General features: G+C 37.7%; 4 protein-coding genes across 10 annotated transcripts in view; 2 read left to right on the top strand and 2 right to left on the bottom strand.

Annotated features, from left to right (window-relative positions):
- LOC148847795 (uncharacterized) overlaps positions 1 to 5,929 on the bottom strand; it is an 8,222-nt gene extending 2,293 nt beyond the window's left edge. The window contains exon 1 of one of the 2 annotated variants that reach the window (XM_088951153.1): positions 4,697 to 5,929. In XM_088951153.1, coding sequence (XP_088807279.1) covers positions 4,697 to 5,598 — 902 coding nt within the window. In that variant the 5' untranslated portion in view covers positions 5,599 to 5,929. The remainder of the gene's footprint in view (positions 1 to 4,696) is intronic. The other variant, XM_088951154.1, reaches the window with a different exon arrangement.
- Positions 5,930 to 12,157: 6,228 nt separating this feature from the next.
- On the top strand, positions 12,158 to 25,497 carry LOC148847794 (heat stress transcription factor A-4c-like). Of its 5 annotated transcripts, none has more exons than XM_088951148.1 (4): positions 12,158 to 13,356; positions 13,506 to 14,709; positions 17,966 to 18,012; positions 25,339 to 25,497. In XM_088951148.1, exons 1-2 carry the CDS (start codon positions 13,141 to 13,143, stop codon positions 14,586 to 14,588), a joined length of 1,299 nt encoding a protein of 432 aa, XP_088807274.1. In that variant the 5' UTR covers positions 12,158 to 13,140; the 3' UTR covers positions 14,589 to 14,709; positions 17,966 to 18,012; positions 25,339 to 25,497. The 5 variants fall into 5 exon arrangements, with proteins under 5 accessions (XP_088807274.1, XP_088807276.1, XP_088807275.1 ...); XM_088951150.1 differs by having other exon boundaries at positions 17,929 to 18,012; XM_088951149.1 differs by having other exon boundaries at positions 17,917 to 18,012.
- Positions 25,498 to 37,475: 11,978 nt separating this feature from the next.
- LOC148847793 (gamma-glutamyl hydrolase 2-like) lies at positions 37,476 to 57,120 on the top strand. 2 transcript variants are annotated; one of them, XM_088950361.1, is made up of 10 exons: positions 37,476 to 38,193; positions 39,177 to 39,263; positions 41,895 to 41,984; positions 48,722 to 48,816; positions 52,982 to 53,042; positions 53,223 to 53,312; positions 53,428 to 53,490; positions 56,084 to 56,172; positions 56,746 to 56,838; positions 56,917 to 57,120. In XM_088950361.1, exons 1-10 carry the CDS (start codon positions 37,855 to 37,857, stop codon positions 56,948 to 56,950), a joined length of 1,041 nt encoding a protein of 346 aa, XP_088806487.1. In that variant the 5' UTR covers positions 37,476 to 37,854; the 3' UTR covers positions 56,951 to 57,120. The 2 variants fall into 2 exon arrangements, 1 of the variants encoding a protein (XP_088806487.1); XR_016100883.1 differs by having other exon boundaries at positions 37,502 to 38,193; positions 54,316 to 56,172.
- Positions 57,121 to 66,589: 9,469 nt separating this feature from the next.
- Positions 66,590 to 68,314, bottom strand: LOC148847792 (uncharacterized). The gene is made up of 2 exons (XM_088951442.1): positions 67,754 to 68,314; positions 66,590 to 67,687 (listed from the first exon to the last, which is right to left on the bottom strand). The coding sequence occupies exons 1-2, from the start codon at positions 68,118 to 68,120 to the stop codon at positions 66,681 to 66,683; spliced, it is 1,374 nt and encodes a 457-aa protein (XP_088807568.1). The 5' UTR covers positions 68,121 to 68,314; the 3' UTR covers positions 66,590 to 66,680.
- Between the last annotated feature and the right edge of the window lie 3,775 nt (positions 68,315 to 72,089).

Genomic DNA, 72,089 nt, shown 5'->3' with positions numbered 1-72,089 from the left:
AAAAGAAACAAATACAAAAGTTCACTAATATTTTATATTAATCATAATAAAGAAAAATAAATGTGACAAAAAAGAACTGTTTTTATTGATGACAGAAATGAAATACAAAATTTGAAACCAACTGTGGGGTGTTAATGATTTAACCTTTTAGGTCAAATGTGCCAACCCTTGATATTATAATTAAATAATAAAAAATAAAATAAGAAGATAAAAACACAAAAAAAATATGAAAAATACAGATATTTTGTAGAAAACATTTGGCCAAATCTCTAATGTTATATATTCATCATATAAAATAAAATTTTTAAAAGTTAAAAAAAAATTGTACAAAAATTTGGGCATATCTCTAATATTTTATATTAATCATATTAAAGAAAAATAAAAATAAATGTTATAAAAAATAACTGTTTTATTGATAATGAAATGGAATAAAAAATTTAGAACTAACCCAAAAGTGAAATTGTTTTCCTGTTTGGGAGTAAGGTTAATAGTTCAACCTTTTTCTTTTGATAAGTAAAGTAAAATTTCATTAAAAAACAATAGTACAATCTCATGGGTGAATACCCAGAAACTCCCAACTTACTCCCCAGATCCTCCTTATTGATTTGCCTAAACTCTAGGAGAACCAAGACCCAGTCTACCACAAATGAATCAACCCTTGATGTCATATTTAATAATAAAAATTAAAAAATACAAAATATACATAAATTTTGTAGAAAACATTTGGGCACATCTCTAATATTTTATATTAATCATATTAAAGAAAAATAAGTGTCATAAAGAAGAACCAGTTTTATTGATGATGCAGATAAAATACCAAATTTAAAACTGACCCAAAAATGGAATTGTTTTCCTATTTGGTGGTGGGTCAATAGTTTAACCTTTTTGTTAGAGAATAAAAACCTATTCAGGGACTTCACCTAACAACTTAAGCTTTTAACTTTTATTCAGTGATTTAAAAGGTGTGTCTGAGGCGCAAGGCATATTTTGGGGTATACGCGTCGTCTAGGTCCTAGGTGCACCCCTTTCAAAAGGCGCACGCCTGGTGTGCCTGGGCGTACACCTGATGCGCTTTGCGCCTCAGCCCAAGCATGCGCCTTTTTAAAATTTTGTGCTTTTTGCTTTTTTTTTTTAATCTAACAAACCCCCGACCACACCCCTCAAGACAAGCCTAAACAAGTCTATATTAGGGTCTGAAATTCTTAGAACCCCCCATTTGCTAATGTTGTTCAGTTGTTCATTCATTCATTGCAATAAAATATCTTCTTAAAAGGCAATGAAAGTTATAAAATCATTATTTTTTATGTGAAAAATAAGAATTTAGAACCTAATATAGACTTGTTCAGGCTTGCCTCGAAGGACATGGTACAAGGGCGACTCATAGAATCAAGAATGCAATATGTTTTACATCACATTAGCTACTTGAAGCAATGCAATTAAGGAAAAAAAAAAAGAGATTGTGGGTTTTACATGCTTAAAAATGCTTTATATGTTTGCTTTTATTTTTAAATTTTCACTTGAATACGCTTTACATGTTATGTTTATGTATTTTAATTTTAGATAACAGGTTTTTTAAAACATTTATTTTAAATTTTGTTTATATTTTTTTATTAACATTATGTTTAATACTTTTTTTATTTTTTGGCATTTTCTTAAATTTCTGACTTTTTTGATATTTTGGCTTTCTTTTTTTGTAATTTTGCGCCCTGCTTAAAAAGGTGTGTGCCTCACCTTGCACCTCAAGCACAAATTGGCCCTTGCGCTTTTAAAATACTGCTTTTATTGTAGTAATTCAGGTGTACTATGGGTCATTTCAATGATTGGTTATTCCCAGGAATTTCGTATGCCAAGTATAAAAGTGGCCTCGTAGGTGGACTAAAGGTCTTCAATTTTCCAACTTTTGCAATGACAAGAAAACATAATATTCAGTTTATATCAGTGTTTTAAAAGGCATAGGAAGCATTGATATCTTTGAGGTGTATGCCTCATACACCTTTTTCCTGAGACATGCTAAAGGCATACACCTCATGTGCTTCACACACACCTCATACAAGAAGACAGAAAAAAAAAAAAAAGAAAGCAAAAAGAAAGGAGAGGAAAAGAAAGTGAAGGGAAAAAAGAAAGAAAGAAAGAAAGAGAAGAAAAAAAGAGAAAAGAAAGAAAAGAAAAGCGAAGGGAAGGAGGCTCACACCTTCTTCTTCCTACTTCTTCCTCCTCATCCCCCTCCTCTTAAGGAAGCTTATGCCTCTTATGTTCTTAACTATGCCTCATGCCTCTAGGTAGTGGAATGCCGTGCATCACGCCTCTGCATTTTAAAACATTGGTTTATAGTGGGGGTGGGTATATGCAAATGTTCTAAAATTCTATACTTGATCCTTTTGTATGGAGGGTCTGCCCCAAATCATACTTTTTAGTACATTTAATACAAGCATATCAGAAAAATGGACAAAATTCAACCTTTGGTTTGTTAGTACCTTGAAGTTTTAATAAGTTTAGAATTTTTTATTAATATGAAAGAAGGAATAGTAGGAAAAATGATCAGTAGGGTACATATAAATTGAGAGAAAGTAGACTAACATGGTTCAATCACATGCATAGAAGACCATCTACAGCACCCATGAGAAGAAACAATCTATTACAAGTTGAAGGGGCTAGAAGGGCTAGGGGCAGACAAAAAGGGCATGGGTTGTAGTAAGAAATGATTTAAGCACTCATAATGCATATGGCACTAAACAGATTGGAATGACAAAACAGGATTCATATAGCTGACCCGACATAGTTGGGTCAATGATTGGTTGATGATGATAAAGTCATGATAAATTTTAGATTTTATATACTGTGTTGCTTATAGATAGGGTGATAGGCTACTCATAGTCTAAGGTTGTATTTAAATTGTGCGGGTAGGAAAGAAATCAAATTTTGCTCCATCGAATTCGAGAGAAATCAAATGACTTCCTTTCCATCTAGGAAATTCAGAATCCACTAAAACATGGTAACTTAATGGTTAAGGCTTAATATCTACTAATTTCTTAATTCTGCTCCGCTATAGAATAGGATAATGATACAAGAAAATGTGGGGTTCCCATCTAATACAGTGTGGTGCAAGGAAATACCTTACAAGGTAGGATTTCTCGTATGGGCCACTTACTTAGATAAGATTCTCACTAAAGACAACCTGTTGAAATTGATACGTTTTTTATAAAAGACAACCTTTTGAAGAGAGGAGTTTTGATTGACTCCTCATATTGTACCCTGTGTATTGAAAGGGTGGAATAAATGAACCATTTACTGATTCATTGCAGGTTCATCTATGAATCTAGAGCAAAATTTTCAGATGTTTTGCTCTTAGAGGTTGCTGTCCTGATTTGCTGGAAATATTCTTGAAGGGCTGGAATTTGCAAGGGCTGAGTAGGAAAGGAAAGGTCATTTGGCAAATGACTCTTCAGATTGTGTTTTTGGGTAGTGTGGCAGGAGAGAATTGCGAGGGTGTCCTGGGTGACTAGGCATCCCACTATCACCTAGAACCGCCAAGGTACCTTAACAACTATGGTGCTACTTAACAACTCCTGACCCATTATGTGGCAACCTAACTTGCACACTTTTAGTTATACAAGGAAAAAGACAAAACAAAGAAAGATATTGAAATTAAGAGCTTCATAGAGCATAGTCACGATGTCATTCTCACTACACCATGCATGGTCCCAGTCCCATCATAATTGATCATTCATTCTAGGCCAATTCATGTTAAATAATAGTAAATACTGTGAAAGGTCAAAGTGCTCAATTCATCCAACCCACCCAATTCGTACTGCTATGTGACCATTCATTCCTTGTTTTCTAGACTCCTAGGCATGAATGAATATATATCAAGAACTTGGGTTAATATTACCATCAATCAAGAACAACACCAATGTTGCCTCAATTACGATTGCTACTACCTACTAACTTCCCCATACCTCTTTCTACTTCCTCTCTGGCATCTGATATTCTGAACAATATCCTAGAAATAATATTACTTATTTTGTCAGAACTCATGGTTTCATACAAGATCATTCGTAATGTTATTCTTCACATGGTTAGTTTTCTTAGACATCTAATGATTGAGTCTCATAGAACAAGTTCAAGATTCCATAATGGTATCATCATAAGTAAGAAATAAATTGCCATTATGGCAGTAATAAATTTTAGCTAAACATGAACTTGCCCTTAGTATTTTCAGAAATATTAGAAAGTTAAACTCAAATGAAAGTTTTAACCAAGAATGAAAGATAAGAATATAAATCAATTGAACCATTTAAGTGCTGCTTTTCTCCATATTGTAATCTAGAACAAATCCTATATACATAAGTTTCTAAAAGTTATATCACATGATTTCAAATTATCCAACTTCCAGTGAAGAATTAAGAGCGCTTATCAAATTAAAAAAAAAGGAGAATTTGAAGACAAAGGATTTGTAATGCTTAAAACGGTCTTTTCTAAGAAGTCACTAATGCTTAAAACAGAAAGAGGATTTGTAATCCTATGTACATAAGTTTATATCATATGATTTCAAATTACCCAACTTTCCAGTGAAGAATTAAGAGCGCCTATCAAATTGAAAAAAAAAAAAAAAAAAAAAAGGAGAAATTGAAGACAGAGGATTTGTAATGTTTAAAACAGTCTCACTAAGCAGCCACTAATGGGAAAAGGAACTTACCTAGCGATTTCTTGATGGTTCCCACCGAACATTTTAGCTGCAGACACTAAGAAACTGCGGGAATAACTACTGGAGAAACAACTGAGATCTAATTTCTTTTCCGGCAAGAAATTTGCCTTATTTAGGTACCCTTCCTCGTACAAACGACCCACCAGTAAAACCATATCGGGCGAAAGCTCTTTCTGAGGAGGCTTAACTTGTTGTGAAAGCTCTTTCCGAGGAGGTCTGGCTTCTGATGAAAGTTCCTTGTTGGGATGTCTCTTGACCTCGGCAGTTTCCAAATGTATAGATGTTCTGTCATTTGCAAAAAGAGAATACAAGCTCCTGGCTTTATTTTGATCATTTGGGGGCGGGCCTATTTCTTTCTTTGGCGATTTCTTCTTCTTCGCTTTCTCCTTCGAACTCCTTTTGAGACTCCTCACCTCATTCTCCAATTTCCGTAATTTCTTCTTCAATTCTTCGATTTCCTTCAACTCTGAACCATCAGAGAATTCGTCGTCCTCCAATTCCTCCGCCTCCGAAGAATCGCGTTCTTTGGGATTTTCACTTAACCCGACAGCCTCTTTGAAGAAAACATCGAGGGGTTTTTTCTCCTTCTCTAGTTTCGTCACGCATTCAATCTTTCTCCGAATGCTTTCGGACTTCTTAGTCGATTCATCGCTCTCTGAATCAGTCGATTCTGTTTCGGAGCGTTCTTCGACGTGGGCAGAAGCTGAAATAGTTCTCCGAGTGATTGAACTAAACTTGAATGATTTAAAACAAGGACAAGATTTCCGAAAATCTGACAAGCTGGAATGAGCGGTGGAGGATGTATATAGAGGTTTTCTAACTAACGTTGATGTGCTTTGCGGTCTGAGATGCCTATAGAGGTGAAAGGAGCGAAGGGTTCTGTACGAAGCCATACTTGAATGTGTACAGAGGGTTTTTGGAGGATGAGAACAATACTGGCTGTAGAGGCAACCATGAGACTACAGAGTAAGCATTAATGGAGAACCATTAGGGTTGGAGGGACTCCGGAGCTGCTAGAAATAACATGTGCATGTCTAACACTGGGTGGGACTGTCAAGTGTAAACCGTTGAGAACATAAATATTAAATAGAGCTTCAGAGATCGCATGAGCCCCTTTCCCCCGTGCTTTTATGCAATTCTGCAATTGTAGATGGGTCAAGACTCCAGACCAGCTGACACTTGACGGGCCGGGTTTTGTCTCTTTTGAAAATGTACAGGAAAATCAGGACCAAGAAGCCTGATTTGTACAGATACATTAAGGAAAATTTTTCGATAGGTTTCCTGTAATTTAGGCCGAGTGTCAATTTAGTATTCGAATTTTAAAATGCGATACTATCCGAACTTTTATTTTGCTATGATTTATTATTTATTACTTGAGTTAACTCACCGTTAAGTGTGATGGGAAAAGACACAAATATTCTTTAAATATCATTTAATTTTCTTTATTAACCATCTATTAATAAAACACAACGATCCAAACTTCCAAAACATAAGAATTCAAATATAAGAAAGCAGAAGAACAAGATGAAGCAGAAGCTTTGTTGCTCTCTGATTTACCGATTATGGAAATCAAGAGAGAGAAGCATTAAGTGAGGAAATTAAAACTATCGTTGCCATTGTTCATGTCTTTGAAACGAAGTTGCATTGAAAAAGTTGTTCATGGTTGATGAAGGAAAATTTGGCCCGACCTCACAGTTACGCAACACGTGGCAAAGGCAACAACTCGGCACAAAAGCACGCCTAAGACGCGAGCACCAAGGGGAGAAACCAGCGGTCCGAACTCCCTACTAGGAGCCCGAACTCCCCCTTCAGCCCCAAGTCAGACAGTAACCCGAACTGGCCTGCCTTATAGTAGTTTGGGACACACCTCGACGAACTGGCCTGCCTTGTAGCAGTTCGGGACACCTCGCCGAACTGGCCTGCCTTATAGCAGTTCGGGACACACCTCACCGAACTGCCTTGTCTTATAGCAATACAGGACATTTCTCCGAACTCAAGACTTGGCTTCGCTCTCCACTCCACCGCATCGCCCTCAAGACACCAAAACCAAACAAATCGTACCATGCCTGACACCGAGGAAGTCCATACCTAAGCATGACGCACCTGACCGACTTGGGATCTGATGCTTGATGGCTGCACTCCAAACGGCCACCTGCCACCGCCTCCTGACACCGCCATCTCCAGTTACAGAGACGGTTCCGACAAAAAACAGTGACGATTCTGTCCTAGCAGAAAGGACGACGCCCGAACTGACAGAAGCAAGGGTAATCATACCCGACCTGACAAGGGCTTCGGAGCGAGTGCGCGAAGTGGTTATAAAAGGCCCTCTACCCCCAACAACAAGGTATGTGAACTTTACGCCATTTGGTCTATACTTTGCCTTTGAGAGTACTAACTTGAGCTTCGGAGTTATCTCATCGGGTTCCCCCGGAGTTTCCTCATCTTTTCCGTTTCAGGCTCCCCGTCGCTCCAGTCAGAGGCGAAATCGTTGACAGCTAAGACCGGCCGGATTGCGCTCCATCAATGGTGTTTGAGCACCAGGGAGAGCAGATTGTAGGAATAGAATGTGACTAGAGCACCTATAGTCACGCAAAACACTCGGGCAACCCATCCCAGCAAACGCAAACACAAATGGTAAACTCAAAAGTGTTGGAGCTACAATCGACGTTGTTGGCATGGTTTTCAAAACCGGACCAGACCGGACGGTTGGATTGGAAAAACTAGGAACCGGTCACCTAATTGGTTCTGTTTTCCTCCAAAACCGCTTTTTCTCCAAAACCGTTGATTTTGATCAGCAAACCATTGAATCGGCCAATTAACCATTCGAACGGTTTTGACTATTTTCTAATTTTTTAAATTTTTTTATTTTTTTTGTCAGAATGGGCCGGTCGTTCGGGTCGAATTGTCAGACCATTCAAACCAGTAACCAAACCCCTAACCGGTTCAGTCACCGATTCGTTTTTAAAAACCATGGTTGTTAGATGATATCCACAGTGCACTCATGATCCTACAACTTTAAACACAAACATGCAAACCCCCCATTCAGTCTTCCATGAACTTCCTCGTTGGGCCATGGAAGAAGAATGGTTTAGTCCGGCTTCCATCAAATTTGGAAGTGGAAGAACAATACTCATCTTTCTCTCCACGGATTGAAACTTATAAAGGTGTACGAGACACAAGCACACAAAACAAAAAGAAAAGGAGTTTCACTTATAAGAGTAAGCATGGTCAATGGTCTAGAGCTTCCAAATTCATCAAATACCCACTTATAATCACACCGTTATTGTGTAGTTGTAAGTGTTCAATTAGTGTAATTGAAACAGTTTCTTCAAGGGTACTTGTTTCTAAGGCCAAAAGTAATAGAAGAAACTCAAATGTTAGTGAAAGTGATAATCATGAAACATCTCTCATGAAACAACAGTAGCAGCAGCAGGATGAGGGAAAGCAAGCCGTGTCTCACCGTTGCACATTTGAGTAGTTAAAGGAGCTATTGATTACAAATGTGCCATGGGAAGCTCAATAACAAGTCTCTCTCGTGTTTATTCCAATGAGCACCCTTTTTTCTCTCTCCTCTTCCACAGTTTCTGTTCCGCCTCCATCGTAGTTCTCTTTTTCTCTCTTGATCAGGAGCGTCAAATGTGGGCCATGGTAGCAGCTACGGTGGTGAATTGAGAACACCACCCCTCCCTCTAACCATGGTGGCAGCCAGCGGCAGCCCTAGCTCTTGTGTTTTCATCAGATGGCTTGAACTGGATTGTTGAGAACTTGACTTGGGCTCTTTTTCATTTTCTTGAGAAAGAAGATGATGAACAATGTGTTTTATTTTCAAGGATAATTTTGGCATTTCCAAAAGTCTTAAATCAAACATGAGGTCATGTGATATACATAACTGACGGTCCATTAACGGTAGATACTAGATTGTCGCATTTCAAAAGTTTGAGTACTAGATTGTCAAATTTCAAAGTTTGGGTACTAAATTGGCACTCAACTTAAAGTATAGGGTGCCTATTTGTCATAATATTAATTATATACTTATTGTTAATAATGTGTCATAATATAATACATATTATATTTTTATTATATATAATATTATTGAGTCGGACTTATTTGAGAAAGTACAAACCCACATGTCCAAAACTTTATCCAAGCTTGATAAAAAACAGATTGGGATGGGCCCACCCATCGGACTACTCGGCTTATGAATAAGTTAGATAGCTCTCACTCTCGTCTTGAAAAAGCCCTCTTAGATAGGTTACTTGTTTTTAGGGGTAGTGTCAAGTTAGTACCTGAACTTTCAAACATGTCATTGCAGTACTTAAACTTTCAAAAAGTGTCAAGTTGGTCCCTATCATTAAGACCATCAATTATCTATTGAAAACATCAAAATTACCCTTCAAATAAGACATTGTTCATTGTCTTCTACCTTGAGACTGAACTGATTATCTTCAAAGAAAAAAAGAGTATGATAGAAGGAAACAATGACTGAAAGCAAAGAACTAACTAGACAAGAATGTGCTTAGATCTAAAGGTAGAAGACAATTACTTCATTAGTCTAGAATCTCAAACACCTCAACCAGTTCAGTCTCAAGGTAGAAAGACAATGAGCAATGCTTTTTATGGAAAGAGTGCACAATAACCAACATTTGAACATCATTTGTTCCTTAGGCTGTGCTTGGTTGCAGTGCAAATTTATTTGCACTAGAACAAATATATGGGAATGCAAATGTAAAAAAATGCAAATTCTTGTTTAATTTTATTTTGGATTTTACTTGATTCTACTTCATGTCCTAATTTACTTCATTTATACTGCAACCAAACAAAATAAGCTAGCACTAATAAAAATGCGTGGGAGTGCAAATGTAAAAAAAAAAAAAAAACATGTGAATTAATGTTTAGTTTTATTTTGGGTTTTAACTTATTTTGCTTCATATCTTAATTTACTTCATTTGTACTACAATCATACATAATAAGCTAAACTTTGGAACAAAAATAGGTAAGAATTTATACTCAAATCATTTGCACTGCCATGGTTTTGCATCAGTGCAAAATTATTTGCATTGCAACCAAGCACAACTTAGGCTTGGTTTGGAAAGAGTACAAATACAAAAATACAAGGTTTTGCACTATACATATTTGTATTTGCACTCCTTCCAAATTCAGCTTTAGGCTCAATTTTAGGAATGTCAACCGGGCGGGGTGAGACAAATGAATGGAAAAACTAGAAAGGATAAAATTGGAAATGAAATCATTCAAAGGAATCTAAGAATAACTCTAATAAGGGATAAACTAACAGAAAGTAGGATAAGATATGATTTGGTCATGTGCATAAAAGACTGTTTACAACACATAAAAAGTTGTTGCAAGTTAAAGGGGGCAAAAGGACTAGGGATAAAAAAGGATATGGTTTGAAGTAGTAAGAAATTATTTGAGTATTAACAATTTAACAACGGAGATGACACTAAACAAAAGGGAATGGCAAAATGAGATTCATGTAACCGGCTGTATATAGTTGAGATGAGGCTTAGACGATAATGATGATATTTTTGAAATGTAAAATTGCTCTTAGGGCTTAGTTTGGAAGGAGAGCAAAAACAAATATGTACACTACAAATTTTAAAGTTTTTTTTGGTAGTAATCAGTGACTGATCACCCATAGGGATTGTTACTCTTTTAAGTGAACAGTACAACATCACATCACCGGCTATTTTCTTAGAGAAATGGGATTCCAAACCGCACCACCTCATAGGACAATTCGTCCAACACACCAACTACACTACCCCTCACTTAGCTACAAATGTAAAGTTTAAGAACACAAAATACAAGATTTTGCACTTTACATATTTGAATTTGCACTCAAGATGATGAGCCTTGAAAACAAAATAAATATAGTAATGTTCTTGTTGTGTTCATATATAGAATGACAAATAAGAAAATTGTAGATGAAGATATATTATAAGAATTCCCAAAAAAATAATAAAAAAGCCTCTCAATATTTATTGCTTCTAATTTAATTATTTTTCCTACATTTTACCTAAAAGTATACTCCATCCATTCGTGGCATAGAAAACAAAGGAATAACATTTGTGTATATGGGTATTTCTCCATCTTACTTTTCACTTTTATCAGTTATTTTACTTTTCATTTCATCATTAACGGTTATAGCCTTTTCTTTTTCATGATTATAATGAATTTCAGGTCCAAGTACCACTTCCATTTGTTTGAAGAGCATTACCTTATGGAGAAAGCATCTAGAAAATAATAATTTGGAGAGGTTAGCCAGGTCTATTTATGTGCTGCAGGTTAAGACCCACTGCACAAATATTGCTTAAAGACAGAATAAATAGTAAAAGTAAGCAAAAGTACTGAATACTGAATAAAATATGCCATTAAAAATCATAAAAAATTAGTGATCCAAAGGAAAACATTAGAGTCAGAATCAATGAATTGTAAATCATCATCGTCTAAACCTTATCCCTAATATTTGGATCAGCTATATGAGTCCTATTTCACCATTCTATTTTGTTAAATGTGATATCTATGATTAAATTATTTGTGTTTAAATCATAACCTCATGAATAGCCAAAAAATCAGCTAATTTCATGGAATTCTATTCACTTTGGATTTTCTCTTTAGGCCCATCACAGTACCTTGCATTCACACATTTGAAACATTTCTTTGTATGCCAATGCACCACTAAGTGGTTGAGAGAAGGATTCTAGAGGAAATCTGAATCCAATTCTATCTCACCAAATATCAAACGACAAAGGAGGATACAATTCCAACTCCATAGGGAAAAATAAACGGATCAGGGACCCAATCCACAGCGGTGAGGAGGAAGTCTGGATTCAATTGCTCTCTCTCACCAAACAGTTAGATTCCAGAGCATTACAGTCTCATGGAAGTAGTTGGATACAGGTTCAACTCCATCAGTACGGATACCAACGTGTCAGGGTTGGTTGATCCAAAGCCAAACCGAAGTGATAAGCACTTTGTTGTCCCGACCAAACCCCGATAAGTATAAGAGAGTATTTAACCCAAGTATTCGACAATAATACCCGCCAACGGGTCGAGTTCAGCACCGCTTTGCCTTAGTCTGAACCCAATCACAACCATGATTATGGCGGGTCATTGCAGGTTTACCACTAAAACCGACCCGATGACATCCATTCCCATCAGCGTAACAGCGTTCCTTCTTTGCTTGATGCCAGGGGCCAGGGCTAACCCATTACCCACGTACCCAACCCAACTCAAGAATGAAACAGCCCACCCAGAGCTGGCCAAACAAACCCGAAACGATCCGAATCGAACCCAAAATGGGAACAGAAAGAATCGGCTTGGTGGTGGTGTCTTCTTTCTCTGATCCGGAGACCAGAGTCCAGACACCAAGTTTGATGTTTGAACCGAAGAGCCTCCAGCCTCAGCCTTCTTAAGGCTTTGCCACTTGTCAAGTAAATGATGTTTCCTTACCAACTCCCAGAGAGAGAGAGACAGAGAGGGAGTGGTAATTTTGCTTCCGAGCGTCTATTAGAGACTACAGATCACTACAGATCAGGGAAGCTCGTTTACTCTGACTTTGAGTCATCGATACCTTGATTAGGATAAAGCCCGCGAAGAGAGAGAGAGAGAGAGTTGCTTCGGAGTCTCAGCAGTCGGGGTCCTCGACTTCGGAGCTCCTTTGCAAATTCACTTTTGCCTTTCATGGCGGAGAGGGTGCCATGACCAGTTGACCTCTTTCTCTTTGTATCCTCGTTGTTTTCGAGGTTAGCCAGAGAAAAGAGCGGATCTTTAATCTTTTTTGCCTCTCTGTGAAAAGGCAACGGTGTTTTGGTTACTGTGTTTCGTTGTTTTTCTTTTGGATTTTCTTCTTCTATTTTTGTCTATTTGTTATACTGGAAGCTTCTGAGGTGGTTTCTGCCTTTCATTTTGACCAACTTTACTGTTTCAATGACTATTCTCTGGCGGCTTTCTGAGTGTTGAGTTGGTCAACGAAAAAACGGGTAGAGAAAGTTGGCTGTCTGGTTTGAATTATGGCAGAACTGCTGTGATGAAGACAAGGTGGTTAGGGTTTCAATTCTGACGAACTGGTTTTTTTAACTGTAATTTCAGGTGGATTTTGTTTTCTCGAAGGCAGAACTCGCTGATCTGAAGTTTTCGATTACTTAATTTCCGTTATTTGGGAAATTAATGAGATTCTTGAGTTCTGTGACCTGGTTTTATTTGTTATTGTTCAGATCCATTGTTGAAGGCTTTGGTTGATTGGATTAGATTGCTTTGGTGAGAAATAAGCGGCTACTGGTTCATCGTGTTGATGTTGGGGAGGTAAGAAGGTTGGGAGTTTGATTATTTTGGGTGAAATTTTCGTTGGGAGGTTGGAGATGGTATTATCTTGTTGGTTTTTGGATTTTGGAGGTTGAGTTTAGGGGTTTGAATTTAGGATGGATGGGTCTCAGGGCAGCTCCAGTGCGCCGCCTCCTTTTCTTACGAAGACATATGAAATGGTGGATGATCTACCCACCAACTCTATTGTCTCATGGAGTGAAAATGGCAACAGTTTCGTAGTGTGGAATCCGCCAGAATTTGCAAGGGATTTGTTGCCCAAGTACTTCAAGCATAACAATTTCTCCAGCTTCGTTAGGCAGCTCAATACGTATGTAAGTATGTCGAAGTATGTTTTGTTTAATTTGGGTTAGCGTTCCCTGGGTTCTGTTGCTTATTTCCTCTTCTTTTCAAATCAAAGGTTTTCCTTTTCGATCTAGTTATTCCTCTTGTTTAAATTCAACTGTATTCCCTTTTCAACCAGGGTTTTAGAAAAATTGATCCTGATCAATGGGAATTTGGGAACGAGGATTTTATAAGAGGCCAAAGACACCTTTTGAAGAATATCCATAGACGCAAGCCAATTCACAGCCATTCCCAACAGAATCAACATGGAAATTCTACTGGATTAACTGAATCAGAAAGGCAAGAGCTTGAAGAGGAAATTGAAAAGTTGAAGCATGAAAAGAGCAAACTTATTTTGGACCTACAGAGGCATACACAGGAGCAGCAAGGGATTGAGTCACAAATGCAGTCCTTGGAGCAAAAATTGCATCAGTTGCAACAACGCCAGCGGCAAATGATGGCTTTCTTGTGTCAAGTCCTGCAGAAACCTGGGGTTGCTTCAAATCTCATGAAAGATTCAGAAAACTATAATAAGAAAAGAAGGTTGCCGAAGCTTGATTACTTATATGGTGAAGCGGACATAGAGGAGAACCAAGTGGTGACCTTCCAGAGGGAGAGACCTGATGCTGTATCTATGCCAGTAATAAACATAGAGCCATTTGAAAACTTGGAATCATCGTTAAATTCTTGGGAAACCTTTCTAAATGGGGTTGGCCAAGCTTCAGGGGAGGAAATGTCCCCTGTTGGAGTGGCTATGCAACCTTCTACAGTTGTTCTTACAGAAATGCATGCATCATCTGGAGACCCAGACATAAATATGCAGACAGAGTCCCCCGAATTATGTCAATCTTCACCTCATTCTAGAGATATTCATTCATCTCCAGAATTGGCAGGATCTACAAGTCATGGGGAAAGCATGGTTATTTCTTCTGTTCAGTTTAATGCAGATACACGGTCAAGAGCTCCTGGAATTGATATGAATTCCAAGCCTGCTGCTGCTTCTGAGGTTCAGGCATCTACAGAACGGGTGACAGGAAGCATGACTGCTGCACAGCCAACAGGGGTGAATGATTTATTCTGGGAGCAGTTTCTTACTGAGACTCCTGGTTCATCTGATACACAGGAGGTACAGTCAGAAAGGAGGGATGCTGATGTCAGAAAGATTGAAAATAAGCCAGCTGATAATGGGATACTTTGGTGGAACATAAAGATAAGAATGTAGATAACCTTACAGAACAGATAGGCTAACTTATTCCAGCCGAAAGAACATAATGTTGGTTGGTTTTTTATTCCAACTTTTTTCATGTCACAGGAGCTGGGTGTATTGTTAACTTGATGTAGAGGTATGCTTGTTTCTGTCTTGTTTATATATAGACAGATATTCATGTTTTGAGCTTATCATTCTTGTGAATCTTGGATGCTTGTCAATTAGGTTCGCACACTGCACTAACGTTCCCTTGTTCATTATTTTTTCAATTTATTATGTTTTCTAATAAATGGTTATCAGCAATCACTTGATTTACTTGTGTCCCATTATAAATGAAGCATTAACATATATAACCATTAATACTTTATTCTCATGCTTTTTTCCTGATGCCATGTAATTCCATTTCGGGATTTACTAAAAGATATATGTACCTGAAGCTAGACACAATGACCACCTCTGTGACTGGAGAAAGCATTATGTTCATTGTATAGTTTCTACAATGTAATCGTTGCATTGGTGAAACTATAGGGAATTTATTGTGAAGGAAAGACACATTCATATGTTTGTGAGACGAATAAAATGCGAAGTAGTATACTCTTGCATGCATCTTTTATTTATTGTATACAATTGTTTACATGCTTCTGCCATATTTTGTTTTGGAGGTACCTCTATGGTCAGCTTTAACATTAAGAATGGGTTAATGGACTTATTGAAATTGTAGGAAGGGAAAAACTAGAAACTTAAGGATACATGGGAACCTAGGGTTAGCTCCAATATCCAATAGGTCATATGATAAGAAAATACTCCTCCAAGGTCCAAGATTAAGGCTCTTTTAAGACGACTAGAAGGCCAAGAAGGATGCTAATTGAAGCACTAGGAAAGGGCTTAACAACTGGATTGAGGAGATGAACCCAGACAAAACGAATTGCATAGCAGGATTCTTGTAGCCTGTCCAAAATAGTTGGAGTATGGCTTAATTAAATTTAGTCAAGCAGAAGCTTAGCCAAATACATTATCTTAGTAATGATGTGCTATATTGCTTAAAAATAAATCATGGTATCTCAAATAAATTCTATGACTATCATACTTTGGTTTTAAGGGTGTCTGAAACTTCATATCTGCCTGACATAGTACATGTCTGTTCCTAATTTAATATAGATTATTCTGGTCTGGTAAAGGTGGAATTTACCAGACCGTGGTATGGATAAGGTGGCTGTGGGAGGGGAATGTGGTAACTTATTTGTTTGGTTTTATTTTCTAGAGGAAGATCCGTGGAGGATGTCTTATGTTTTTTAGAAATTTTAGACCCTTGTCTTGTGTCAATCCTCTTGAGTAAGATAAGAATGATATAACGAAAATGAATTATAAGTTAATTAACTTTCATAGGATAGATCCATCATTGCTAGATTTCTCATTGAAAAGGATTTCAGTTGTTCATATTTAGTGTCAGTTACACTGTCAGTATTCACAGTTTATATTGGCTATTAAATTATTGTTTCTTTTTTTTTTTTACTTATTTTCATAGGAAAATGGTCTACAAAATGGGGATAGCCCTCCCCCAAAACCCCAAGACCCCCCCTAACCCCAGTGAAGGCAGGATTTGATCCGAGGTCTCTGCTACTTCTACAACAAGCCAGAGATCTTACCAGGAAGTTAGCTGGCAAAATTGTTCGTTGTTCTTATTAAACAGTAACAAACAACTTTCTATTTGATCCCAAGTTTCTTCTAGTGCTACAACCAGCCAGAGACCTTACCAGCAAGTTAGCTGGCTATATTGTTTGTTGTTCTTATTAAACAGTAGCAAACAGCTTTGTATTTCTACTTTCATGCTCAGTTTTTATTATTTATTTGTCTGGCCCTGCAAGCTGGTGAGGATGAACTCAAAACCAACTACTCCCACTAGGGTTTGGTGGGTGCTTTACACCATTGAGTTAGGTTAGGCTTTGAAAATCCAGCTTATTTAAATTGACTTGCAGAACAGAAGTCATCTTTTGTGTAGGTAGCCTCTCTTTCTATGCTATTAAGCTCTGAAATACTGCTAGAAGAAATGCACTTTTATTTTATGCACTATTGCTATATGATCACCTGCATGGCTCTTTGTCTTTCCTTTTTCAGAGGTGGGAGAATACTTGTATTTACTTGTTTTCAAGAGTGGAATATGGTATTGAGGCCCGTGTTTTTCTCTTCATATTATCCAACTTTTTTTGGGGGATACTATGGATGAAGACATGGTCTCTATGGACCCCATTAAATTTCATTTGGAGGAGGAAGCTTATAAGGACTGTATCAGTTCTTTATCAAAGAAAGACAGGGATAGCTGAAGCTTTTCAAACAGGCATAGGTCAACTAAGGGGCATTCCCTAAGGCTATGTTTGGTTTGAAGGAAAAAGTAGGGAAAAGAAGGGAAAGGTAGGGAAACCTACACTAGTTTTGTAAAGATTTCCCTACCTTTCCCTTCTTTTCCCTAATTTTTCCTTCAAACCGAACATAGCATTAGTAATTAAAATTGTAGATTTTCAGTTCACTTTATTTATTTATTTATTTATTTTTTTTTTGGGGGGGGGGAGGGTAGTATGGGACCCATGGGGGTGTAGTGTGGGATCCATAGTAGGCAAGCCCCTTTTCCCAGTCCTTGTCTTCTTTACATTTAAGCCACTAATTGGTAGTGCCATTTGATTTCTAGTTGTTTTGCTAGAAGTTTGCAATCAGTCCATTGTTGTTTATCATGACTTCTGCTCGTTGCATACCCTGATCCACTACTGTACGAATAGCATGGTAGTGCCATTTGATTTCTAGTTGTTTTGCTAGAAGTTTGCAATCAGTCCATTGTTGTTTATCACAATTGGCCATTACCCAACGTTTGCCCAGCTAGCTATATGGGGTCTTGGGAGAGGTGGACTTAGATAGACCTAGCCTGCAGTATTTTTTGCACAAAGTAGCACCTCTCTGACTCAACCACATGTTTTCACACTTTCAAAGTGAGTGAATTGACAAAATCACAAGAAGAATGTCACTAAAATCACAATGCATTTGACTCAAAAGGATTCTTTAGGCATATGTTAAGAGTGGCAAACTAACCCGAGCACATATATTCCATGTCTTATGAAGTCTAATTTGAATAAGATACTGATGTAGTTGGAAAGAATTTTTTCTATAACAGTTTTATTCTTTAGCTATTTAACCTCCCTACTTGGTTTTGCCATTTTGCAATAAAACCTTTGAAATTGATGAGTTTATTTTCATCCATTCTTTTTCCCATGCTAAATTCTATCATTGATATGCACAAAAGGAGTTGGTGTTACTATGTTTTTTTTTTTTTTTTTTTCTGTGGCTTGAACTTTAGAGAGACCTGCAGATTCAGCTAAATACGTGATTTTGCATCCACTTATCAGATCCATTTTGGCTACAAATTACCTCAGATTTGGGGAGACAGTTGCATGTAAGCTCTTTCTTTCTTATTCCTAGCAATGCACCTTTAGGCTATGTTTGGTTTGAAGGAAAAAGTAGGGAAAAGAAAGAAAAGGTAGGGAAACCTATACAAGATTTGTGAAGGTTTCCCTAACTTTCCTTTCCTTTCCCTACTTTTTCCTCAAACCAAACATAGCTTTAGCTGCTTAAAGAAGATGCATTGTTTTATCTTCATATCGTGTAAAAGTTCATGTAGTCCTGCCTTAATCTTGAATGGATGATTGCAAGGTTTCATATATATCAACTGGCCAAATTTTAATTCTGCCAACGGAAAGTACCATAAAGTTCATCATTTTCAACTCTATTGCTTAGTTCCTATGAGCAAAAGATTATTACCTGAAGTAGGAAACTGATAGAAAGTATGACCAAGGGATTAATATTGTAGGTGTTCAAGACTACTATGAGTCTTGATCATTGAGAAACTTCAGGTTTGAAGAGAAGAGAAAGTGAAGAAGAAAGAGGAGAAAGAGTGGTGAGAGAGCAGTAGAACACGGGTTTTGAGTAGAATAGAATCTCAATATTTTGCCGTTGCCACTTCAATTTAATATTTATATGTTATGCTAGTTACATGAAAGGACACATCAGCCCTTTGGTGTTTACATCATAACACATAACAATATAAAATTGAAAAGTAAATAATAGAATAACAGAATAATAAATTGACCATCAGCTATGACTAGATACATTCTACCCTACGGACAGAGTGAGACCACAACTATGGGGCCCACATCAATGTTCTTTACACTCCCCCTCAAGTTGGGAGTAAATGTTGATCATTCTCAACTTGAATAGATCTGCTTCTAGCTTCTTTCTTGATACGATTTTAGTGAGGATGTTTGCTAGTTGCATATTGGATGTAATGTAAGTGAGGCATACTTTTTGAGATGAGACTTTCTCTCGTACAAAATGGCGGTCAATTTCAATGTGTTTGGTTCTGTCATGCTGCACTGGATTATGTGCTATATTAATGGCTGTTTGATTATCACAATATAGCATCAGGGGCTTCTCATACTCAATACCCAACTCCTCAAGTAGAGATCTTAGCCATAGGATTTCAACCACTCCGTTGGCCATGGACCTGTACTTTGCTTCAGCACTTGATCGGGAGATAACACATTGTTTTTTATTTCTCTAGGAGACAAGGTTTCCTCCCATAATGGCACAATATCTTGAGGTAGACCTTTTGTCATCAACACTCCCAGCCCAATCAGCATCCGTATAGATCTCCACCTTCATGTGGTTATTGTTCTTGAACAGTATACCCTTACTCGGGCAGAGATATAAGATTCTTTTTACCACAAGAAGATGTGTGGTTCTGGGAGAATGCATGTACTGATTGACAACACTAACATCATAAGTAATATTTGGCCAAGTGAGGTAGAGATATAAGAGCTTTCTTACCAATTGTTGGAATATAACTTTGTCTTCAAGAAACTCCCCACTCTTTGTACTAATCTTGTGGTTTTGTTCAATTGGTGTATCTGTAGGCTTGACACCTAACTTTCCAGTTTTTGCCAACAGGTCTAGGATATATTTCATTTGAGAGATAAAGATCCACTGTTTGGATCTAGCAACCTTAATACCCAAAAAATACCGGAGTACACCAAGGTCTTTCACCTCAAATTCTTGATGAAGGAGTTGTTTAAGTGATTCAATTTCATGGCTATCATTCCCTGTGATCACAATATCATCAACATATACTGCTAGTAGTGTCAAGGAGGACTCAATCCTCTTGATGAATAGAGTATGATCTGACTGGTTCTGTACATAACCAAACTTCACAATGGCTAGTCTGAATCTATCGAACCAAGCCCTAGGTGACTGTTTCAAATCATACAAAGCCTTGTTGAGCCAGCAGATCTTCTTACCTATTTCTGCATCATATAATCCAGGAGGCAAACACATGTAAACTTCTTCCTACAGGATCTCCATTCAGAAAAGCATTTTTCACGTCCATTTGGTGTAAAGGCCAAGTGTGACTTGTTGCAAGGGATAATAGGACTCGAATAGTGGTCATCTTGGCTACCGGGGCAAAGGTCTCCAAGTAATCTATGCCATAAGTCTGTGTAAACCCTCTTGCAACTAACTGAGTTTTATACTTTTCAATAGATCCATCTGCATTATGCTTCACCGTAAATACCCATCTACATCCAACTGGTTTCTGTCATTTGGGTAGATCAACTACCTCCCAGGTGTTGTTTTTCAACAGGGCATCCATCTCAATTTGCATTGCATCTTTCCATTCTGGGACGGATATGGATTCTTGTACTGTTCTTGGAATAGGGACATTGGAAATGGAATTAAGATAGGACCTGTAGGTAGGAGATAGGCAATCATATGATAAAAAATGGGAAATACAGTGGGCTATAGATGTGGTACAATGTCGTTTCCCTTTACGGACTGCAATCGGAAGGTCAAGATCATTTGTAGGAGGTGAAATGGCAACAATAGAGGAAGCCTCTATGGGCCCTAGGACTATAGTACCTGAACCTGGAGTTGCAGATGAGATTGGAGCTGGCCTGGACTGCTGATGATCAGGATCAACCTGCCTGCACCGCCTGTGATAGACTCTCAACTCCTGATCCCTCTGACCACCATCACCATTGCAACTCTCCCTCAACTCCTAATCCCTCTAACCACCCTCACCATTGCAGCTCTCATCACCCAATGGAATAGGTAAAGGAACTACCCCACTCTCACTTCTCTCCCCTTGAAGACAAGGACTCAAACCCCCACTCTCATTGCTCTCCCCCTAAGGGGAAATCCGAGTATAATAGGGTGTCCCCTCAAAGAAAGTGACATCCATGGAGACAAACTTCCTCATTGAGACTGGATCATAACAACAATAACCCTTTTGAGTTTGTGCATAACCAAGGAATGTGCATTTGGAGGTTTTGGATTCGAACTTGGAGTGATGGGGTCCGAGAAGCTGAACAAAGCAGGTACAACCGAATGTCTTAAGAAGAATAGAAAACAAGTCATCACGTGGGTGTAGAAGGGAAAAAGGAGATCTCATATCAAGGACCTTGGAAGGAATTCGATTAATAAGGTATACCGCCGTGATGATAGTATCACCCCAGAAGCGGATAGGAACATTGGAAGTAAACATGAGACTTCTAGCCACTTCCAAAATGTGCCTGATGATGACAGATTTGGCCCTCCATTGGAATTGTGACACATGGTACCTCATGCCAACTAAGTATGGCCTCTTGACAGCTCATCACGGGCAGCTCCTCAGGCAGCTCGCCATAAGCAGCTCGCCACAGGCAGCTTGCCATTGGCAGCTCGCCACAGGCAGCTTGCCACAGGCAGCTCGCCATAGGCAGCTCACCATAGGCAACTCGCCATAAGCAGCTTGCCACAGGCAGCTGGCCACAAGCAGCTGGCCACGGGCAGCTCCCCATAGGCAGTTCGCCACAGGTGGCTAGCCACAAGCAGCTCGCCATTGGCAGCTCACCACAGGCAGCTCACCCTCATAGCCTGGCAACTTAGACAACTCGGCATTGCATAGGCAGCTCGCCACTAGGCAGCTCGCCACTAAGCAGCTCGCCACTTGTAGGGTAGCTCAGTACAGGAGTAGTTTGATGTATCGTAGGAAGATCTCCTGCTTGACGACCTAGCCTAGACACCGACCCGCTGATTGACACGGGCGCTGACCTGACGACCTGGCCCAAACACTGACCCGCTGACTGACACAGGCTCCGACCTGACAACCTGGCCCAGACACCAACCCGTCGACTGACGCAGGCACTGCCCTGACAACCTGGCCGCTTGACACAAGCGCCAACCTGATGACCTCGAAGAGTTCACCACCGTACCCCGGTTCTGACGTGATGTGACGAGTCTTACCGTTTGGAGGCTTTCAACCCACCTAACCCGCAAGGACTCCGGTATATAAAGACCTCACCCCCCAAATGGGGGGAGGATGGGGAAAAAATGAAGGAAGGAAAAAATGGAGGTAATTCCTGCTCTCTAGCTCTCTCGTTTCTCCAATATCATCTTCAAAGCTCTCTACAATCAGAGTGCTAACTTAAGCGTCGGAGAGCCCCCGCCAGAAAAACACCCCCGGGTCCTCTGATTCAGTTCTCGTAGTCCCTCAGCTCCCGCCGCCTACAAAGAGGAGGAAAAGATGGAGTTCTCGCAGGTCTCTCAGCTCCCACTACCTATAAAGGAAAGAAGACCACCTCATGCAGAGGGCAGTTGGGTTGCGCTGCACCAGGGAGCTCCACCATTCTCTAAGTCACAGGCCGCCTAGTAGGGAGCTCACCACCAGGCAGTTCACCAGGCAATTCGCCACTAGGGAGCTCACCACCAGGCAGTTCGCCACCAGGCAGTTTGCCATCAGACAGTTCGCCACCAAGGAGCTCGCCACAAGCAGTTCGCCACCAGGCAGTTCACCAGGCAGTTCGCCACCAGGCAGTTCGCCACCAAGTAGCTCATCACCAAGACATGTCACCACCGGGTCAAATAACGAGGTACTTAGCCAAAAAAAATTTATACATCACAAAAAATGGTACGTGACCATAAACGGTTACATCGGTGCCTATTCTTCCTTTCGGCAACTCCATTCTGCTGAGGTGTATGGGGGCAAGATCTCTGGTGGATAACCCTATGATGAAGAAGATAAGATGTCAATGATTTAGCAAAGTATTCTTTTGTGTTATTAGATCTGAGAACTTTGATCTTGGCATCAAATTGGGTTAGGATCATTTGGTGAGAGTTTTGGGTCAGGGAAGGTACCTCATCTTGTGAACGCATGAGATAAACCCAAGAAAAATGGGTATGGTCATCAACAAATAACAAGAAATATCTGTACCCACCCATGGAAGGGATATGATAAGGCCCCTAAACATCAGTATGCACAATATCAAAAAAAATTATCACTCATTTTATTACTCAATAAATAAGGCTTTCTACAATGCTTAGCAAACTCACAACTTTCACACTGTAACTGAGACAACTCAATAGACTCAAATAAAGCTGGAAGCTGACTCTTTAAAGACCAAAAAGACAAATTGGCATAACCGGACTCACACTCTGAGAAACAAAAGACATATTCTCTACTGACTCTTCCTGACGGAACCTCTCCTTGAGTAGATAGATCCCATTCGTCTCACAACCAGTCCCAATCACCTTCTTCGTCTCTAAGTCCTGAAAAACACATCGGTCAAGGAAGAAGGTTACTGAGCAGTTCATATGCTTGGTAATACTACTGACTGAAAGAAGGTTAGTATCAAGCTTAGGAACATGCAAGACAAATGACAGGGAGATAGTATCTGATAACTTGATGTCACCCTTCTCAGAAATAGGAACCAGGGAGCCATCAACAATAGATACTTTATCCCTACCAAAAGACAAATGGTAAATAGTAAACAGTGACTACAAGGGACTCTCCCACTCATGAGTCTCTAAGTGATCAATCTCATGCCACAGGGACTACAAGGTAGAGAAATATACTGAAACTGGTCCTCTCCTTGTTTAAGATTTTTCACTTCACATTTTAATTCATATGCTCTGGCAACATTAAGGGGTTGGGAATAAGTTTCTTTTATAACATCCCATATCTCCTTAGTTGTCTTTGCCCATAAGTAATTCCGGCTAATATGAGGCTGTATAGAATTACACAGCCATGTCAATAACCAAGTAGTTTTCTTGGATCCACTTGGTATATGTCGGGTCTCCCTTGGGAGGTTCTTTCATATCTCCCAAGAGGTACGTTAATTTACCAATAGCCATCATGGCTGATTGGGCCCATTCCAAATAGTTTGATCCATCAAACTTTACGGTTGTAATCTGACCACTCATCTCAGAAACACTACCGTAATTGATGTTCCCAAGGCTACCTTCTGTCTGATTTTTAAACTCCATTTCTGTCAAGTCTCAAAACAGCACTTAGACTAACAATCACAATAAAAAACAGTATAGGCCTGATCTGTATTCACAGTGTATGTGCACAAAACTGGGTAATTCTGATTTGAAACCAACTAGCCAACACAACAATAGCTGTCCGTAGAGCTCTAATCCCTTAGGACTCTAAAAAACAACTTAAAAATAGGTCTGATATGCTTGGCAAAGTTAGGGTTGTAATCAGTCTTTAAAGTGAACAATTCAGTTGCACAATCCAATCGGTACCGTATAGATAGATTTGTAGTAGGGTTAATAAGAAACCCTAGAATCTGATCAATGCTAACAATAAACTTGAGGGCAACTCTAGGTAAATCACAAGGTTCAGTCTAACACTAGGGCTTGCCGCAAGATCACTTTCAAACCCTAGAGCAGAGAGAAACAAAGTTGAGACAGTTTGGCCTAACAGTAGGGTTTGCTGTAAAACCCTAGTGAATCGAAGAGAGAAAACCCTAGAATGGTTTGGCCTCCCCCTCCAGATAGGTCCAACCTATCTTCTCTGATATAACTTCTCTTAGAAAGTAAATAACTTACAAGGAAAAATTGTTCGCTGCCTTCTAGGGTTACCCAAACCCTAGTCTTCTCTGATCCTTCCTGACCACCAACACTCTGCAACCCTAACAAGCTTTCAATAGCTGCTAGCACTTTTGAGGATCTCCAAGAATCAGTCTGCGAAATCCTCCTTTTTAGCTTCCAGTCCTAGGAGATTCTCATGTGGTCGGCTAGTATTAGGCTCACATGAGAAACCCTAATTTGGCTCTGATACCATGTAGGTGTTCAAGACTGCTATTAGTCTTGATCACTGAGAAACTTCAGGTTTGAAGAGAAGAGAAAGTGAAGAAGAAAGAAGAGAAAGAGTGGTGAGAGAGCATTAGAACACAGGTTTTGAGTAGAAGAACAGAATCTCTTTCTGCCGCCGCCACTTCAATTTAATATTTATATGTTATGCTAGTTACATGAAAGGACACATCCGCCCTTGGTGTTTACATCATAACACATAACAATATAAAACTGAAAAGTAAATTACAGAATAACGGAATAATAAATTGACCATCAGCTATGACTAGATACATTCTACCCTACAGACAGAATGGGACCACAGCTGTGGGGCCCACATCAATTTTCTCTACAAATATAATGGTGAGAAGAATTGTAACTATTGTACTTGGATGGATTAAATTGTTACAATGTATGTTCATAGTTTATGTACGAGCAAACAAGTCAAAATTGGAATATTCTGATTTTTTATATTTTTGTATTTTGTATTTTAAAATGATAGGGATAGTTTGGGCATTTTACATTGGTTAAACCTAAGAATTTGATTTGTTTACTCATAGGTTGTGTTTAAAATTTTGGAGTTATTGGTCAAGTAATTTGCTCTATTTGTTTGCAGTGCAAATTTTATGTGCATTAGTTTGCATAGGAGTGCAAATGGGCAGACTGTAAAATCTGGTTTACTTTTGCATCAGATTGGACCGTCTTATTTTGTTTTCTCTGAATGTTGTAATCACAGATTACTAATATGTAATTTCAGAAATACCACTAATCATCATTGACTCTTGGACTTAATACAAACAACAAAGATGCATAAACCTCATCAATCAAACAAAAACGTACGAAACCAAGAGATTGGACCGTCGTATTTGCTTGTGAGAAAACAAAATGTGAAGTTAGATGCACCCACATAATACGGAAGAGAATGGAAGTAGGAGGAAGATTATGTGTTTGGGACTGAACTTGGAGGAAGGTGGTGCAAAGTTTGTATCAATTTAGAAAAATTCGCAATACCAATGAGTGCAAATGGGGCAAAAAGTACAAATTGAACGAAATGATGGGAAGTTTCACTCTTTTTGTGCCAAACCATATTGAATCCCTTAAACCCATCCAAATTTAATCCCTCGTTAGAGAGACCCCAAAAAAATCAATTTCCTTTTAGTTACTCCTAAACTACCGAAAAAATTTAAATTTAGTAACTCAAAGTCTCAAACCATTTTTACATGGATTTTTTTTTTAAATTTCAGTATTTAGACAAAAATTATGGTTAAACTTTAATTATTCTATTAATATTATTACTATTCTATAGTGTATTTTATTTTTATTATTGATTTTATGTTATTTTAACAACAATCTGAAATTTGGGCAACATTATCATGGTGTTTGGAAGCGTGGGTGCTTTTTGGGACTGATTTTAAGAAAAAAAAACCCATGCTTTCAAGACCCGTTTTTCACAAAAAAAAAAGAAAAAAAAAACACTTCAGCCACATAGTTAGTGAGCAACAAGATATTGTTTGGTAAGGTGATTTTCATTACCATTTTTATGTATATGCTGATAGGTAAGCACCACATAGGATATACATCAGTCAACCGTTGGGGAAAATTGTTTACCGATGCATGAAACGTTAAATTTGGCATTTCATGCATCGGTTGGGTCCCAATTTTCGAGGTATGCCCAATTTATAATTGGTTGAATCAAACAATGAGATACATGGGAATTTGTTGAAACGCCTATGTAGATTTGACGCGACACCATTTTTTTGAAAAACGGCTACGGTTCCAAACATTCCCTATAATGGAGGAAATACTGAAATTATATACAAATATCTGTAACGTTTCAAAAGCATTTAAAACTATTATTTATATTATGAGTCCTACATTATTTATGCTTTTGGTTTTATTGCATATTGAGATATACAACTACCTTTCGGAAGAAATTTCTATATTGGATTACTTATTTTTTTGGTATTCCTATTGGATTATTTTGTACAGTATTTTTAACCCACTTTTGACTGGGATGATTGAACTGTTCAAACCATCACCAAGTCACAATTTTGACCCAGGATTTGATAAAAAACCGTTGACTTGTTTAAAACTGTTTGAATCGAGCAATTGATCTGTTGATCCATACAACCAAGTCATAGTATACTGCGCATACAGATTTTTAAAATGCCGATATTCTCAATGTACAGCTGGATGCGCATGGGCAGCAATGTATCATTGTCAGCAGATCCCATACCTAAGGGGATGAATTGGGTATAATTGAAAACTTCAACCAAAACTTCAAAGCCTTTTTGAAGGGTTGAAATTAAATGTAGCAAAGTGAAGGTTATGTATGTGCAAGTTAGGGGTGAGCAAAAAAAAAAAAACCAAAACACTGAACCAATCGAAAAAACTGATCGAAATCGAACGAAAAAATCAGTTAACCAAACTGGTCGGTTTGGTGTTTTTAAAAAGCCGAAGGTACTGATTTGGTTTTGGTTAATCAATATAGAAAACCGGTGGTTAACTGAACCAACTAGAATACATATATTTCTATATATTTATGTATATTATATTTTATATATTATAAATTAATAAATATGCAATATATATTTAAAATATATTATATATTATTTAAAATATAATATTATATATATTTATATTTTTATTATATATTTATATATTTTTATAATATATTGTAATGATTTAAAAACCGAAAAACCAACGAATTGAACCGATGGTTAACCAAACTAGTCAATCGATTAATCAATTGGCTTCGATTCGATTCTAATTACCAGTTTTCCAAAAACTGGTAGTACTAGTTCGGTTCCCAAAATATGTCCCACGGTTCGGTTACTGAACCATGAGAACCCCTAGTGCAAGTGCTAGATGATGCAATTATATAAAAATGATTCAACAAGTAAGCCAAATAACTGCAACAAATAATTTCTTAAACAAAGTAACACAATTAACAAATGCAAATAAGTAACTATGGCTCAGTTTGGAAGGAGTACAAATACAAATGTGCAGAGTGCAAAACCTTACATTTTGTATTATTTTGTATGTATTTGTACTGTACATATTTGCATTTATAGTCATTCTAAACTGAGCCTATGAAAACTTAAAGTATGAATAAGAAAAATCACAAAGAAAGATAGAATAGGACCTCCTAGGTGCCTAAGCTTTCTCCTCACGCAACCTCCTAAGAGTTTCTATTAAAATATTTAAATTTCTTGGACGCCATGAAGTTGTTATAGCTAGTAGGACTTCCTAGGTGTCTACAAGACCTTGAACAGACATCCAAGTTCTACCCTAATTTGGTAGAACTTTCTAGATGTATGCTCTACTTCAATCACTAGATTTTATAGGTTTCTATGAAATCTTGATTGGTCTTCTAGGTCCTAATAAAACCTTTCCTAGTGTCTAAACCTTGAACAACATATATTATAATTAGATATTATAGTGAAGCTCAAATACAAAGTAAATGCCTCTCAAATAGGCAAATAAAACGAATATACATCTAATTATTTAAGTGCAAGAGATAAATCAACACATACTCTCAACTCGATGAATAGATTTAAAATAATTCAATAAGAAACATATAAGCCTGGAGGTTATTCAGTTTTTCTCACTTTTAAACTAATAAATCTTACAAGTCTCTTTTAAAATGAATGAACTCTTGCAGAACTTGTTCTCAATTAACTATATAGTATATATAATGAAAGCTCTTGTTGATTTTAAACCAAAACCACTTATTTATGGTGGTTAAGAGCATGTGACCATTTTTTAACCATTAAGAATGCTTGATTCCCTTGTTCCTAGAAAGATAGATGGCATACCAAAGTTGGAAATAGCTGTTATGCCTTCCAATTGTCATTTTCTTAATGAAGTGGTCAATTAGAATAGGAGAGAGAGGGGGGGGGGGGATCTTTTTTCTTTTTTAATTGACTACAACATTTTTAGTGGCATTTAGATGCTAAATGAGTAGTCGATTATTGAATAATGTCTAGGCAGTTAGATGCTTCGCCTATCAAGTTGACTATAGGATGACATTACCCTCAGCTGTCAAGGGTAGTTGACTATAGAAAATTTAATAGTTGAATATTCACAACTTCAAATGATCATATAAAAAACCTAAACAGAAGACACTTAGACTCAAGGGATTTGATGCTTGAGATAATGTAGAAAGCTTTCTTTGGTTTCTCTTTTGCTCATTTGGATATTGGTCATTTTTCTTCCCTAGAGCTTCCTACTTTTTTTTTGGAGAGAGTGAGATGATGATCAATTGCTCACAAACAATTCTTCCATTTTCTTTTTTCATGGAGTGTTTAACAAATTATAACTTAATAAAATATATTCTTAGATCAGCTGTAAGCTTAATGCAATATTAATATTCTCAATGAATTTATTATCATCAAAACACATAAAGTTAACCATAACTTTGCACTTAGTTATTTGGTTCAACGCCTTGCCCCATTCCTTTTGCTTAAAATCCTCTTTTTTTTTCTTTAAATGTCAAATCCCAATTTTTATCATTTTCATAAAAAAAAATTAGGTTAAATGATTTTAACCCAAATGGTTGAACCAATGACCCACAACCCAGAGACAAAAATGATTTAGCCTCTAGATTGGTTTTTTTAAAGGAAAAATCTATGATGCAGGAAAGACATGGTATAAAAAGAGTTTTGATCAATCAAAACCCACCCATAATTTTGATAAATAACACCTGATTGGTTATCACGTTTATGATTCCAGTTGGTTGGTTAAAAGTTTTTCAGATATCATATCCTAAGCATATCGTTGAAATGGGTCTTACCCTCATGGCCAAGGCCTCTGCTCTAGCTAACAGATGGTTTGATGCCTTTCATATTGTCGTATACTTGATTAAACGACTACCCACACCAAGTTGTAGTTTCCTTCCAGTAAATACATTTTTCTGGGCTACAGTGACTTTCACAAAGGCTTTAAGTGTCTTGACCCCACCTCTGGTCGAATGTACATCTCCCGGAGTGTAGTATTTGATGAGATGGATTTCTCGTTTGCTGCCCACCCTCCTCCCATCTCGGCATTCTCACCACCAGCTCCTCCTATTGGTGCTCTGTAAGTTCGGTAGCCGTGCTCCACCTCCCACTTCGATTGACCCATATGGTCCCTCTCCAAACCTGGATCCACCGCCTGACTCCTCTTCACCGACTGTCCATCAACCGCCCAATCGTAGCATGGTCACTTGCTCTATATGCATGTGTTTAAGCCCAACCCCTGTTATGCTCTTTCTGCTGATTGCCTCACTAAGATGGAGCCCACTTGCTATAATTGTGCTTTCAAAGATCTGCGGTGGGTGTTGGATATGTCTGATGAGTATAAAACTCTCATTGCCAATGATACTTGGTCTCTTATTCCTCCTCCTCCCATCCTCCCAATAATTATAAAATAAAAAAGGCATCTAGATGGTTCCACTAATAGATTTAAGGCAAGACTTGTTTGACACACTTACACTCAAGAAGCCAATCTAGATTATGATGAGACTTTCAGTCCTGTTGTGAAGCTTATTACTATATGTACTTTTCTTGCCTTAGCTCTCTCCTCGGGTTGAAGCGTACATCAATTAGATATTAACAATGCTTTCCTAAATGGTCATCTAACTAAGGAGGTGTATATGCACCAACCTATTGGGTTTGTAGACCCAAGGAGGCCCCACTATATGTGCTACCTGAACCACTCTTTCTATGGGTTGAATTAGGCTCCAAGGGCGTGGTTCACTCGCCTTCATGATTTTTTACTTTCATTGCACTTCTTAGAATCTCGGGCTGACTCCTCTCTCTTCATTCATTGTGTTGGTGCTGAGACACTCCTCTTACTTGTTTATGTGGATGATATTCTCTTCACTGGGTCATCTCCCTCCTTAATTACCTCACTCATTTAGCAATTGAACTCTTAATTTGCTCTCAAAGACATGGGTGATGCACACTATTTTCTTGGTGTGGAATTGACCCGTTCTACCGGTGGCATTCATCTCAGCCAACGTAAATACATTTAAGATCTCCTGTGTCATTCTCAAATGCATGAAGCCAAACCTATCACCAATCCCATGGCTGCTTTGACGAGACTGGACACACATTTCGGTGAGCCTCTTCCAGATCCTTCATTTTATCGAAGTGTTGTAGGTGGCCTTCAATATGCAACCTTAACACGTCTGGGCATTTCTTTTACTATCAATAAGGCATTCCAATTGCTCAAATCCCCGACGACTGTTCATTGGCCGGCCGTGAAGCATATCCTATGCTATCTCAAAGCCACTATTGATTTCGGCCTTCTCTTTAGTCTCTCCAACACTTTTGCTCTTGAAGCTTATTCCGATGCGAATTGGGTGGTAATCTCGTTTCTTGGAGTTCTTGAAAATATTCCACTATATCCCGTTCTAGCACAGAATCTGAATATTGTAGCCTTGCCTCAACTATGACAAAACTGACTGGTTGCAGATGCTTCTTAGTAAACTCGGTATCCCTCTCCTGACCACCCACCCTATGGTGTGACAACTTAAGTGCCACACATCTCTCTCAATCCCGTTCTTCACTCCAAAGCCAAACATATTGAGCTTGACGTTCACTTCATTCGGGAGAAGGTGGCAAATCGTTCCCTGGTCGTTTCTCATATTCCAAGTGTGGACCAAATTGCATATATTCTCACCAAACCCTTGTCTTCCACACGGTTTGAATTTCTCCGGTCTAAATTCACGGGGATGCAATTCCCGTCTTGTTTGAGGGAAAATGTAAGTGAATGCAATAACTGGTCCATGCATGGGCTGGGTTGACAGCAGACCATGCATGGCCATATGTCGACGAGACTCGCTGTGAAAGCCAAGAATCAAGTGAACAGTACCATTAGCTTTGGACTTCTCCCCATGTTAAAATGAAAACAAGATATAATGTAAACCTTATCTAATATCCATTTGATCGCTGCCCCCATAAACATAGTGAGTGTTCTAATTGCATTTCTTCTTATTCTTTACTCCATGTCTAATGTTCAAAAGAAGTAATACAATTAATGGATGGCAAGATCCAAAGCATATTCAAAGAGGTCAAACATTATGTTTGAAACTTTTTTAAGTTTTAAAATTTGCCCCAGGACATCTCTAGGAAGGGTATTACTCTTCAAAAGTGGCCATATATCAGTGGGGTCAAAAGCTTATGCATATCATAGTATATGCACAATACATATTGATACTTTAAATCTTGGTGCATGAATATGCTTGTCCCCTTTGTTCCAAGTTCATATTTGATATGTTCCAAGTATACAAAAGCTCAGTTGGTGGGGTTTTTTGGCTCATTGTAACAGAAACTTTGGATCAAAACTCAATGCCAACAGGATTGGGGAGTTATGGATAGGAGTGAGCAAATAGGTATTTCTACCTAGAATTGAATGGATTTGGCCTTGAATTGACCCTACTTAATCTGTTTTTGGGTAGGGATTTGGTTCCAAATTCGTGGAATGGATCCCCACCCAAGCCAGTTCAAAAGTCTAGAGGTTTACCTTACCCAATCTGACTTGGAGAACCGACTTTAATTGGCCTTGGAAAATTCCAAAGTACTTTCACAATGTGAAGATTTGACCATTGAATCACTTAAGTGATTTGATTATTTTTTTTCAATTCAATATTTGTGTATAATAAATAATGCGAAATATAATATTTACAAAATTTAAATTATAATAATAAGTCTTGAACATTATTATTATTATTATTTGAATGAGAGATAATCTTCCCCGCTACTTATATCCTACCACATGGTGATAGAAACATTTTATGGCACCTCAACAACGCATGTGGTAGGACTTCGCTTAAAGGTACCTCGCTAGATCGCCTTTGGAAGCCCAACTAGACTCCAACCTTGCATAAAGACACTTTGTCAGATCAGATTACAGGACAACCCGCAAACTGAGGAACCTTTCTAACCTTAGTACACCTCTGACTTACATGACGAGCTCTCTTTACTCTTCGTCCACACAGAACGACCGGTTTGAAACAAGGATACAAGTCCTCTCCCCCTGTTTCGCAGGGAAATAGACAAAGACAGCTTCCATGCCGAATGGCTATATCTCGTAGACAGCAAAAATGTATCCATCAACCACTTGAACGAGTCAGTTGCCTAGTTTGCCCCTCTTGTCACATCTCAGCCGAGCCTCGAGGTCTATATAAGGGTAGGCCTCCACCCTCCAAAGATACACATACACATATTTACTGTCCTACTTGCGCATTTTCTACCACCTTGAAAGCTTGACAACTTACTAACTTAAGTGTCAAAGTTCCTTATCCAAGACATCCACATAGGTAAACCTTGAAATCTCCAAGTCCAAAATCAATCCTTACAAGATAAATTACAAAGCAACCAAACCGGTCCATGCTTACAGTTAATTATGGATATGAGGAATGGACTAACTTGTTGCGTAGCCCCATGCTTAGAAGATAGAACAAGTAGTCCGCTCTATCGAGGTCCACGGGACTCTAGTAGGGGAATGGATGATTTGAGGTCCTCAAAGCATGTAAGTAGGGATGGCAATTTTTTTTATTTCCCCGATCTCCGGGGGATCCGCTCCGAATGGGGCAGGGATGGGGATGGGGAAATTTTCATCCCCGTTAGCAGGGATGGGGCAGGGACGGAGAGAGTACTCCCCGCCCTACGAGAAGCCCGATCCCCGCTCCATGGGATTCCCACTAATATATATGCATGTGTATGCATACGTTATATATGTACACATACATCTATATATTAATATTTTTAAAAATATGGTTGAATCTTTTCTAATAGGATTGTAAATTTTAATTATTTTAATTTTAATTTTTTAAATAAAATAAAAAAACGAAAGCAAAATGATTAACATTGTAAAAAATCACGAGGAATGAGGATTCCCATGAAGATGGGGATGGGAATAACCTTATCCCGTTAGTGGAGACAGTAACAGAGATGGGAATGAGGAGAAGCTCCCCATCCCCGCCCCGCCCCGTTGCCATTCCTACATGTAAGAGCTAGAGGAGATATTGATGATATATACATGCTACATGTAAAAGCATTTGACTTTTGACGTGGACAAAAATGCTTGGAAGAAGGCATTTCTTGGGTTTGATGATTTTGGTAGGGAATTTCTAGTTCATTTAGCTGCATCAATTAAACATACCAAAAATCTTTGGATATCTTTTGATCTCTATGGATTTGATACAGCATATGACCACTTGATCTCTATGGGTATTCAAATGCAAACTGGGCCAACTGTCTTCTTATCAGATGCTCTACTACAAGTTATTGCGCCTTCTTGGTCTCTAATCTAATTTTCTGTGCAGCAAAGAAACAAATAATGCTGGGTATTTGTAGGGATGGCAAATATGTGGATTGGGGTTGGGTTGGGTGTGAGTTGAATATCAAATTATCAATTCACCCACATTGACCCACTAATCCATTTGCCACCCATGTCAGTGGGTTAAAGAGGGTCACAACCCACTCTAACCCTCTAATTCAATTATTCAAATTAGACCCTTCTTTTTTTACCTATTCTCTATTCAGATTGCATAAAAGCATATGGCTATATATTTAAACTACAGAAACCGAAAAACATAAGAATCAATTTTTTTAAATGAAAATAAATGCATAAAAAACATAATAAGTAGTAAAAAATATATATTTCCTGTAAAACATCAGAAAGTGTATAAAATACTTAGAAAATAAATAAAAATATAAAAGATAAATTGTAAAAAATATAGAAAATACCAAAAATTGCAGGAAATGCAAAAAAAAAAAAAGCAGGAAAATGCCAAAAATTGTAAAAATGCACAAATTGATAGAAAATACTGAAAAATATGAATGATAAAAAAATTCAGAAATATACTTTTCAGACAAAAACTAAAATTTCAGAATAATAAATAAAACAATAAAAATTCAAAATTTTATATATTTCAACTAAAAACAATAATCACAGGAAAAAGATGCAGAAAATTATAACAAAAAATTACAGAAATTATATACATCAGGTAAAAATAAAACAATTACAGAAAACACATATTTTAAAAAATTATATGTTTCAGCCAAAGATTAGAATTAGAATAAAAGAAAACTTGCATAAAATAAAAAAGTAATTGTATAAAAATTAATATACAAAAAAAAGCCTCAAAAATTTGCCTACGGTGGTGCTTCCTGAATCAGATGGTCTCGTCTCACTCGCCAGCGTTATCTATTCCTGATCGTCTGCTATGTTCAATCGCAGGCATCATCTCCTTTCTTCAATCTTTAGTCGTTGATTCAAATCTTGGGGAAAAGCTCTGTAACAGCTCTGAAACCTTGAACAGTATCTGAGTATATATAGATGTCAGATGTTGGCGTCGCATGCAGTAAGAAGGTCGCAATAATGGAGCATCCGGTCTAATCTGCAAGCTTTCCTTCCTTGGTGTCTTAAACGGTAGGGTTATTATATTATTTAATAGCATATATATTCATTAATAAGTTATTAATGCATGCAAATTAAGGCACCAATATCAAGCAATTGTCCTTAACTTACACCAATCTTGGTAATATTGGAAATCTACTATCAATATCCAGGTCGCAAGCTATATAGCTTTTGTTGATATATTACAAATGACTAGCTCATGCACACAAAAATTAACTAGCTTTGTCCAAGAGACCCACACAACCAAAAATCAACATCTAGTGTAATTTAATAATTTTAGCTCCATCTCGTCTCATGCAAAAATATGCCATGCATTTACTTCTTTTTCATCATTATCTAAGTAATAGCTAGCATATTTTCCTAATTTATCCTTGTCTCTTGGGCAAAACTAGCTTGATTGATGGTCCAATTTGCTCTTGTCTGGGTGAATTGAATTCCTTAGAAAGTTTAGATCTTTCTGAAAATAATTGGGATGAGATTTTCTCCTTCCACACTTTTTCCAATCTCTCTAATCTAGCCTCCTTTGATCTTTCAAGCAACGGTCTGTTAGAGGTCTGAAAATAATTGGGCTGTCATTATTCCTCTTCTTATTGGCGGAGGAATTACTATGGAGTCATCGATAGATGCTTTATGTGGTGTAGCGATAGCTACTCTTGGGCTGTGTTTGATTTGAAAGAAAAAAATAGGGAAAGGTAAAAAAAAGAAAAAAAAAAAACTTATACAACCCTTGTATGGGTTTCCCTATATTTCTTTTCCTTTTTCTACCTTTTATTTCAAACCAAACATGGCCTACGTTCTTCATTTCTGTAAAGGCTTATTTTGGATGATTGTCAAAGCATTACTATGTGCTATTGTATGAAAGAATGTAATAAACAAATAATTGGGGATGTTATGTGTGGTTGGCACCTCTTAATATGTACGTTGGTATTAAGAAAACATATGAACAAAAATTGAAAAAAAAAAAATTCTTTTCTTATTCATCACAAGAAAACTAGAGTAAATATACAGCATATCATACTATGATCATTTGTAGGCTTTAAGCTTCTTCACAGGCTTCTTTGGTCCTTTGACTTGTCAGGTAGGTGGTGCCTTGAGTCTGAACTAGTCTATGATCAACTCAATCTTGTCTCAGCAATATATAAATGTGACCTCTAAGCCCAACATTGGCTCATTTAGATTGATCATTACCAATTAAGTGCTGAGGGTCAAGCTACAATAAGTTATTTTCTTTTTCTTTTTCTTTTTTCTGTTCATTATATTTTATTGCTTTTCACCACCCTTGTTTGGTTAGAAGAAAAATGTAGAAGTTAGGTGAGTTTAAAGATCAAAGCATGGCCCAAACCCACAAGTTAATAGTTAATTGTTATGGCTTAGGTCCATTAAGAGTTAGATACAACACTGATGAGGCCAGTACAGTCTATCCAAGACACTGCAACCATGAAACTTTCTAAAAGACTTTCAAGTATCCATATCGCTGAAATCAAGTCAGTTTAATATTAGGGTTTGACTCTGGAGAATCTTGGAACTAATCAACAGGGAGAAAACTTTGATGCCTAAATGAGAGGTGTTTTCAGTCAAACAAAAGCATGGTTTTTAAAATTGAACCGGTGACTGAACTGGTCAGGGGTTGGGTTACTGGTTCGAGTGGTCCAATCGTTTGACTCGAATGGTCGGTTTGAAAAATGGTCAAAACCGTTCAAACGATTAATCGGCCGGTTCAGCGCTTTGCTGACCAAAATTAACGATTTTGGTCCGACTATCCGGTCCAATCTAGTTTTGAAAACCATGAACAAAAGTAAGGATTTGCTAAGATTGAATGAGAGTTAATACCTTATATAATATAAGACTTAATGATAATAAATTAAATAAGGTGAAAAATAATAGTTTAAATTATATTTTTTATGTTGTTACCCTTACAATTAGATAGAATGAGTCAAATTAAAATTATAGGTATTTTAGTTAAATAAAAGTAGAATTTAATAATATTGATTGAGAATTAATGATTTAAATATAAGATTTAATGATAATGAATTAAATGAAGTGAAAAATAGTAATTTAAATTACATTTTTTGCGTTTATAATAACTGAGGGACCAAATTCAGAAATAAGGATATTTTAATTAACAATAGAATTCAATGAAACATAATACGAATTAAGGAAGGATTTTTGTTTTTTTTGTTTTTTTTTGTTTTTTTTTTGTATTCAGTGCCATGCACCATTAATAACAGGTTTTAGCAATTTACCATTGAAATAAAATAAAATAAAATTGCGATGATATCGGACTGGCAGGGTAGATCCATATCCAATCCAATTATAAACGGGTCTAACTCGGGCAATTTTTAACTGGATTAAATAGTTGAATTCAATTCGGCTTCGGACAACGGATACTGTTTCCAACCGTTCTGGATGTTTGGGCACTGAACTGAAAAAGTTCGCTAGATCCCGGCCGAGAACAATGATTTACCCGGAGCGCTCGCGCTGAGTAAACCGTGCGATCGCTATCAGCGCGAGCGCTATTCTACCATGCGTTGCTCATTGGCCAGAAAATTGACGCTTGCCTTTCGCATTTTGACATTTTTCGTTCGATGACGACATTTAAAGAATCAGAATTGAGACTTAAATTAGTTTTACAGCCCATCGACGACATTAGTCCATAAGAATTCTCTGAATTCGGCGATAACCACAGCGAATTCGTCTGCGTCTTTCTTCGTCTTTGTCTTCGATGTTGTCCTCTCAGTACTCGAAGATGCGGAGTTGCTTATGGATAGTTATCTTGATTTCTTTGTCGAAGGAGCTGATTCGTGCGAATTCTCAGTCGATTTTACTTCCTGGGGAGATTGGTCTTGATTCTTGGCGATCGTCCAGCTGCCAGGCGCCTGACCCGGCGCTCTATTTTCGGCCTGTGATCGGGATTTTGACTCATCCTGCTTATGGTGCTTCCAATGGGCCTAATGCTTCGAATGCTTCGTTAATTGCTGCTTCTTATGTGAAGTTCGTAGAATCTGCTGGTGCTCGCGTTATTCCTCTAATCTATAACGAGCCGCCGGAGATTCTCGCTGAAGTGAGTAATTTATTTCTTTTTACTTGAAATTATGATTTTTGACGCTGGATATAGAAGCTATGAGTGTAATAATAACTTAATTAGTCCTTTGGAATTCGTTATGTTTTTGTTGCTTTTGAGAGTAGAACTTCACCCACAAAAATGTTTTTGACAAGAGATATAAGCGAGGAGTTCACATCCTCCTCACCAGATTTTCTGCACCAACCAATAACAAGAAAGGTGCTTCCTAAATGGATGAAATAGGGAGCTTTCCTATACGACTTACCTATTCCTGCCATGCAGAGGAATTCTGTAGCCGAACCAAATCATTCATCAGATAGGGAACTCTCTGGATTGGTCATTTATTAACTTCAGCAGTACACATCAACCATATACCCATCCTTGTATTGCAGTTTTAGCCATTAATAACAGCTCTCCAATCTCTTGATTATTTTTTTTTTTGAAATTTAAAAGATGTCGATAAAAAATTTTTCCCCCTTACATGCAAGAAGGTGTTTTGAGCTTCAATTTATTTCATGAACATAGAGTGAAGAGACGAATTTAAGAACTCTGTTTGAGCGGTTGAGCCCCCTGCCACATGGAAGTTTCCTAGGCTGTTTGAACTTCTTCACTAAATGACCCGACTAGCATACCCACCCATAGCCGTGCATCAATATTAGGTACTCATATTACATTGATTTTTTTATACGAAATTTGAATCATCAAAAAATTGAAGTGCTTTCATAGTTCTTAAAAATGCACTTGATTTGGACCTTATTGGTTCTACTGTATAGAATATAGTCGTATAGAGCATTTATGCAGGCTGTAAAAATTCACTTTAGTCCTTGATTGCCCTCTTTTGCTTAGTATCACTGTAATGGCAGCATTCTATATTGGTACTCAAATAATATTTTGTTAAGGCTCATAGTGAGTTTCTCAATCTCAATGTTTTGTTCTTATGGTTCTATGGAACTGCATTTGACTGATTTTCCCATTTACTGCAGAAGCTGAGTCTGGTCAATGGAGTGCTGTTACCTGGAGGGTGGGCTAAAACTGGTTTGTTTTATGAGATTGTTGAGAAAATATTTAAGGTACTTAACCAAAACAGAGGCAGGTTCTCGTTATTTTGACTAAATATATGCATTGTTATAAATCATGATTGAAACAGTTATGGTACCTATGCTTTTCATTTCATTCTTTTGCCTTTTCACTTTGGAAAATTTCTTTCTCGAGGTAGAAGTTGTTAAAAAATCCAAGTGTTTCACAGTGTAAGTTGATTAAACATGAGCTCAACTGGCTTAGGCTTTCCAAAAAGCTATTGTTGAGATCAAGTTCCAATACTATCCAAAGTGCATTTGAGTATAGAGTCTATTCTTTGACTTCGGTGCATTTTAGAAGTTTCCTGTAATGTTTAGAAGATACAGAGAATGATACAATCCATAATAACCAGAAGTTCTCTGGCATCCATTATCATTTTGCATATGAATTTCTGAAGTCTTAAGTCGTGGAAAATTGATTCTTCCTCCTGGAGGCCATAATGTTAATGCCATTACTATCAGTAAGGATGCTTTTTGCATTCTCCCTAAGAAATCATAGATGTTTCTGAACATGTTCATTAGAAACCAATGGTTTTACAATTTTTTTTTTCTTTGGAGCGACCATAACTAATTGATCTTGCAGTTTCCTTACAGAAATGAAATAAGAAAGCATAGGTGGCTGATGAGAGATGTGGAAGTGAGATTTCAATGGGTACAAAGGGAAGATAACAGCATGGTTGATACTTTAGCAAAGCAAGGGGTGGGGAGAGATCAAATGTTCTGGGCACAATTGTAAGAAAAAGAAGGGAGGAGATAAGAGGTCTTGTCTCTAGAAGTGTGCATGCATATATGTACATCTTATTGTTATTATTAATAAAAAAAGTTTCCCAAGTCTTCACCAATGTGCCCAAATTTGGCGTTGTGCTCCAAAGGAATAGACAAATATGAAGAAGAGAAGCAATTACTATTTGGGAAATTCATATATTTCTTTGATAGGTAAGTGTAATCTTTATTGATTAATGAAAGCAGGAGGCATGAGGCATAGTTCAGAACGTAGGAAGTGTAAGCCTCCTTAAGAGGCGGGGATGAGGAGGAGGAAGAAGAGGAAGAAAAATATCATTTTTCTTTATTTTTAATAAAAATATTTTCTTTTATATTAAGAAAAATGAAGAGGCATAGTACTAGTTGAGGTGTATGCCTTTAGCATGCCTCATGAAAAAAGCATATGAGGCATACACCTCAGAGGTGTTAGCGCCTCTGACATACGCCTCAGGGCATTTTGGGGAGCCTTTCCTGGAGGCGCACTTCCAGGCGTGCACTTTTCACGCCCTCGAAAACACTGTTATGGACTTCTCTATTTGTTTGTATTTGGATTTGAAGGGTAGAAGTGGAAACATGGGGCTCTACCTCCAACCCCATAACATTGTCTTCCAAAACTACAGAAATTGCAGAAAAGAGTTTGGTACTCTCTACTTTTTGTGTGGTTCCAGTGTTTTGAAAGTGAGAGGACTCAGAAAAGCACAAGGGCCTTCTAGCACCCAAGGTGCAAGGTAAGGCATGTGCCCAGATGAAGCAAGGCTCAAAATTTTGGAAAAAAAAATTGAAAAGCATTAATACATAAAAATATAGAAATACGAATTTGAAAAGAAATTAAATGATTTAAAATGCCTATTAGATCAAATTAAAATACTTAAGCATAACATATTACATATAAAACAATTCAATGTGAAAGTGAAAGTAAACAGATGTGGATCATGCCAAAGTGCTTCAAGTCAGAAACTCAAGCATGTGAAAGTCAGAATGTCTCTGTTCTCTCTCATAGTCATGTTACTTAAATAAGCTAGTGTGATGATGTCAGGTGTCTTCCATTCCTAATTTTAGGAGGTAAGGGCCCTTATGAGGTGGAGGGCCGATAGGCCTGAAACTAGATCAATTGTATTATTGTTGCAACTTTACTGAAAATTTTGCTATTTGGGATCCTATTCACCACAGCTAGGGTTTTGAGCATTAAAAAGATCTTTGTTTTTGTTTCTTCTAAAAGTTAATAGACCATTACTAGTGCACAAAGACCAATAAAAGGTAGCTTAGAAGTTAGTAGGCCATTACACAGATGTGAAGCATATGACAATGTCTAAAAAAGTAATAAAAAAAAGCAAACTTATAAAAGGTGTATGTCTTGGACAAGGTATAACCATATAAGGCGCACTTGGTATGTGCCTTTAAAAAGGGGCATCTCCTGGGTTCAAGCGAGGTGCATGTCTTAAAATGCGCCTGACTTATGTGCCTCAGATGTGCCTTTTAAAACACTATGCGGCTCTTACTATTTTTTAGATTAAGTGTTGAAATATAGTTAGTGGTAGATCCAGAAATCATTTTCCATCTATCTTTGCTGTTTCTATCCCAATCCAGAAAACTGCCTTCGGGTAGTGGCATGTGGATTTTGAACCTCCAGGGAAGGATGCCATTTACATTCTACCTAATTACCCCAAACACAATATTTCTGTGACTTCTTATCGTCTTGGTCATCCCCAAGAGAGTTAAATTTGTAAACTTTATTGAGAATTAATTTGTTGAAATTGGTCTTGATTTTCCAGGAGAATTCCCTCTGGATAAGAAATGACTATGAAGATCATGACTGTTATTCATGTGCATAAGTCATTTGCTTTTGTTTTTATTCTTTTGCAGCATGCTTTGGAAAAAAATGATTCAGGAGACCATTTTCCTGTCTTTGCTATTTGCCTAAGCTTTGAACTTCTTACTATGATCATCAGCAAGGTAATCAATCTTGACTCCTTTGTTCCCCCATTCTGATTATTTTTGTACTTGATTACATCTTTAGCCGTGTTCTTATGTAGTTCTAGAAGTGCAAGATGAAGGGTGCTGTATTAAACCTCTCAACATCCATTTGATTGATGTGATTTTTGAATTGTGTGTGCTAATACAATTTTTTATTGTGCATGGCTATTTGTTGATCTTGTGGGAGATCACACTTTGACATTCTATGGTATTTGTAATGGACTTTAGTTCTTTACAGAGTGCGGATAATAACATATTCATCCTGTTGTCCGTCAACCATCTCAGTTTCTTCCATTGTGAACTTGGTTCCCCCATTGAGTTCCCAAAAACCATTTCTCTTTGCTAGAAGTCACAATTTCTTGATTTCTTGTGAAGTCAAAAAAGTGTCTGGGCTTACTGGTGGGTGTAGACATGCCAAATCTCCATACTGTTCAAAGAAATGATAATGACAAAATCTTAATGGGAGGTTTTCTCCTGCTTAAAGTGTTCATATATGAATCAATAGGATCCCTATTTGTTGTGAATGGTACAAATGGATCTTCTTGTAGAAATCGAATCCAAGATTGGGCTTTTGCTGAATGCAGAAGCAGGGGATTATGTAGCAATGGCAGCAACAGTAGTGCCTGCAAAAGCAATTGTAGTTGAGGTAGAAAAAAATTCTGGCTTTTGCAGGTTGAAGTTAAATACAAACATTGGGGGACTGTATAAGAACCATGCTGAGGCTGTCATACCCTAGGATATGGTTGCGTTTGCAATGTTGCAACAAAGCAATTGGAGTTGAGGTAGAGAAAATTTTTGCATTTGTGTGGAGGAAGTTTCATGGCAGAGTGGCAAATAAAAAAACTTATATATTGGAGGATGTTGAAGTTCGACCTGCCCTAGAATTCTGTCTTGTTCGTTGACTGTAAAGTAAAGTGAACAGCAAGAAGTAGAAGTAGGAGAGGAAAGAAGAAGAGAGAAAAGAGAGAAGGTCTGGTTCAAATTAGAGAAAAAGTTCTCCCTAGATTCAGTCAGACTTGTTATTATATTATTAACTTATTGGAAAAGACTTAAGTGCCCTTATTTAAGTAAGAGGCACTTGAACTAACATAACAGTACACATCAACATTCTCAACAAGTGCAAAGACCAAAATACCCCTTCACTAACACCACTAACACTCCCCCTCAAGCCGGTCAGTATATATCATATAATCCCAGCTTGTTATATATGTAGTCCACTCTCCCCCGACTCAAACCTTTTGTAAACAAGTCTGCCCACTGGTTTCCCGTACTAACATATGCAGTTTCTATCACTCCATTCAGCACCTTCTCTCTCACAAAATGATAGTCAACTTCGATGTGCTTGGTTCTTTCACGAAACACCGGATTGGAAGAGATATGAACCGCTGCCTGATTGTCACAATAGAGCTTCATTGAAGTACTGATGTCATATCCTATCTCCTATAGAAGGTTCCTTAATCACACTAATTCACAAGCAGTATGTGCCATGGCTCTATATTCTGCTTTTGCACTGCTTCTTTCCACAACTGTTTGCTTCTTACTTTTCCACGTTACCAGGTTACCCCCCAAAAAGGTGCAATAGCCTGTGGTAGATCGTCTATCAGACATAGAACCTGCCCAATCAGCATCAGTGTACCCTTCTACTACCAGTTTTCCACCACTCCTGTACAGCAAACCACGACCAGGAGCTCCTTTCAGATACCTCACAATCCTTAGCAGTGCATTCCAATGTGGGACCAAAGGTTTCTTTATGAACTGACTCACCACACTAACCGCAAATGAAATATCTGGCCGAATAATGGTTAGATAGTTTAGTTTTCCTACAAGTCGTCGATATCTGCCAGGGTCTTCAAATATTTCACCTATATCACTACTCAGCCTCGTATTTGTTTCCATAGGTGTCTCAGTCGGTTTAGTACCCAACAACCCTGCTTCTTCCAGTAAATCAAGCACATATTTCCTATGACACAAATTAATACCATGCTTAGATCTTGCTACCTCTATGCCCAAAAAGTATTTCAACTTGCCAAGGTCCTTTGTCTGAAAGTGTTCCTGTAGGAATGCCTTCAATCTGTCAATGCCCATTTTATCATTCCTAGTCACAACGATATCATCTACATACACCACCAATATTATTTTGCCTGTCGAAGAGTCAAGACCGAAGACATAATGATCAACTTGGCATTGTTTCATACCAAACTTCTTGACCACCTCACTGAACCTACCAAACCATGCTCGAGGGGACTGTTTAAGTCCATATATAGCATTCTTAAGTCTGCATACCTTACCATCCTCCCCCTGAGCAACAAACCCTGGTGGTTGCTCCATGTAGACCTCCTCGAGCAAATCACCATGCAAAAAGGCATTTTTGATATCTAGCTGATGTAGAGGCCAATCATACATAGCTGCAAGGGAGATGACGACACGAACTGACCCTATCTTAGCAACCGGGGAGAATGTCTCTGTGTAGTCAATGCCATAGGTTTGGGAGTACCCTTTGGCAACCAGTCGTGCCTTCAGGCGCTCAACATGACCATCTGGCAAGTACTTAACACTATACACCCACTTACAACCGACAACCTGCTTCCTAGGAGGAAGAGCGGTGAGGTCCCAAGTGTGATTATGATGCAGAGCAAAGAGCTCTTCTTCCATAGCACGGCACCACTCTGGAGAGGTAAGGGCTTCCTGGACATCCTTAGGAACAACCACGGAGGATAACAAAGAGATGAACTGGCGATGGGAGGCGGAGAGGTGAGTAAGTGAAACAAAATTGGAAATAGGGTGAAGGGTGCAGGTATGTTTACCTTTCCGGAAGGAAATAGGAAGATCTAGGTCAGAAGTTGGTGTCGGAGCTGGAGCTGGATCCGTCGACGGTGATGAAGCCGGAGGAGCTACAGCCGGTACACGCGGGCGATGTGTATACACGTGACGGATGGGTGGACGGTCAATAGACGATGGCACCGGAGGCAAGGACGTAGGCATGACTGGAACCAGAGGAGGTGGATCAGCCACAGGAAGAGGAAGAGGAGGTGGTGATGTGGAGGAAGCAGCATCACCGGACCCCACGAAGAACGGAGTAGACTCGAAGAATGTAACATCAGCACATACCAAGGAACGACGAGAACTGGGATGATAACACTTGTACCCTTTCTGAGTTCGGGAATAGCCAAGGAAGATACACTTCAGGGAACGTGCATCTAACATGTCAGTCCTGGGACCTAGATTATGAACGAAGCAGACACATCCAAATACTCGAGGAGGAAGCGGAAACAGAGACATGTTGGGGAATAAGACACTAAAAGGAGAACGCCCATCAAGAATAGACGTGGGCATCCGATTAATTAAGAAACAAGAGGTGAGCATTGTATCGCTCCAAAAGGTTTTGGGAACATTCATGTGGTGCATGAGGGAGCGTGCCGTTTCTACAAGATGTCGGTTCTTTCTCTCAGCAACCCCATTTTGTTGCGAAGTGTAGGCACAGGAAGTTTGGTGTATAATGCCATGTTGGTCCAAGTATTCTTGAAAAGATGAAGACAAGTATTCACGACCATTATCAGAACGGAAAATTTTGATGTGAATGCCAAATTGATTGCGGATCTCAGCATAAAATTTCTGGAGGATGGCAAATAATTCACTTCTTTCTTTCATTAAATAGAGCCACATCATTCTTGAATAGTCATCAACAAAAATAACAAAATATCTGTATCCATTATATGACATCACTTTATAAGGATCCCAAACATCTGAATGAATTAAAGAAAAAAGACTCGACACACGGTTATCGACCCTAGAACGAAAGGGAACACGATGGTGTTTCTCAAATTGACATGACTCACAATCTAAAACAGAAAGTTGACTCAATGAAGGGACTAAGGACTGCAACACTTTCAGCGAAGGATGACCAAATCTACAATGCCACTGGAGAGGAGAAATAGATGACTGAAGGGCCGTTGACGTTCTTCCATCACCATCAAGGTAATACAGTCCACCAGCTTCATGCCCTCCACCAATCTTCATCTCCGTCTTGAGATCCTGAAAAACACACATAGAGGGGTAAAATGTGATGGAGCACTTAAGGGACTTGGTCAGCTTACTAACAGACATAAGATTAAATGGAAGCTTAGGTACAAATAAAACAGAGGATAGGGATACAGAGTCTAGGTCAACATTACCAACACCACAGATAGATGATGTGGAGCCATTAGCAAGGGTAACGGATTGTGATGTTGAGCAATGGGTGAGAGATGAAAACACACCTGGAGTTCCCGTCATGTGATCGGAGGTTCCAGAGTCAATCCAAGTCTAGAGCTGACCGGTTCTCCTGTCTAGAGCTGAAACTGGTGTCACTAGTAATGGCATGGTTGGCCCACATCGAGGGAGGACCATGTAAGTCATAGCAGTAGTTAATAGTATGTCCATCCAAACCACAATGAGTACACTTCCGTGGACCCGAGCCACGTCCTCTACCACGAGCTCCCCCTGAATCTCTGCCTCCAGTACGACCACTACCACGGATATGTGTAGGTCCACCACTACCACTCCTGCCAGGCTGGGCTCCTTGAGCCCCACTTCTACCACCTCGACCTCTCGATACTGCAAATGCTGATTTATCTGAGACATTAGAATCCATAGATCCAATGGAAGCCCTCCGAAGACGAGCAAACACCTCCTCTAAAGATGGAAGAGCAGATCCCCCTAGTATCTGGGCTCGTACTGGTTCATACTCAGACTTCAGCCCCACCAGAAACCGTGTCACATCAAGCTGCTCTCGCTGTTGCTGTTGAACTTTGACATCAGAAGTGAGAGGATGATAGACGTTTAACTCATTACGGATATTTCTCACACTGGCATAGTACTCCTCAAGACTCTGATTTCCCTGTTGCAGATTGAAGTATTCCTGATACAATTGATATACCCTAGTGGTATTATCCTGACCTGAATACAGTTTCTTAGCATGATCCCACATCTCTTTGGCTGTGTCAAGAAACATGAAGTTCACACTGATTCTGGGTTCCATATTGTTCCACAACCATGTGATGATCTGTGCATCTTCCTGTTCCCAGTCTTCATACTCCTGAGAATTAGCGGGGGGTTTCTCCTCTCTTATGTGCTTCACTTTCTTCTTCGCCTTCAGAAAAAACTCTACAGACTTGGCCCAAGGGACATAGTTCTCTCCATTTAGTTTAATGGAGGTCATTTGGACATTCAGGTAGTCAGTAGATATCATGACACTAGGTTTACCATCACTGTTATCTGCCATTTCCGAACTCCCTTATCACTGAATTCTGAGCACTACACACTGCACACTACACACTGCACACTTCACCGAAATCTGAACACTGATTTCAACAGTAATAAATGCTGAGAACTGCAACACCACAAACTCTACTCACCGAAATCTGCACCCTGATTTCAGCAATATTAAATGCTGAAAACTGCAACACCACAAACCCTACTCACCGAAGTCTGCACACTAATTTCAGCAATATTAAATGCTGAAAACCACACTTGTAACACCACAAACCCTAATCCACAGCTACCGGAAGTTTCACCATTAAGTAGACACTATTGCCCTTCGAATCACACACAAACCAGAATAAACCCTAGCATACTGCAATCTGAAAACCCATTATACGAACTGTACTACACCTCTCATGTATTCCATAACAGAAAATATGCATAAAAAAAAACTTTACCTCATCGCTTGAAGGCCAACCACACGAAGGACTGAGACACCACTGCACCACATATACCAGCCCTAATTAGGGCTTAGAAACCACAGCAACCAATCACCAACGACACAATCGGAGGCATAGGAACCTCCAAGGGAAGAGGGTGATCACTCCTTTTCAGCCCTTTTCCCAGTCTCCAACTCACAGCTGAGAAACCCAAGAGAAACCTTAGTTCGAATGCGCAGAAGACAGGATTCTAGCAAGTCTGATTTGTTCAATGTGGCTCTGATACCATGTTGAAGTTCAACCTACCCTAGAATTCTGTCTTGTTCGTTGATTGTAAAGTAAAGTGAACAGCAAGAAGTAGAAGTAGGAGAGGAAAGAAGAAGAGAGAAAAGAGAGAAGGTCTGGTTCGAATTAGAGAAAAAGTTCTCCCTAGATTTGGCCAGACCTGTTATTATATTATTAACTTATTGGAAAAGACTTAAGTGCCCTTATTTAAGTAAGAGGCACTCGAACTAACATAACAGTACACATCAACATTCTCAACAAGTGCAAAGACCAAAATACCCCTTCACTAACACCACTAACAGAGGAATACAGGAAAAAAGATCTAATTAAGTAAAAGGTTCTGGTTCTGTACCTTGTTTGAAGGTTTCAATGGTTAGAGTTTCAAAGATGGTGAAGAAGAGAGGGAAAAATTGTGTTTTCAAAATATTATAACAGTTACATAACGTCACATGATCAGAATGTGATGGAAAACTGATAAATGGGAGGTATTTGTCCAATTGTTAGAAAACTCAGGAGTAGTTTAATGGATTTTGCAAGTGGTAGGGGTAGAGTTAGTCCATTTTCTAAAGCTTAGGGGTAGTTTAAGAGATTTCCCCTATGAAAGTTTTATTAGCTGATAAGTGATAACCATATTTTTTGGGTTACTAAGCTAGTCTTATTCATGATTCTGGGATATCTTTCCACATTTTTTTTTCTAATTTTATGTAAATATTTTTCATCTCAACATAACATTTCTTTTATTTTGAATTTTAGGATGTCAACATTCTTGAACGGTTTAATGCATTAAATCAGGCATCTACTCTCCAATTCACAGAGAATTCAATAATTGGAGGCACGGTTTTCCAGAGGTATATGTCTTCTCTCACTTGCTTAGGAACTAGAAAAAATGTGGATTTCTACTCAACTCAGCTTTAACCCTAGCCATTTTGATTGGCTACATGAATGCCATCATTGCATTCTACATAATGTCATGCTTTCTGTTAAATTGCAAGTCTTTAGATCATTCTTAACACTTCACATTTTGTTTGACCTTCCCCTTTCTCTTATAGAGCTTTCTACTTGCACCGAATCATTCCTAACCGGTATGGTCAAGACAGAAAGACTGATTTCTTTTTTGGAAAATGATATGAACTTGCACATGCTTGGGGATGGACATGAGATGGACATAGAGATTCTTAATGACCTCATTTATTTATTTATTGAAAAACTTCTGTATCAGTTTTTTAATAGGCAAATAAGCTATACCATAGGGGGTAGTCCTCCTGCAAACTCCAATACACCAAAAACTGGTGAATGTGGGAGTCGATCTTAAGTCTCCACTACAACCATCCAGAGACCTTACCAACTGGGTTTGGTCCCAAGTCTCTGCTAAAAGCAGACAGATCCTTAATGACCCTTTTCTTCATTCACATTCTCAGAGATGTGGAAACAGCTTCCTTGGAAAAAAGTAGGGTTATAAAAAACATTCTCAGGAGTGTAGATGAGATGGGAGAACCAAGTCATTATAAATACTTATCTTCTTTTCTTTGTAATATTATTTCTTGGGATCTTGTACACGCCATCCTTTCAATTTAGTGCTTCCATCTTGGTAGTTATTAAAAAGTAAAAAAAGGAAAATAGAAAAGAAGATTTTACACAGTAAAAGGTCTCACCTTCTCACTACTTAGCAATGCCAGTGCCTGGTTAGACTATGACAGGACTTATTTGGGATTTAGTTGATGCTGTAATATTTGGGATTTAGTTGGTTAGAAAGGGATATTGTCTACTTCATTTTCTTACTTAAGTGGGCATTATAGTCCTTCTATTCTCACTGAAGTGAAGGTACTATGGTAATGTCATGTTATTTTAAGAAGATCAGTATAATAGAGGACTGGCCAATTGGGCTAGTTGATTTTTCTCTCTAATTGGCATTCCCTTTTTCTCCTCCTACATGACTACTTTCTCTTTCTGTTCTCCATCTTCTCTTCTTTCTCTTTTTCTTACACAAACCAAACCTTGTTCACATGACTTTCTCCCAAAGAAAATGTTTGTCCACTTAAATATACTTGGTTCAGTCGTGCTATATGGGGTTTTATGAAATGCTAATTACTGATTAATTTTTGTAAGTTAGGACATATTTAATGGGACCATTTGAAGTCACTCCTAACTCCTCTGAGAGAGTTATTAGCCATAACAACTAAAAAACTGTGTGCTATAGCTTTGCTTTATATTCAACTACCTAGCTTACAACAAACTAATTTTTTACTTCTCTAAGATACTAAATTTCCACCTTAAATGGTGCAACAGCACGAAGTAAAACATATATAATATATTATTAATAGAACCAGCCTAATTTGCACCTGTATAGGCTTATACAGTAATCATTATTAAAATATAAAATTCCTTTATCAGGATATCCTTTCAAGTTACATAATATTCTTTCAGCTTCTTCCATATAGGGTACCCAAGGCTGATGAATATACTAACTGACTAGACTAATGACATATCAGATATCTAGTTGAGTGGGGTGCAAGTACAAGAGTCTTTGAAACCGGTCATTGTTTGCAAGTAGTTCTCCATGCTCACTGTTGAGTCCGTGATTCAAATATATAGGGGTTTCAATTGGCTTAATCCCTAATTTCCTAGTATCTTTCTATAAACCTAAAACATACTTCCTCTGAAACATGAAGATATCCCTTCTACACTGAGATACCTCTTTGCCTATAAAATATGTAAGATCTATCAGGGTGCATTTAAATTGTGTTAATTGCAATTCACATGAAAACTCATATTAATATGAATTAGAATATTTATGTATTAGAACTCCTATGAACAGGAGTTCACTGTTTGGGGCTTTGGGAAACACATGAGAATTGGTTCATTTGGTCAAGAACAGTTCAAAATGTCTCTTAAACCATCCTATTTAAAAGATTGATTTGCCATATTTTTACTAAACAAAAGTCTTTATAAACATATTTAGTTTATGTTCTAAATTCTACTACTACTAGTACTACTTTTGATATCACAATAAATCAAATTGTAAAACTATCATATTTTATAAGTAAAAATTAATTACTTCTCTTAAACAATTATTTTTAAATGTTCTATACAATTGTTTTCTTTCCTTTTTTAATGTTTCTCTTATTAATATTACTAAATCCAAGTAATTTCTTATTACTTACTTTCAATCATTTTATATATTTTCCTTTCAGATTGTTAAAGATAAAATGAAAGGATACTTTGCCATTTTCTTATTATTACCAAATTCTTAAATCATGTGATGTTATGAGTGAAACGATTATATATATAATCGAAAAGTAGTTTTTTTTTTGTTTTTATTGCTTTTAAATGTTATTATTTTATTCCTTTTTTATTTATTTATTAAATATTTACTGAATGCTTTTTAAATATTTTTTTATTATTATATTTCTATTTTATTATTTTATTATTGTTGTATTTATGACATTACATAATGTTATGACTAAATATTTCAAGAGAGTGACATCTTTGTCATTGTAAAGTTGGTCTATTACCTAACTCCTATGGACATAGAAATTGCAAAAAACACCTCTTGGAGTGGAGGTTCAAAACATCAAATTCCCACAAAATTTGTGTACTTGAACTCCATAGATTTTCTTCTTCATATGAATTGCGCACATTCAAATGCCTAAAATTAGAATTCCAACCTATAATTCTAATTTCTGTCCCCAATTCTCATGATCTACCTTTAGATCTTTGATTTCAAGTTTTGTAGCTAGGAATTGCTTCAAAGTAGCATTATAGTATGCATCTTTCTTGTAACAACAATATCATGAACACTTACAATTAGTACAGTCAAGAACTCACCATTTCTTTTGATAATTAAGGCATGGATAGCATGTAATTTGGTTGAACATAAAGCTCTGGACTAGTGTTTTAAAAGGCGAGGCTCCCCCAAAACGCCCTGAGGCATATTTCAGAGGTACTGAAACCTCTGAGGTGTACGCCTCAGGTGAAAGAGGCCTATGCCTCATACACTTTTTTCATGAGGCATACGCCTCAACTAGTGCTATGCATCTTCATTTTTCTTAATATAAAAGATTTTTTATTAAAAATAAAGAAAAATGAGAATTTTCTTCCTCTTCTTCCTCCTCCTTCCTCCTCCTTCCTCCTCCTCATCCCCCCACCTCTTAAGGAGGCTTACACCTCCTTGTGTTTGGGAGACTTACACCTCTTACTGTCTGAACTATGCCTCATGCCTCTAGGTAGTGGAATGCCTCGCGTCGCACCTCCACATTTTAAAACATTGCTATGGAGATCTCCTCTGGAGCTGTTAAAAAGGTATGATCATCCATATTGCCTGATAACATCAACAGGTTATTAGTGGTGAAGAAGCTTCCTCAGGCCTCAACTATGCTCTAATACCTAGTTGATTTATTAGAGGTGATTCTTGATGTATGTGCAGTATGAGAGAGAAGAAGGAAGAAGGAAGAGAATGAGGGAAGAATGTTGGTTAGTCAATTTAGACCCACGACCCCCACTGATAATATTTTATTAGGTTAAGAAAATAGGGGGAGAAAGACATGAATACCTCTCAACAAGACACATAATGGCAGATTTGCATATTTGTTACATAAAATCCCAATTATACCCTTACAACTTGTAGAAAGATTGGGCTGGATGGGCCTTAAATTGCATATTTTATTGGTTTTATTTCTAAGTTGTTTTTCTTTATATTGGGCCTTAAGCACGTGGTCCATCTTTTATTTCTTTTTGTTTTGTTTAAACTCAGCCGCCTTATTGGAGGCATTCATGCAATTCCATCTACAATTGTTTTTCAACATTAGAAAACACATTAGATAGGGCTGAAGAAGTTTGTAATTGGAGATCAGAGGAATGAAGGATAATGATTTATGCCTGCTTGATATTTCGATGCTTAATCACAGCTTATTTTAATATGATAATATGCTATTCACTGTTATCATATTGGCTGCTAAAATAGGAATGGCTTTCTTATAGCTACTGTTGTAATAATATTCATTACTGCGTATGCAGATTTTCACCAGAATTGCTAAAGAAGTTGACAACAGATTGCATTGTCATGGAAAACCATCAAGTGAGTTTCAAAGCACTTCAATCTTCACTCTTTTGTTCTCATTATATGACGTTAGGGGCCAATTTCTTAAGGCTCTCTTTGCCATGTGAATTTCGTTTGCATGGTGCAAATGTGATGGCTTACCATTTTTTGTGATCAGAGAACATGATACTGAATTCATCTGATTTCTAAATGTAACAGTATGGTATATCATTAGAAAGATTCCAAAAGAATCCTTCACTATCCAGTTTTTTCAGGATTTTGACAACAAGCAAAGATAGAGATGGGAAGGTAATAGAAATGCCCACTCATATATTATTGACTGATATTACTGCAGACATGTTTGCATGTTCAACTTTGTTGCTTTACTATGAGTCCTCATTGTTGGATTCTTTTTCTTTATCAGGTTTATGTCTCAACTGTTAAAGCACACAACTATCCTGTATCTGCATTCCAGTGGCATCCAGAGGTGACTGTTATACTTATTTTCACATGCACTTCCATTCCTTTGTATTGCACTTGCTTAATTTATGATTTTAATTAATGGGTATGTGGAAAAAATCTTCTTTTACCCAGTTTGGCTATTTCATGGTATCATGCCTTCTTTAGTAGTTTTAGTTAATGGCTTTCAAGTCAAATTCATACCTGAAGTTGTTTTTTAATTTCTTAAGTGTGGAATAGTTTTCTCCCCAATGGGCATTTATTAAGTTATGGTGGTTCTGCTTCTCTCTTTTTACAGTGAAAAAACAGACACACACATACAATAAAGTTTGATTTATGGATCCAAAAATAAATTTGATTTGAAAATGTGCCGGTAGAAAGATAATGAGACAAGCTGTTTGGGCTATGGATGTTTTACCAGAAAATTGAAGTATAAAAATAAATCAAAGTGGAAACACCAGAACTGAAAATTTTTCTCCCTAGCTGGTTTGAATTGGGACATTGGTTTGATAAGGGGTTTGAGGGATTTAGAGGTTCCCTTTGTCTTAGCGTTAGGAGTGTTCATTGATCCTTCTAAGGTCAATGGGAGAATTTGGACTCTTTCTTTCTCAGAAATACTTTCTTGTAGTTCTTTCTTGCATGCTTTGCTTTCCTTTTCTCCCCTCCTCAACCCTTTCTTAGTGAAATTTGGAGCAGAGGGCCTTTTGTTCGGAAGTGTTCCACTTGAAAATTTGAAGCAGAGTACCTTATGTATACTTCTTATATTTTGTAAATGGGATAGATACTTATCTCCTATCCTTTTGTGGGTTGTAGCAGGAATTTGAGAGTGGTTTTTTGATATGTTTAATTGCAGGTAATACTTCCTTCTAATGTGAGTGGTCTCTTTCAACCCAACTTTGTCAGCTAATGGACTAGAAGAGCAAGAACTCTTTGGAAATGCATGAAGGCAGACACACTATGGACAATTTAGGAAGAGAGGAATGTGAAGCTGTTTAACAAGGAGATAAGAACCAAAGATGGCATCATCATAGCAAGGCTAAATCATTGGGTTAAAACATTGAAATAGTTTGAACTCTTCTCTACTGATGACATTATAAGAAATTGGGGATTGGTAGCAAGATCCTCTTCAGCTAAGTCCCAAGTTTCAGTTCAGTGGTCAGTTCTTCAAGTGAACTTGATAAAGATGAATTTTGATGGCTGTAGCAGAGGAAATCCAAGGCCCTCTGGATTTGAGAGAGCCTTCAAAGATTCCAACAAGAACATTTTGGCATTATTTTCAGGATCTATTGGCCAAGGGAACTCCATAGAAATATAGATTACTGCAGTTGTGCAAGGACTTTGGGTGGCTAAAAATTCCACCTACAAGGCTACAAAACCTAATAATAGAAGGAGATTTGGTGGTGCAATGGTTGACGAACCAATAACTGACCCCCTGATCATGCAGAATTACAAAGAAGGAAATTAAGATGTTGATGAGGGATAGAATGGTAGATGTACAATGGGTTTAACGATCAGTAAATGGACTGGTTGACATGTTGGCAAGAACTGACTCCCTGATCATGCAGAAATACAACGAAGGAAATTAAGATGCTGATGAGGGATAGAGTGATAGATGTGCAAAGGGTTTAAAGATCAGTAAATGGACTGGCTGACATGTTGGGGAAAAAGGGGCTATTAGAAGTCAATTATACTGGGGTTTTCTGGGGGATTGTAATGCAATAGCATGACCTCTTTGAATATACTTTGACAAGGGTGCGGAAACTTTCCCTTCTCAGGGGATGCCTAGCATGATCGTATATATACTGATTTTTTTATCGATTTTTAATAAACTTTCGTTTATCCATAAAAAAGAAAAAGAAAAAAATATAGTTCAAGCCTGTTGAACCTCATGAAATATTTCCGTTATGGCCATTTTCCAGAAATAAGAATGTGATGAGTGACGATTTTTCCACATTCCATTTTCTGCTGTATTTTGGAAAGAGTGAAATACAAGAATTTTTGAAGGAAAAAGGAGAGAAAGCAAAAGACTTTATGCTGATATTAGCCCTCATGTTTTTGATTGGTTGTTGGTTCACCTAGAATTTGAAGGCATGTATAGACATGGCTGATGTGGGCATCATGATGGTCCTAGAATCAGCCTAAGAGCATTCTATTGATTTAAATTTAAGTGTTTTCCATCCTTAGATTCATGGTATTTTATCTTTATTTAAGCTGTGTTTAAAGTTAAATTTGCTTTATTGCATAGGAATTCTTGGTTAGTCACTCTACACCTAAAATGGGTTGAATGTCACAAAATCTTTCTTGACATTATTCTTCCAAAAGATGAATCATGGAGGAAGTATCTTACCCTAATGATCTAATATAGGCTAGTTGGTCTATGCTTCCTATTTTCTTCAATGCTCCATAGAATTTACAGCTGTCTTTCACTTCTTCACTGGTACTCTCTAATGTGTGCTTTATTGCATGGTAAACCACAAGAAATGTAGAATGGATTTGCTTCATGTTCGGTCTATGTCATTTTTTATATCTGCTGATTGTGGTAATTGCATTGGTAAAAGTAAGTAATAGTACTGACGCTTTTCTTGTCAACCTGAAAATTGAACTAACCAATTTCATTGCAGAAAAATGCATTTGAATGGGGTTTATCAATGACTCCACACACTGAAGATGCAGTTCTAGTGACTCAACATGTTGCCAACTATTTTATCAGGTTGCTATTGTCCCAGAAACATTGCATTTGTTTGAAATGTTGTTCTTGATTCTTGGATTACAATTGGCATTTCCTATTTCAGTAGTAGATAGTTTGACCTGCAAGGGCTTGCAAATCAGTTTATTCTTTTATGGTGTCTTTGGAGTTATGTCCTTAGGCTAACAAGCATGAGAACACGGGTTTGAGTCTAAGAGCAGCCACTTCCTGCAAGAAAATGCCAAAGGTTATATCTATATCCCCAGGACCGTAGATAGCTGGGACCAACATTGGGCAATGGTCCTTTAGGTTAACTAGTTTTCTTTCACTGTCTGGTCAAACATGGACCACATTATTGAATCAAGAAAAGCCTCCCTGCATTTCATGGCTGTTGATAAGTTTGTCTAAAACAATAGTTTCAGTTAGTACAGAGTCTCAGAAATTATGCTCTTTGGTTTTGCCAAACATCTAAAATTCTTGCTACAAGAAAAATGACTGGAACTTGGGAGTAAGCTGCTCTTTACCAGTTCAGTTTTCCTTGAACCCTATAGAGGTGGAATTATCAGTGTCAATATTTTCTTTCTTGTTATGATGCAGTGAGGCAAGAAAATCCTTAAACAGGCCACCTGCCCAAAAGGTTCTCGACAATCTCATTTACAATTACAGGCCTACTTATAGTGGGAAAGCTGGGTAAGACAAAAATATCATTGCGAAAAAACTATGCTTTGAGTTGATGATAAGTCCTAACCTCAATTCTCCTGGTTGCAGGACGGGATATGACGAGGTTTATATTTTCTCTTGATTTTCAATCTTGAATTCTGTTGTACAATTGTCTGTTATTGATCAATGATTGAAAACAGGGAGGTCTGGAACATGGATATAGTCACAAATCCATACATACATGTAAGGAATGTTCCTTGTACTTTCAGGGACCCACCACATATATCTATACATGCGATGAGTTCTATCTAAGATTTTCTTTTACAAAATTAGACAATGCACTTTATCTATAAGAATAGGACCCACATTAATATAGCATTTTTTTTTATGAATACATTAATATAACATGTTGAAATCCTTTCCGTTAGATTTATTTTTTATTTTTTATTTGAGTCAGCTAACTGAACTAGATTTGATTAAAAGGATATGAGCGAACTTATATATATATATATATATATATATACACACTAGTTGGGACCCGTGTGATGCACGGGCTTTGTTAAGCAAAAGTTAAACAATACAAATACATAAGAATATACAATTGTTTTGTATTTTAATTTTTAAATAATTAATAATTATTTATATTTCATATACTACATTTAATAATTTTTTTGCAACACAAAAATACAATAATTAATATTAGATAGGATGGTTCATCAAACTGATAAAACCAATGACACTGACCAACCCGACTTGACTTGAGTTAGTCGGTTTTCTAGTAGCATCAGGCCTAATTCTTGAGCCCAAGCCCGAAGCCCAATTTAGACAAATATTATATATTATATTAATTATACATTATTAATAATATATTATATATTTTATAATATTCTATATATAGCTTGAGTTAGTCGATTTTCTAGTAGCATCAGGCCTAGATCTTCAGCCCAAGCCCAAAGCTCAATTTAGACAAATATTATATATTATATTAATTATACATTATTAATAATATATTATATATTTTATAATATTATATATATTATAGTATATAATACCTTTTCACTACTAATTTTATTATTATATAATATATATTTTATGTATTATTAATATGTATATATATTATATTTTTTACTATATATAATATTATTGGGTCGGGCTTGGGTTGGGCTTATTTGGGAAAGCCTAAGGCCAGTCCGAAAAATAGTCAGGCCTGATGTTTAAAGGCCAAGCCTAAGCCTGTGGGCTTAAAATGTTGACCAAGCCCGATTTATAATGGGTCGAGTCGGGTCAACCCGTTGGGCTACCCAGCCCATGAACATCTAGTTTTGGGTGACCAACTCCCCAACCAAACTAAGTTGGTTTAGTTGGCCAAATAGCCTTCAACCGAATCGAAATGACCCATGAGCACTTTTAATTTTAGCTAAATTAATAGTCTAATATCTAATAAATACCAATAGTTTAATCTCTAATAACTATTGAGAATTTATAGTGAAAATAAACAATTTTTGAAAATAAATTTATAATGAAAATATAACAGATAGCTAGTAAATATACAATGAATACAATAATTATGAAAGCACAATAAGTACTAAAAGTATATTAAATTAGTCAATAGATAGTGTAATATCCAATAATAGTTTAATCTCCAACAAATACAAATCAATAAATTATAACAAAAATACAATAAATCCAATAAGTACAATAAATTAAATTTAAAAGTTAAACAATAATATTTTAACCTCCAATAATTATTGAACAATTTTTGTTAAATAACAAAACAAAAATAGATTTATACATAATTGTTAAAATATATTTATTACAAATACAATAAATAATTACTGAAAATACACTAAATATTAATTTTAGTATATACACATAAAAAGGGGTAAGGGAGAAAAGAGAGAGGTTTAAGGAGAGAAGAGATAAGGGGGAATGGGAGAAGGAAAGGGTTTCTGACATGGGACCTAATCGCTTTATATATATATATATATATATATATATATATATATATATATATATATATAGAGAGAGAGAGAGAGAGAGAGAGAGAGAGAGAGAGAGGGTTTTGAATTAAAATTTAGAGTAAATTTCAGACACTCCCTACATTTAGGGGGTTGACACTTGGCCCCCATTATGCTTTTTGTAACATTTAACCCTAGTACTTTTAGAAACAGGATAAGTGGACTGCAATCGGCCTCAGAAATCTGAAATTGCAGCCCCCTCCTAGTCTACTAGTAGCCCCCCTATAAACTGCATCTTGCCTGTGAATTTGGCACCAATCCACGCGTAGGATTCAGTCCACCCCTAAAAATCCTAGCTCCACCTACCCATAACTCGATTGTTGGTTCTCAATTTGAACCAACTGTTTGATATATATATATATATATATATATATATTATTGCCCTTGTGGTTCCCGCATATCAGTTCTGCATCATAGTGGATTTGGATTCAGAGACCTTGTTACTTGTTAGAGGCTCTGTTTGTTTGCAGTGCAAATCTGAAATGGATACAAATTTTGCATCCAGTTCAATTTTGCATTTGTAACTATGATTTGCACTTTTATTTGGTACAAAATTTGTAATTTTTGTCTCATTTGCATTTTTTTACTAGCAGTGCAATCCCAAAACTGATGCAAAATTTGCACTGCCTTCCTTTTGCATCAATTCTTTTTCATATAAAGTTGGGACCACGCCATGTTGCTTCTTTTCTTATATTACATGCATTTTGAATATTTATATTGTGTAATTATATATTATTGATAATATATTATAATATATATATATATATATATGTGATTGTATATCGGTCAGTTTGATTAACTGCCAGTTTTCATATTGGTTAACCAAAATCGAATCAATACCTTTGGTTTTCCAAAACATTGAATCCAAAATTGGGCCAGTCAATTTGGTTAACCATATTTTTTAGTTTGGTTTCATCGGAATTGGGGGTGGGGCAGAGCAGGCTGCAAGTGAGAGTGAGGAGCACTGGCAAAACCACAAAGAGCTTGTAGTTTCACGGGTTTGATTTTGTGCCTCCAGGAGGGGTGCCAAGTGGCCAGATTTTTCAGTTTGGTTTCATTGGTTCAATTCAGTCTTTTGGTTTTTGATGAACACCCTAAGAATTGGGGGTGGGGCAGAGCAGGCAGCAAATGAGCGTGAGGAGCAGTGGCAAAACCACGAAGAGACCAAAATTTACATTCAGTTTATTTGCACTTTCATGCAAGGTTCGAATAATTGTTACGTATCGATCAATACGTATCGTATTGGGAGCACCCCGACATCCCCCTACAAAGGGTGTATTGGGGTTTTGACTGATTCAGGGGTGGAGAAACCTTAAACCGCCCCCTGAATCAGATTTGAAAAAAAAATAATAATAAATAGAAAACAATACCAATACTGCCTGATACGCCCTTATTGGCATATCAGGCGTATCAATATTTCGAACCTTGCTCTCATGCATTTACACTAATGCAAAGGAAATTGGCAATGCATACAAACTGAACCAAAAGGAGACATTACGAGACCCCGATATCAACACCCCAACTCATATTTCTTGTATCAGAAAGGACTCTAGCAAATATCAATTGTAGTTTTTTATATTCACTTTATTGACCACTCACTAAAATTTGAATTGATGCAAACGGGTCTATTAGATGGGCTCAAATCCGGTTCCATTTGATGTTGTTTCCCCTCTCGTGTGCCAAGTGTGAATTGCAATTAAGACGATTCTGGAGCTAGAACATGGATTAAGACGTGGGAGGTTTGCTTCACAGTCATTGCAGGGGATCCATACACACCTGTTGGAAGTATTGCATGGTGATCACAAATAAACTGGCTATTATCGTCTACCTAATAGAATGGTGTATCAAACTTTTTGCATCCTTAACTAGGGCTACACGTATGGGCCAGTTTGGTTGTTTTGTAATCTATCTTGTAAGGATCGGTTCTAGGATTGGTTTTGGTCTTAGTGAGTGGATATCTCTGGGCAAGGGAGGAACTCCGACACATAAGTAAATTACTCAACTCTCCGAGGTGGTAGAAAATGTGCAAAGAGGAATCAGTCAGTATGCATATGCGTATCTTTGGAGGGTGGAGGCTTACCCTTATATAGACCTCAAGGCTCCACTAAAACGTGACAAAGAGGGGCAAGTTAGGCGGTCGGCTCATTTGGTTTGAGCAGTAGATGGATGTGTCCGTCGTTTATGAGATATAATCCATACGTCACGGCAGCTATCTTTATCCGCTTCCCCACGAAGTAGGGGAAACGGGCTTTTATCCTTCAAACTCACGTATGCCTCGAACCGGCCGTTCTGTGTGGATGAAGAGAAAAGAGAACTCAGTCACGTAGGTGGGAGGTGTAATGAAGTCGGAGAGGTTCCTTAGTTTGCAGGCTGTCCCGCTGTCCGGGTTAGATGAATAGGTCGAAAGCGTAATGTGAGTATGTGACCAGATCGAACGTATGCTCCAGACCTGTAAACTGATTTGACGAGGTAGCTTTGTAAGTTGAGATGGCGAGGTGCCTTTAAGCAAGGTCCTGCCACATGTATTGTCAAGGTGCTATAAAGCGTTTTTGTTGCCACGTGGCCGAATATAATTAAAGGGTAAGATCTCTTTCACCACGTGGAAAGATATGCCGGTAGCATCATAGATATTTTTCTTTATAAAATATCATTCTATATTTTCACATGTTTTTATAACACTCTATTACATCTATAATATTTATAATATTTCCATATTTAGATGACCCACATTTCCACCGCTACCAATAATTTAAACCTTATTATTCTAAACTCAAATACAAATAGAATGATTAGCTCTTATGCAAATGAATTTTGAAAAACTGCTCCATAATAAATTCAATAACAATGACAATAACAGATAAGATTCAACCTAATGAGCGTAGTATGTGCTCCGTGCCTCCATCTACAATATTGACCGTAGACCTAGGCCACCCTAGTTTCATTATTCCCATTGTCCACCTATTGCAGAATTGCACCAACTTTTCACTTCAACCCTATTATTCCCAAGGATAAAAGAGAGAAAATTTTTCATTTCTCAAAGCTAAATAATTATTTCAGAACCACTTTAGGGATATAAAGATTTTAAATCTATTGAAAATTAAGAGAGTTAAAAATCAACTTGTAATTCTGTTGATTAAGACAAATGCCTGTACTGAGCAGAATTTTTCCTCTACCCACCTCTCCAAATAATAATAATAATAATAATAATATTATGACTTTATGTCTAATCTATCTTGTAAAAAAATTAATCCATTTATTTTTTCTCTCTCTTCATTTGTGGTACATCTCTTTTGCACGTGAAATTGCACATTTCACTGATTCACTCAACAAGTAATGATCAAGGTTTTTAAAACCGGACAGGACAGGGAATTGTTTTGGATCCAATTTCGAGGTTGAACGGTCTGACTGTTCAGTCTGAACAAATCATTGTTTGGGTCAATGATTCGACAGTAAGATCACCTGGATCAACTGTTCGCTGACCAAATCAACAGTTTTTTTAGCCAAAAGACAATTTTAGGGTGAAACGTCTTCCGATCCAGTTTTAAAAATACTGGTTTTAATAATCAGTTTTCTAATAAATTAGGTTATTTAAACTTTTCATGTTCTTCTCTCTTCTTCTTTACCCTACAGTTGAGATGGTTATCATTTAGACCGACGATCTAGTTGTTTGGAAGGCCATTTGGCATCCCTTGAAAAGAGGCATGGCATCAATCCTGCATAACAAGTGGTAAGGTCAGCAGACCTCAGGTGCACCCTGTTCTCTTGTTCTCTGTTCCCACGCATGAGAGAGAGATGGTCACTCAGCAATCAGCATTTAGACTTGTTTATGGGCCGGGTTTAGACTTAACTTTTGCTAAAAGCCCAAAACCAACAGTGCAAAATTAGATCCCAAGCCCGATCCATGAATAAGTCTAATCAACACCATTCAAATGATGAAATCCATAAAACTGCAGGTTATCTGGGGGATGGTTAGTGGGCCTCACGTGCATCCTACCCTATCCTCAACTGGTGAATTAATTGACCTCAATTAGGTTAATTAGCTGGATGTGTCCATCTTTTTCTGCTAAAGGTGTCGAGTGGAGAATTCTTGTGGTCGATCGGAATTGTCCATATTCTAGAGCGAGGGAACCTTCTGTGTTGGCCATGCCTATTAATAGTATTCACCGTGAAGATCAATTGTTGCCAAATGCATCTCCTAGTGTCCTAGCAATTGTTGCCAAGCCTGATTTTTCCATCATAGACAAGGGCAAAGGACACATGCATGCTCACGTTGATGTCTGAGAGTGATAATTAGTCATTACTCTTTGTTTCTAATACAGGGAAATAGGGAATTCGCCAGATCAGGTCCCTCCAGGTTTGGCGGATAGATGTTTGAAGGAATGCCTCAAAGTTCAAAGTTCAAGTACGGTCGACGACCCTTCTTTCTCCACTGGAAGATGCTGTCATGTGGAGCCATGTATGAGAAATGATGGATTGGACTAAAGTTAAATAAAATATTCTGGATTCCTTCACTTTTTCTAATTCCATTTGGAAGCTGGTTACAGCTGAAATCATAATTGCTATCTACCAAACCAGTAGGGAGACAGATAGGAATGCACTTGATGGAAATGAATTTTTGCACATGTTCACGGTGGTTTAATTTCTAAACTAGATTCAATCCACACACAAATCCTCATCCTTAAAATTTCTACCATCCATGAATCTCCTTCATTCCTCGTCTCTCTGTGTAGGCAGAAGATTAGACCTGCAGAAGGGGCATGTACTTTACCCCTGATCCACCCATTTATCCAGGCACTCTCTCTGAAATACATGTTCTCTCATCTCATGGCTTTTCTTCAAACAAAAAGCATACAGCACAGACCAAGTTTTCATCTTTGGATGATCCTATCAACAAAATTACCAAATTCTAGCACTGGATGACTTTTCTTGATTGATTTCAGTGCAAAAGGATTGTTTCATCTTGTTAACAACAGCCATGGCTGATGATGGAAATGAGACATCCTCCACCCAAATTGAATATTCTTGATCAAGTGGATCAAATATACCAAAATGGGCTAGTAAGTGTTTGATGAGTTTTAGCAACTCATTCACAAGGGAAACCCATGAGTTGGAAAGTAGGGCTTAATGCTAAATGGGTAGAAGGGAAGCACTAATGAGCATTTGACATGTGCAATCGCGCAGTTTAGACTTTAAAGGGGCAATATTCATGGATTGAAGTTGTCTCAGTTTTCAAGTTTTGAATTTCTGAGAAGGGTATTAACCTTTGAATATTGGCCATTTGTCATAAATCCTTATATTTAGTGTATCGAGAACCCTCAAAACTCATTATATTGTACAGTATATATCATTACTTTGAATTGAACCTACTAAGTGGTGTTAGGGGGATTTATAGGCCTAGATGGTTCAGTGGAGAGGGTTTGGCAAGAAAAATATGATTTGCAGGTACAAATATTTCAAATCTCATGGGTTTAATTAAATAAAAATTTAATATGATATACCTAAAAGAGTGTTGATAATTTGATTAATATAATCAGAACCTGAATGCTCTAATGTCACTTACTTTTCCACAATAATTTGCTTATTTTAGTAGGAATAATATTTTACTTTCCCTTACTTTTAAGAACACCAATCATAATCCCAGCTTGTGCTACCATAATATTGAAAACCTTATGCTTAAATGGCACTTCAAACAATGTTGTCAGGCTTGGACCGGACCAAAACCCAAAGAGTTCATTGGGTCACTGCTTTAATGGTTCAACTGTTGGGTAGATCATTCTGCCAGTAAATAACAACCGTAAAAAAAAGGAGACCCAAATAGTGTCACTGAGTCGCCAGTTCACCAGTTCAACCAACGGCATGCACTTACTTTCTTCCACATATCAGAGACTACAGTGCCTCATTCTCATTGAATTAATCATTCTAGTTGAAACCAACCTATGAGTTTCACCAAGGAGAAAGAAATCTTAGATACCTCATTCTCATTGTTTAGTGGATGCAGCTTAATTTCTGAGAGATGGCCCATGAAAAGAAAAGGAATATGTGCTCTACCCCTTAAGTGAGGTAAGAGGAGCTTAGTCCAATTGGCTAAGCATTAAGCATTAGAGTCCTGGAGTCTGAAAAAATTATTATTTTTTCAAAAGAAAACAAAATTTTTATTGATAATCACTGGACGGTGGACATGAGCTGACCCCCCTTGGAAAAATAAACTACATTGATTATACCGAGGGCGGAAACTTTTGTTTGGTCCAGAAAATCTATAACTACATTAACTTTCTGCCAGCAGAATATAAAATACTAATATAGCAGAGATTTACAAGGTCAATTCATATTAAGTAGTGGAAGAGAAGTGGTTAGCCCACCAGAGATTTAGAGCCTAACTTATTCAGCAACTTGGCCTTGATGCAGACCATCTTGTGATTAAACAAATGGACCATAATTAATGAATCTTTATTGGCTCTTATGTGGCGATTGGTGAAGCAAGATTAGCATGTGGGTCCCAAGAATATTACTCCAATTGTCAATAAATGACCCACTAAGTATGAAGTGAAGTCCCTAGAGCCTAGAGGGATGTCTGGTTTAATTAGTCAATGGTAAAGTGGGTGGTGGGTTTCTCAGGGTGTTGGTTGGAGGTTCAGAGAAAGGTTGGTAAGACATTTTGCAAATCAGTTCAATGTGTCATTTACTATTTGAAGGATGAGAATATTAGCAAATGTTCAAAATAGTATCTATCTGAAGGTGGGATGACATTTCCTCTTCCATTCTTAGATTGGAAGCCCTGTTGATAAAACTCCGTAACTCAGCCTGAGTTTGAAGCTGCCAGCAGTAAAAGAAACTAGAAGAGACCCTGTTTGAAGCCTCTCATAATCCTGTCCTAGTGACATTTAAAGGCCCATCTGATTTAGACCAATGTTTTCAAACTCGGACCGGGCGCAAACCATTTTGGTCACTGGGTCACAGACTGAATGGTTGAAGCATCCGGTTCGATCATTTGAGCTGCTCCAATAAAAAAAATACAAAAAACAAATAAAAATCAACTAGTTTTGGATTATTTTTGAAGACTTTTATCACAATAAGCTTAAAATTCTGACAGCCCAACCATCCAGTCCAGTCTGAGTCTGATAAAACTGGTTTATACGACAACGTTTACAAAGCAGTTGGTTCACTCCTTTCATTCCAGTCCAAGATTTGATGCTCTCACTCTATGCTCAATTTCAAATCTAATTTTTATCTCCTTAATATTGAGTCAGTGCAAATAAGTCAACTATTTGGTTGCATTTGCATTGAGAGATGTTTTCAAGGACCCACAAACCGGGTCTTTGGGAGGAGAATACTTTAATTAAACCCTTTAAGCTTCACATCAAATTCCGAGTCAGAAAGCAAAAAAAAATGTTAAATATTGCTTAACCAGACAAGTCCGTTTAGTTTGGCTTGGGATATTGCCAGCAAAAATCTATTATTATTCTCTTCAGTTAGGTGAACTGATTACAAATTCAAAGGCTCTACAGCCTACAGCCTACAGCCTACATCCTACAGGGGCTTAAATGTATCAATCTGGATCTCAATTCTCAAATGACCCATATATTAATCAATCAGGATCTTATATGGCCCATATATTCATCAATCAGGATCTTACATGGCCCATATATTTCATCAATCAGGATCATACACGGCCCACATTGGAATAAATCTAGATCCTCTGATGAAACCAAACCTGATTGATTCAAATATTTGGAACTAGTAATCAAACATTAGAAGCTAAAAGATACCGAAAAGCAATAATTTAAGAATATAATAATATTTACAGAGGCATTATAGAGCTTTCCCTTGTCATTGATTAGGCCTTAATTAATCATGTTAACAGTGATCTCTCTGTAGTTCAGGGCTGGAACAGAACTGGTTCATATCGAACCAGACCTGCCGGAACACCTTGACAATGAGATCATGGTATTCATCAGAATTCAAAGACAGGTAGCAGGCCAAGAGGTTCTCAAGCTCTTCCGGCTGCCGCATATGGTTCTGCACGATCATCTCCACCATTGACTCTCTGAAGTCCTTCTGAGGATCCAAGGAACATTTCGCAACTGCAAAGCTCTCTAAACCTGTTCTTCCCTCCACTTTTCTTTCCTTGGCAATTGCCCTTGCTCTCTGCTTGGCCTTCATTTCTTCAAGAGCTCTTATTCTGCAAGTTTCAACCTTTGAAGGTGTTCTAGGAGAACAAACTCTGACTTTGCACCTCTGTCTCGTTCTTCTTCTCTGTGATTCTCTGCTTATGTAAAGAGATCTTCTCTGCTTCTCGGTTTTGGATAATAACTCCTTAATTTTTAACTCTTTGGCTGTTTTCCACTCCAAATCCGAGTCTTCGGCGAGACTCTGATCTATTCTTTCTGAATTAACAGATGAATGTGCAGAATTCTCTTCTTCTGTGCTTGGATCAGTGTTCCTTGCATTTGAGGAAGAAATGTAGTGAGACTTCCTGGATCCCTTAACCGGAAAACACTGAAACTCATCTTCGGTTGTTCGAATTGTTCTTACTGGTTCCAAATCCAACGTGCTCTGTATACTCAAACACCTCTGCTTATCTTCCAGTGATTCTATGGAAAGAACTGGAGGCTGCTTTTCGGCCAAAATTCTTGGGCTTGCTTTTCTCAATCTTCCATCTCTAACTGGCTTATCTTTGGAGACAATCTTCTCTGGTTTTTCGACTTTGGTCTCAACTCGACAATCCTGTCTTTCCGGCACGATCTTCATTTCTGCAGGCGACTCTCTCATCTTTCGACCATTCGAGTCCTTGTCGGTGAACTTCTGGGGTTCTTCTTTCGCCATTGGAGTAGTTGTTGATTTACAACCAGGCCTACTAGAGACTGGATATTCAAGTTCCTCATCAGAATCATAGAGAACAGGTTTCAGAAGACCAGTATTCTTCTTACCTTCAAAGGAGCTCTCTTTTCTGAACGAAAGTCTCCAGAAAGTATCGTCACCTTCCATCTCGCTAAGCATTCTTGACCTCCTGCTCATCCTCCCTTCATGGATCTCCAGTGGTGACAAGGAGGAAGCCCTGTTGTGGAATTGAGTAGGCCTAGAATTAAAAGACAGCGAGGAACTCACAGGCGATGAATTGGGTTTGTTTTTGAGCTTGGTTTTATCAGGTTGAGGTTCTGCTTGGCCACTCATTTGCTTGAACTTTGAAAGCCAAGATATGGGGAAGACCTGTGACAGAGAGGAAAGGCGAGAGGATGAGGAGGAAGATGACGAAGAAGAGGCTGATGGGTTGGATTTCTTTCTTCCCCATTTCATCTTTTTGCAGAGAAAAGATCAAATTTCTCTGTCGTTTGATTTCTGAGGCAGAGAAAAGAGAGAAAAGGAAGAGAAAGAAGCAGAGAGAGTCTGGGCTGAAAGGGAGGGTTTGAAATTAAAGTGAAGGATGAAGCGTAGCGGTTAGGGGACGGTTGGTTAGGCACTTGGGGAGATGTTGGGTACGTGGGTTCCTCACTTTTCTCTACTGGCTTGCCATTCAAAAGAGAAGCCCGCCTTAATTCCTGTGACCCAATTTACTCACTTTTTACTACTTTATAGAATCAGATGGGCCCCTTCTGCCTCCTTTTGCTTTTACTTTATTGATTTGCTTGTGTTTTTTTTTTCTCTCTAGAATGTGATTTCTCTCTCCTTTTCCATTTCTATTGTTTGTGAAAGTCAAAAGACATTTTTTTTTTAGTTAAAGAGTTCTACTTATTTGTTTATTTTAAATGAGCAATCTCTGATGTGTCAAATTAGTAGAAACAATGTTTGTGTACATCCCTACTGTTTGGTCATCAGGAAGGCATACTGTACAGTCAGATCGATATGTTGTAGGCCACAGTGTTAAGGGCCATAACCAATGTTGGCTGTGGCTATTTGAGGTCTTTCATGGGGTGGACTGGATGGGGACTTAACCTTCAAGCTTAGTCATTTAGTGCCTAACAAATAGTAGAAGTGTCACTGTGAAGGTGTAAGAACCTGTTTGTAAGCAAATTGCTGAAAGGCTAATTGTTGGAGGTCCAGTAGAGCAAAATTCTAAGAGAGGGTAATCAAGCAATTTTGGTCATAGAAGCAGCATTGAGCCTCTTAATTTAGCGCCGTGGATGCTGAGTTATGTTTATATCTTGTGACTTTTAGGGTAGATTTTACCCGTCCACGCCTTATTTAGTGCCCGTTTGGGGAGGGCAGAGGGCTCTCATGCAGTAGATTCTGGTATTGCAAAATGCAAGATAGGCCCACATGAAAAGTAATAAAGCCATGTTTGGTGAAAAACCAAAAATGCCAATAATAATAATAATAATAATAATAATAATAATAATAGGTTTGGTAGCTTCTTCCAAGTGGCTCAGTCAATATATAGCTCAATCAGTGCTGAAGCCCTCCAAATCCAAATGGTCCTTGTTTATCAGTTTCCTCTTCTATGAAAAAAATCTTGGACTCTCATATTTGCCAATCTACATTCATGAATCATGAGGGTACCGAAGAAATTGAAAACCTTGTAAGTTGTAACCCCTAAAGGAGGTATTTGATTCAACATCCCTCCCAAAGCAGAAGCACAGGATCAATCCTGTCAGGGGTGCAAACCAGGTAACCGAACTGAAGATTTTACACTGCATTATTCCTGGGCTTCCGTCTACAGAATTCCAACCCAACCCTGCCCATATTTCATCTCTAATCTTGTGGAACTGTATGCTGTCTCATCTGTCTGTGGTATGGCTAATGGGCCTGATGTGCAGCCTGCACTGTCTCCATCGTAAGGCTGTGTTTGGTTGCAGTGCAATTTTATTTGCACTAATACAAATGCATGGAAGAATAAATGAAAAGAATGCAAAATTTGGCTTAATTTTGGGTTTTATTTTATTCTGTTTTGGGTCTTATTTTATTTCATTTTTACTGTAATCAAACAAAAAAAAGGTCAATTTTAAAATAAAAATAAATCATAATTTACACTAAAATCATTTACATTATCATGATTTTGCATCAATATAAATAAATTTGTATTGCAACCAAACACAGTCTAAGGCTCAATTCAGAATAAGTATAAATACAAATATATAAAATGCAAAACCTTACATTCTGTATGTATTTGTATTTATACTCTTTTGAAAGTGAGCCTAAGGTCTCTAGTAACAAGCTTAATTTGGTGGTTCAAGTAGGCTGCAGGGCCTATTAGCGTAGGAAGAGAGGCAAATAGTTGGGTAGGGTTGAGTTGGACAGTTGTAATTGTCAAGAAGACAAAGCCTGCACTTTGCCATGGTCAATCATATCTCTTCTTTAACACATTAACAACAACAATTCAAGTGTGTGTGTGGGGCCAGAAGGGGGAGAGGGTGGTCGGGGCTGGGCCTGTTGCCTGTTGGGACAAAAAGACAACGTCAAGAGGAGGTCATCTTCGAAGTTAGTGCAATTGCCCACCATGGAAATTGGCTTGTCATTTCTTCATGGTTTGGTATGCTCTTGAAAAAGGTTCCGATCAGGGTTGTCAGAGTTGGACCTGATATAAATCCATTCTGGCCACTGGGCCATTGAGCCCAATGGTTTAGTTGTTTGGTTCAGCTGTTCATGATTCTGCACTGTCTGGTAATGGTGGCAGCATATGTGAGGATTGGGAGATGTTCCTAATGCACAGTTGGGATGTGCTGTGAGACGCTTGTGGGATGCCTTCTGTGGGGCGCATATATAAATTCATATATGAACTCCACTTTCCACTTTTATGTATTTAAATTAACTTTGATTAAATTGATGTTCTGTAGCACAGAAATTTTGGGATCACTTGGTTCTAGAACACACCACACTGATTGAATGTTCGGTTATGCATGCCACGGCGACAGGTTTCAAGACCATTCACAGATGGTTTCTAGGCTGCACTTTGTAAGAGTGCAAATGCAGAACCAAAGTGAATTTACGATTCATTGCACAATTTTCATGTCTTTGATGAGTAAACTTGTTTCTTTTTCTTCAACTATATAATTTTGTATTTAAAACGAGAGCAAACTTTACACTCAAAATTGGTTTATATAACTTGTAAAATAAGTTGGTTCCACCCTTTGGGTTTATATTTGCATCTATCACAACCAAACAAAAAAACTGCAAATTAATTTCTCGGTACAAAATCAAACCAGGTTTGCATCCTTCTATTTGAACAAATTTGCATTCACTTTTTACAGCCTAATATATAAATTACCAATCATTCCATGAAAAATAACATATGAACATAAATGAATATTTATAAAAGACTAATCCTGATCCGAATGGTCCGACCACCTGGGCCGAATCCAGATCGGACAACAGTGGTTTCAACTTTCAACTTTCAAGGGCTTAAGATGGGACAGGGTAGCCCTGTGTCCATCCAAGATCCAACTCTCTAGGACAGACAAAGCTCAAAACCACAAATGGACAACAATAGTGAGGAACAGTGTAAACTGTACTAGTACTACCTTAAATTAAACATTAGGTACGTTACATGGGAGTGTAGCAAGGAAAGATGTAGACTGGATGGAGCTGAGAGTCTGAGACCAGGAACCTTATCCCAAAGCCCATAAAATCATCACCTCATCATGTAGAAAAACTAGCAGGAACATCAAACAGACAAATTGGGTATCTTCTTTGCTCCTTTTGATGAGCTCTGTGATTTTTGTCCCTTCTGATCATACACCTGAAAAGACAACCAGACAGAGTCTGATTGTGAGCCATCAGACCTCCCCTTCACGAGATGGAGGTAAAACTCAAACTTTGGCCAATTTGAGACCCAACCCATTCTCAGACCCAGCAGATTAAACTCTTCTTCTGGAGAAGAACCTGGGTTGATTGGGGACTTACGGTATTCTCTGGGAGTCTCCAAATAAATAAATGCTCTGAAGCTGGAGTACTGGATTAGATGGATGAACTGTTTGGTTTTCCTTTTTGTTATAGGTTGAATGGTTCTTTTGAGAGTTTTAGACCATCAAATTAAGCCTAGCCTAATGATTATGGGCCTTACCAACAAATCCTATTAGCATTTCTGAAGTAGTTAACCAAATGCCTCACTGTTGGCTGCCTTCATCTAGCCCATAAAGTGTTAATCCTGGCTGAAATACTTATTGAGTTTTAACTTTGAATTATGTTCTTATTCTTCCCAATTAGCTTTTTTTAAATAATCTATAGATTATTGTTGAGCCCTCTATGGTTTCTATATCATTCCTGTTAAGAGCTACTATGATCAGTTGGTTTAATTTAATATTTGAATCTGCTTTCTGAGAAATCTATATT

Source organism: Nelumbo lutea, chromosome 6, assembly GCF_056320005.1.
Source record: "Nelumbo lutea isolate HS-2025 chromosome 6, American lotus-T2T, whole genome shotgun sequence".
NCBI lineage: Eukaryota > Viridiplantae > Streptophyta > Magnoliopsida > Proteales > Nelumbonaceae > Nelumbo > Nelumbo lutea.
The sequence above is the reverse complement of the archived record's forward strand: the minus strand, read 5'-3'. Positions and strand labels throughout refer to the sequence as shown.

What these genes read in the sequence shown, in the direction of transcription:
- LOC148847794 (XM_088951151.1), top strand. Translation starts at nt 13,141, where the DNA reads ATGGATGGGTCTCAGGGCAGCTCCAGTGCGCCGCCTCCTTTTCTTACG. An exon ending in TTAGGCAGCTCAATACGTAT is followed by an intron (nt 13,357 to 13,505) that starts GTAAGTATGTCG and finishes CTTTTCAACCAG; the next exon opens with GGTTTTAGAAAAATTGATCC.
- LOC148847793 (XM_088950361.1), top strand. Translation starts at nt 37,855, where the DNA reads ATGTTGTCCTCTCAGTACTCGAAGATGCGGAGTTGCTTATGGATAGTT. An exon ending in CATTCCAGTGGCATCCAGAG is followed by an intron (nt 53,491 to 56,083) that starts GTGACTGTTATA and finishes ATTTCATTGCAG; the next exon opens with AAAAATGCATTTGAATGGGG. An exon ending in ACTTATAGTGGGAAAGCTGG is followed by an intron (nt 56,839 to 56,916) that starts GTAAGACAAAAA and finishes TCCTGGTTGCAG; the next exon opens with GACGGGATATGACGAGGTTT.
- LOC148847792 (XM_088951442.1), bottom strand. Translation starts at nt 68,120, where the DNA reads ATGAAATGGGGAAGAAAGAAATCCAACCCATCAGCCTCTTCTTCGTCA. An exon ending in AAAAGAGAGCTCCTTTGAAG is followed by an intron (nt 67,688 to 67,753) that starts GTAAGAAGAATA and finishes TTGAATATCCAG; the next exon opens with TCTCTAGTAGGCCTGGTTGT.